This window comes from Cheilinus undulatus, linkage group 2 (genome assembly GCF_018320785.1).
Source record: "Cheilinus undulatus linkage group 2, ASM1832078v1, whole genome shotgun sequence".
Classification (NCBI taxonomy): domain Eukaryota; kingdom Metazoa; phylum Chordata; class Actinopteri; order Labriformes; family Labridae; genus Cheilinus; species Cheilinus undulatus.
In genome coordinates, this window is record NC_054866.1 from 2434140 (window position 1) to 2496362 (window position 62223).

Sequence of the window (62223 nt, forward strand, 5' to 3'; positions counted from 1 at the left end):
TCTCTCCGTCTGGCCGTTACTCTGCGGGTGGTACCCAGAAGACAGGCTAACAGTAGCGCCCAGCTCATTGCAGAACTCCTTCCACACACGAGAAACAAACTGGGGTCCGCGGTCCGACACAAGGTCAACAGGGATTCCATGAAGCCTGAAGACATGGAGAATCAGCAGGTGAGCAGTCTCAAGGGCAGAGGGGAGCTTGGGGACAGGGATGTAATGGACGCCCTTGGAAAACCAATCCACTACAGTGAGAATGACGGTGTTTCCATCAGAGGGCGGAAGACCGGTGACGAAGTCCAAGGCGATGTGGGACCAGGGGCGACCAGGAGTGGACAGGGGGCGCAGCAAGCCAGCAGGAGGTTGATGGGAGGGTTTACCTCGGGCGCAGATGGAGCAAGCAGCCACAAACTCACGGGTGTCTCTAGTCATGCCAGGCCACCAGAAGCTTTGCTGGAGGAAGCTGAGGGTCCGCTGAAAACCTGGATGACAAGTGAGTTTGGACGCGAGGCGAGGTTCTTGTGGTCCGTCCAAATGATGAAGGGATGTTGCGTGCCCTCCAGCCAGAGCCTCCACTCCTGCAATGCCCACACCACAGCCAGCAGTTTTCTATTTCCAACGTCATAATTTCTTTCAGATGGAGACAGCCGGTGAGAGAAGAAGGCACACGGGTGAAGCTTCTGGGTCTTAGGGTCTCTGAGATAGTACTGCCCCAGCTCCGGTCTCAGAGGCGTCCACCTCAACCACGAATTGGAGTGATGAGTCAGGGTGTTTGAGGACGGGAGCAGAAGTGAACAGAGTCTTAAGCAAGGAGAACGCCTCAGACACCTCAGGAGACCACCGATAGGGGGAACTGGAGGATGTGAGCCTAGTGAGGGGAGCAGCCACCCTACTATAAACTCTAATGAACCTCCTATAGAAGTTCGCAAAGCCTAGGAAGCACTGGAGTTCTTTACGGTTACTAGGGGTGGGCCACTCTGTCACTGCCTTAATCTTGGCGGGGTCTGGCTGTAACTGGCCTTGGGCGATAATAAACCTAGAAAGCTCACTGAAGGGGTGTGAAATTCACACTTCTCGGGCTTGACATATAGTCTATTCTCTAGTAGTCTCTGGAGAACAAGTCGGACATGTTGCTGGTGCTCCTGAAGTGAGCAAGAGAATATCAGTATATCATCTAGATATACAAACACAAAACGATTTAACATGACCCTAAGCACATCATTAATGAAAGCCTGAAACACTGCGGGGGTGTTAGTGTGACCAAATGGCATGACCTGGTATTCAAAATGGCCGATGGGGGTCTTAAATGCTGTCTTCCACTCGTCCCCTTCCCTTATCCTGATAAGGTGGTAAGCGTTTCTCAAATCTAGTTTAGAGAAGACCTGGGCAGAACAGAGAGGTTCGAAAGAGGGATCTATCAGGGGAAGTGAGTATTTATTTTTGACTGTGATGTCATTGAGGCCTCTGAAGTCTATACAGGGGCCGAGTGTGGAGTCCTTCCTTTTAACAAAAAAGAATCCTGCCCCTAGAGGAGACGAGGAGGGGCGTATGAGACCTGTGGCTAGAGAGTCGTGAATGTAAGTCTCCATGGCAGACTTCTTAGGGGCAGAGAGGTTATAGAGGCGACTAAAAGGCAGGGACGAACCGGGGAGTAAATCAATCGCACAGTCATAAGGGCGGTGTGGAGGGAGAGAGACAGCTAGCTCCTTGCTGAAGACCTGTGCCAAATCATGATACTCAGGGGGAACATTAGATAGATCGGGGGGAGTAGGAGTGACTGATGGGCAACTGACAGGGGGATTGGCAGAATGCAGACAGTGGGAGTGACAAGGGACGCTCCAATTGGTAATGGTAGCGGTTTTCCAATTGATCTGAGGATTGTGTAACTGAAGCCACGGGAGACCTAAAACAACGGGAGCATGAGGTGATGGGATAACAAACAGTTGGATGCTTTCATGGTGATTGCCGGAGATAATGAGGGTTATGGGAACAGTCCGGTGAGTAACCTTGGCGATGAGTCTGCCGTCTAAGGCAGTGACGTTCTTGGGAGCAGATAAGGGTTCTAGGGGCAGTTGGAGCTGTTGAGCTAGGCTGTCCTGAATAAAATTATCATCTGCTCTGGAATCAACAAGTGCTTGTATGGGGACAGCATCGCGCCCCCAGAGGACACTGGAGGGAACAGCTATGCGCAGGGGAGGGTTAGAGGAGGAGGAGGTCTGGCTCATACGAGTGCCCTTGTTCACAGGTGAGCCCTCTTTTGGCGTCTGGGGACAACTAGCGAGAAAATGGCCCGCCTGACCACAATAAATACACAGTCTAAGACTAATTCATTTTTTGCGTTCACTGGGGGTTAACCTGGCACGACCTAGTTGCATGGGTTCGTCTACAGGGGTAGAGGAAGAATCACTGGAAGGTCTAGGTCTCACAGGAGAAGGAGGAGCGGGCTGACCAGAGGGGGGAGCTAGAGGACGGGACCTGAATGACCTTTGCTTACTCCTCTCCCTTTGTCTCTCCCTTAAGCGGTTGTCAATGCGAATAGCTAAAGAAATAAGGCTCTCAAGAGAGGCGGGGTCGTCCCTGGATGCCAACTCATCCTTGAGTTCGTCTGAGAGGCTTCTAAGAAAAACACCTTTGAGTTCATTTTCCCCCCACCCACTCTCAGAGGCTACAATGCGAAAATCAATAGAGAAGTCTGCCACAGACCTGGAACCCGGGGAGAGGGAAAATAAGCATTTTGCTGCTTCCTGACCCTGAAGGGGATGATCAAAAATGCGACATAATTCACTAGCAAACTCAGAGTAAGACGCTAACACTGGGGATTCTCTTTCCCAAACAGAGGTGGCTCAGCGGGTAGCCTTCCCGCGTAACAAATTAATCACGAAGGCTATTTTAGCTCTGTCCGTGGGATAACTCAAGGGCTGCTGAGCAAATACTAATGAACAACGTAACAAAAAAACCACTGGCATTACCGATCTTTCCTGAAAAGAAGTCAGGGTGAGGGACTTGAGGCTCTCTAAAATGGGGGTGGGGAGGAGAAGGTGAGGGATCTACTGAGGGTGGATGATTGTTCACAGGTGGAGGCTCTGGATAGGGGTGGTGAGGCTGACTGGCTGAGAGTAATTGTTCTGAGATGTTGGAGACCTGGGTGTTAAGAGTCTGTAGAGATTGCATGATACCTTTGAGAATGGATTCGTGCTGGCCGAGTTGTTGTCCTTGGTGGGTGATTGCTGTCTTGAGGGTGTCCGAGTCTGCTGGGTCCATTTCAGGCCTGAGTCTTCTGTTATGTTTTTGTAGTGGTTGGACCCAGGATGCAGAGACGGAGAAGCAGTTTTAACAGTTTTATTGTGCAGGTAAGTAGGGAAGGGAGGGGGGATTCCAAGAGTCCAAGAGGGTGAGAGAGTGCTGGAGCTGGCTGCGGTGATCTGGGCAGGAGGCACTGGAAGAGAAGGGAGAGGCACGTTAGAGGTGAGTACAGGAGAACACAAGCACTGGAAATTACTCAGAATTGTCATCAAAAGAACACTGATGAACTTCTCTGGGAGAGCTCATGAGAGAAGGAGCCTGGAGCTGACGTTTACCATGAGGTAAGGAAGGCGAGACTCAGGCGCTGTAGAGAGTTGCAGCAGGTCTTAAGTAGTGATCTCTAATCAGTGATTCGCCGCAGGTGTGATCTCTCCACAGCACCAGGGGGGCGGGGTGGATGCCTCAGGAGGAGCAGAAGAAAGTTAGCAGCCAGTCACAGCCTCCGGAAACCGGAATTTAGCAAAAATAAAATGAACTATACAAAGTAAAACTCCACACCCATCCCCATATAATCAAATATCAAATCATCATAGTAAAAATAAAGTCATTACCAGTAGGAATGATGTAAAATACACCACTGACATCATCTTAAACTGTCATCTAGTGCCTCCTACTCATAAAATAATACATTATATTCTTCTGTAAACTTACAGTGAATGTTAGATATGGTTAAATGTTGTTGCATAGCCTACAAGGGATATTGTACATTGCGTTCCACATTATTGTGCAAATTATATTTTTCTCTGATTTTCCAAAATATTAATGCAAATGACAGTCAGAATATTTTTCAAGTCATCTGCCATTAGAGCATAATTCAAATGTTTTTTGAACAAACTTCATAATGACAAAAATTATTAAAAAAAAAAAAAAAAAAAACCTCAAAATGCACTGTTATTAAGCACAACAGCTTTTTAAAACATTTTAAAGGTTCTAAAGAACTGAAAATGGTCATTTGTTGAAATTGCAGCATCAGGGGGTTATATTTACTGAAATCAAAGCTATTCCAATCAATAACATCTTAACAGGACAAGTTCCATGTTAACATAGGAGCCCTTCTTTGATATCACCTTCACTATTCTTGCATCCATTGAACTTGTGAGTTTTTGGAGAGTTTCTGCTTGAATTTTTTTTTTGCAGGATGTCAGAATATCCTCCCAGAGCTGCTGTTCTGATGTGAACTGCCTCCAACCCTCATAGATCTTTAGCTTGAGGATGCTCCAAAGGTTCTCAGTAGGGTTGAGGTCAGGGGAGGATGGGGGCCACACCATGAGTTTCTCTCCTTTTATGCCCATAGCAGCCAATGACACAGAGGGATTCTTTGCAGCATGAGATGGAGCATTGTCATGCTTGAAGAAAATTTTGCTACAGAAGGCACTGTTCTTCTTTTTGTACCATGGAAGAAAGTGGTCAGTCAGAAACTACTTTGCCGAGGTCATTTTCACACCTTCAGGGACCCTAAAGGGGCCTATCAGCTCTCTCCTCATGATTCCGGCCCAAACATGACTCCGCCCCCTCCTTTTTGATGTCCCGGCCTCATTGGGACATGGTGGCCATCCACCAACCATCCACTACTCCTCCATCTGGACCATCCAGGGTTGCACGGCACTCATCAGTCAACAAGACTGTTTGAAAATGAGTCTTCATGTATTTCTGGGCCCACTGAAACTGTTTCTGCTTGTGAGCATTGGTTAGGGGGGCTGAATAGTAGGTTTATACATGACTGCAAGCCTCTGGAGGATCCTACACCTTGAGGTTGGTGGGACTCCAGAGGCACCAGCAGCTTCAAATACCTGTTTGCTGCTTTGTAATGGCATTTTAGCATCTGCTCTCTTAATCTGATGAATTTGTCCGTCAGAAACCTTCTTCATTATGTCTTTATCTGCACAAACCTGTCTGTGCTCTGAATCAGACACATATTTCTTCACAGTACGATGATCACGCTTAAGTTTTCCTGGAATATCGAATGTTTTCATTCCTAGTCCAAGGCATTACACTATTTTGACACTTTTCAGCAGCAGAGATCCTTTTTCTTTCCCATATTGCTGAAACCTGTGGTCTGCTTAATAATGTGGAACATGTGGAAAAGTGCATTTTGAGGTTTTGATTTTTTTTAAAAATAATAGTTATCATTATGAAGTTTGTTCAAAAACATTTGAATTATACTCTAACTGTTGATGACTTGAAAAATATTATGTCATTTGCATTGATATTTTAAAAATCAGAGAAAAATGTCGTTTGCATAATAATGTGGAATGCAGTGTATACTATATGCTATGTAGGTAGGTCGTAGGTGCACTATGTGCATCCCAAATGACGTAAGCCAAATGAACATGGCATAATAGTGAAATGAGAGAGGGGAGGCACACCTCATCCCCTAGGATGGACGTTATAGAAGAAATAAAGGAGGAATTACATAAATAAAGATAAAAAGAGGTTAATGAAACATTACAGGTCATATTGGTATTTATTGTGATCAACAATTATATTCTAGCCTCCATTTAGGACCATCTGGAGGTTTTTTGTCACCACCATCAGACAGAAAACCTGACGGAGGTGACATCTGACAGTGGTGACATAAACCTACTCTTTCACATGATATGCACGAGTTGTTCACATTAGCCATCTTGTTTCCCCTCTGTTGCTAGCTACTTCAGACCTCTTCTTAAAAAGTAAACATTTATCTGATAATCTATTCAAATATTTTTTATACAGAAGAGACGGTGTTGACATGTTATGGTTGTGACAGTAGCGTTGTCCAAAAATATGAACAAGTTTAGGAGAAAATAGCAAACTTACAGAAGCTTGAGTGATCTTGAAGCATGCAGTAGAGCTGAAGGTTTGAAAATGGGGTCCTCGGGAATGTTGACTTTGTAGTTGCCTGATTTTATTGCTTTTTATAAATATCTGACGGTGGTGACCAATATGTGGGACACATTTTGAGCAACCACAAAATAATAGTAAATATTGTTAAAAACTCACTGTTTTTAGTTTTTAATATATATTATAATGTACTCTTTCATGTGTTTAAGATATTATTCAAATCAATAATTACTTTTTGTTTTTTTAATCAAGTTAAAATGATTATCTCCTATCTGAGGATAACTGATTTTGTAGGCAAGGAGCCAGCATATAATCATTAAATTAATATAAAATAAAAATAAATAAAGCTATAAAGAACTTTACATATGTGCAAAGATCCCCTGATTATAACCTTGATTCTTTTTATTCATGAAAATGTTTTTACTTTCCAACAGAATTAGCACTTTTCTTAGTGGGACCTGTTTTATCCAAATTCCCAAGAATCAGTGAATTGTGACCAAAGCTGGTAAAAACTCCTGCAAGTCGTCCGAGGTCATTTTTGAGTGTTTCACATATTATGAAAGTGTGGATTCCAAGTTTTCAAATGGTGTATCATACACCTTAATCCGAGCATATTTTACAAAGATATCTCATTTGAATGTTAACTTCTAGTTCCTGTTTGTTCTGAGAAAAACAGGCTCAAAGTTTCAGGACTTTCATACCTTCAGGCAGGTCAGGTGATGGGCGTAAACAACAGGGCCACGTTTACATAAAGTCCACCCAAACCAAGCTCCTGAATCGGACTGGTGACCCTCATCAAAATATTCCCATAGGAAATCCCCCATCATCAAACTTGCCCTGTCGAGTGATCCTGAAGTCGTCCCAAGTCTGCTGATAATTCTTGCTGCTTCTTCATCGTCTCTTCTACTTTTCTTCGCTGCAGGGTGCATCTAGAGGCTTGTTGATAAAGGTGATAACTAGAAACAGCTGTAGTTACGTGCCTACGGGGGTTAGACTTTGAGCCATGCAGTGTTTGTTATTGTCCATGTCAATGGGCGAAACTGGGAACAATGGCAGGCTGAGCGGCCAATTATCACCCTGCAGTTTCGCTTTCCCCTCCCCTCAATATCCTTGCAGCAACTGCGAGAATAGGGCATTTTAAAACACAAAATTAACGCTTTTAAATATCACATTTGTGTTACTTTTTTCATCGGATGAGTAGTTTAAATGTCAGACTTGCATAAAATGAGGGAAAAAAAACCAAAAAAATGATCATTTTGAAGAAAACGACTTTGTATCCATTTTTCTCAACCACCGGAATGCTGACTTGCAGGAACTTTATCTGACTTCGGTCACAAATGATAAAAGTTTCTGCATTTCCTTTATTAGAGAAAAATAACCACTAAAAAAAGAAACAAACTTTTAACACATCCCTGCCCTCATCATCTCAAAAGAATGGTTTCACAGTTTTTTATGAATCCTCAGCACATTTAGACACCAGACTGAATGGTGAGGAAACAGACGGTCAATAAGCTGTTTTCATGTTCCCATTCAATGCAGTGTTAGCTTTGGCAGCTATTTTAGACCTAGTCTCAGTTTAAAGGCCTTTACACACTGCTGTTCCTTACACACATGCAGTCAGCTGCACAACATACTCAGCTTAGCTTCACATTAGCACTGTTAGCTCTACGTTAGCACATTAGCTGCTACCATAACTCAGCAGCTTACTACAGCCAAACACCATCCTCCACTGAAAACTCCAACTAATCCTCCAAACAACCAACCAGTGCTCTGTTGACTAGACACAGGGCTTGACAGTTACACTCACCAACAAGCCAAATACAGGTAGATCTCAGAGTAACAGGTAACAGAGGAAATAGTTTGTGTTTCAGGTTACCCTTATCAGTGTGAACCTTCCTTAGTTACAGAAAGTCCTCATCCATTATACAGAAGCAATTCTTGTCCTTAGTGTTGCTCTTTTATTTGTGTCTCTGTCTGATGAGCTTTGAGGAGAGAGGATTTATTGCCAAGCACTCTGGACAAAGTATTTCCATAACCTGTCAGGTTCCTCTATTATAAATCCTTGTTTTCTGTTGTTGTTCTGGTTCTGATGGTGTTTCTGATCTGTGTTACAGTGGTCCACAGTCAGGATGGCTGGGCTGTGACTGTCCCCTCTCCTCAGATCTGTGCTGTGAAAGGATCAACAGTGGACCTACCCTGCACCTTCACATATCCAGAAACAATAAAGAGGAAGTCCACTATTGTAAAGAGGAGAAAGTGGTTTACTCGCAGAGGTTATCCTAGATCTGTGGACCTGAAATCAGACCCAGCCTACTCAGGTCGTGTGCAGTATCCTCCTACTGGGAAGGACTGCACTCTGAGAATCACAGACCTGCAGGAGAGAGATGCAGCTGAGTACTGGTTCAGATTTGAGACCAACCAACCAGGTGGAAAATTTACTCGTAAAGGAGTCACTTTGACCATCACAGGTAAAATTTCCCTTCAGTATCTGGTGTCAAGAAACACTAAAATTAAACTGTTTTGTGCTTGATTATAAAAACTTGGCTTCCAAAAATATTGGGACGTTGTGTAAGATGTAAATAGATATGGAATTAGATTTAAAAATCCTTTTAACCCACTGTATGTTCAACTGAATCTAGCACAAAGAGAAGGTATTAAAGGTTTTACCTGATAATCTTCAATGATTTTATTTTTTTTATTTTTTTTTTTTTTGTGGTTTCTGGCATTCCAAAAAAGCTAGGACAGAGGCATGAGAGGACTGTTAAAGTTTTGGAGTTCACAAAATCCACCTGGTACATTCTACAGGTGAGAAGGTTGACTGGTATCAGGTGATAGGACCATGATTGGCTATAGAAGAAGCTCTCCTGATTGGCTCAGTCTTTCAAAACTCAACAATGGTGGGAGGTTCTCCACTTTGTAAACAAATGTGTGTGAAAATAGTCCTACAGTTTATGAACATTCCTCATGGTGCAACTGCAAGGAATGAATACATTTCACATCTACATTCTAAAATATCACTGAAACATTCAGAGAGTCAGTAGAAATCTCTGGACTGAGGGGCAAGACTGAACAAACAACGATGTTGCCTGCCTGTGACCTTTGACCCCTCAGGCATCACTGCATTACAAATCATCTTTCTGTGACTGATTTTACAATGTGGGCTCAGAGACACTAGAAGTAGTTACACAAATAGTGCCTCACTGAAGCTCTGCTAGCTTTGGCTAAAGGTATCAGAGCTAAGCTAGCTACATTATTAATGTTACTACATTAGCCGGTGTAGCTTAGTTAGCTTTTGCAATGTAAGCTTTAGCAAATGTAGCTACTTAGATAAGACTGTTGTAGTTTACAAAGCTGCTTTTTGAGCTTAGCTTTAGCTATTTTAGCCATGCAGCTCTGTTAGTTTTTGCTTAGTTAGATGTAGCAACATGAGTGTTAGGAAACGTTGCTGAGCTACGTGTCCCTCAGTTGGCTACATAGCTGGGTTAAATTTAGCTAGGTTAGCTTAAGCAATGTGAGCTTTGGAAACTTGAGCTTAAGCAAATGTAGCTAAGCTAATAGACAAAATACCTATGTAGTTTACATAGCTTTTAGTGAGCTTAAGTCTAACTACATTAGCTATGTAGCTCTGTTAGCTGTAGCTTAGTTAGCTTTTGCAGCCATTGAATTTGAATTTTGAATTTGAATTTATTTATTTGGTTAGGGACAATGCACAACAAAAAACATTAATCACATACAATGATAATATGTTATGTGCCAGGTTTTAGCAAAAATGCTAGTTTCCACCTGCAGTCCCTGGACAGGTTGATGTCACATGTACACAAATAAAAAAGCATTTATACTGACTGAACAGTTCAGTTACATAAAACAATCAGTCTTACAATGTTATCTAAAAAGGAGCCACACTGTCTCTCACACACACCTACACAATACCACATGCACACAGCCACGCACACCCCCGCACACCCACACACACACACACCCACACACACCCATGCACACAGCTCATCAGTGTGTACAGGTTTGTAGTGAAAGTAACCACTTCTTGGTCAGGCGTGTTAACATGTTATAATTTGTGCATGTAATAATATCATTTGTAAGACAATGATGATTGTCCAAATGAGGTTTTGCACTTTGGAACACGGCACTCTCCTCTGACTGTTGCCCGCGTACTACGAGACACTCTCTCAGACACAAGTGCAACAAAATCTTTTAATGGGGGGGCAACTATGTTATGAATTATTTTAAATACAAAAGAAATTTGATTAAATTTGATCAAATTTTCAAAACTCAAGATTTTATATTTGGTAAATATATTACAATGATGATGTAAATGGGGCTTTTTATCATGAATTTTAAGTGTGCTTTTATACAAACATTCCAATGTTTTTAATGATGTTTTACACGCCTGAGACGAACTTGACATGCAGTATGAGAAACAATCATTGTGTTTAAATAGGTATTTGATGCTTCAGTAGACAAAGAATCTGTAATGTGTTTGTAATTCCTAAGGTTAAATTTTAATGTATTACCAATTTTTTAATGTGGCTTTTAAAATGAAGATGTGAGTCCAGTAACAGACCTAAATATTTAGTCTCATTTACATTTTTAATTTTTTGTCCATTTACTACAATTTCTGGATTTTGTTGAGGTTTACGTTTATTTGAAAAAAAAACAAAAAAACACTGAGACAGTTTTATTAATATTTAGGGTGAGGCAGGACCTCTGCAGCCAATTTGCAACTTTATGCATTTCTTTTGTCAGTTTGTCAGTAACCTCTAATTCATTTTTCCCACAGGTAAAGATCACTGTGTCGTCGGCATACATGATTACATTGACTTCAGTGCATACACTAGGGAGGTCATTTATATAGATGCTAAAAAGTAGGGGTCCAAAAATGGACCCCTGAGGCACCCTCATAGAGATGGCTTTAAACGGGGATAGTGTGTTGTTCACCCGGACACACTGATGTTGGTTACTCGGTTAAGTTCTTATCCAGTTATGGGTGTGCTTGGAAAGATTATAGTCATTTAACTTCTGATGACTGACGGTGTCGAAGGCTTTACGTAGATCAAGGAAGACTGCCCCCGCTACTCTTCCCCAATCCACAGAAGTCCTAATCTTTTCTTTAAAAAAAATAGCAGAAGGCAGAGTCTGTCGAGCGTTTTTTTTTTTTTTTTTTTTGAAACCCAAATTGCACTGGGTGAAGAAGAGCTTTTGATTCGAAATAAGCAGTAAGTTGTTCTGCCACCACCTTTGCAAGCACTTTTGAGGCTGCTGGAAGGATACTGATGGGACGATAACTGCCAACATCTTGTTTGTCCCCAGATTTAAATATCGGGGTGACAATGGCAGGTTTTAGAGCAGTTGGAAAAACACCTTCACTAATAGATGTATTAATCATTGTGGTTATTGGCCTGGAGAGGACATCCTTATATCTTTTTAGAGATGCATTATCAAATCCAGAAGTGTCTTTTGCTTTACTGCTATTCAAGGTTGTAATTATTTTTTCAACTTTACTTTCAGTTGTAGGCTGTAGAGAAAAATCAGATTGATCACTCACTGTCAAAATGTGATGACAGTCTGAAAATTCTGGGCCAGTTTCTGTACAGAGTTTAAAAAATAGTCATTAAAATTTGTTGCAATTTCCAGGAAAGCATCAATTATACTTCCATTTATTTTAAGGTAAATATCTTCACATTTGACCTTTTCTTTTCCAAATAATTTGTCAGTGGTTTTCCATATTATTTTGTACGGAAGAGTATTAGGGCCACTGAAAAAAAAAATTTGGGGACAATTTTTTTTTTTTCAATTGTGAGAAAAAAGTCAGAATTCTGAGTTTAAAGTCAGAATTCTGAGTTTAAAGTCAGAATTCTGAGAAAAAAGTCAGAATTCTGAGATTAAAGTCAGAATTCTGAGATTAAAGTCAAAATTCTGAGAAAAAAGTCAGAATTCTGAGATTAAAGTCAGAATTCTGAGATTAAAGTCAAAATTCTGAGAAAAAAGTCAGAATTCTGAGATTAAAGTCAGAATTCTGACTTTATTCTTCAAATGAAAAAAAGTCTCAAATGTTTTTTTTTCTCAGAATTCTGAGAAAAAAAAACATTTGAGACTTTTTTTCATTTGAAGAATAAAGTCAGAATTCTGACTTTAATCTCAGAATTCTTACTTTAAACTCAGAATTCTGACTTTAAACTCAGAATTCTGACTTTAATCTCAGAATTCTGACTTTTTTCTCAGAATTCTGACTTTAATCTCAGAATTCTTACTTTAAACTCAGAATTCTGACTTTAATCTCAGAATTCTTACTTTAAACTCAGAATTCTGACTTTAATCTCAGAATTCTTACTTTAATCTCAGAATTCTGACTTTAATCTCAGAATTCTGACTTTTTTCTCACAATTGAAAACAAAAAAATTCGTCTCAAAATGTTTTTTTTTTCAGTGGCCCTAATACTCTTCCGTAATTTTGGTATTGCCTTGGGCATTTTTTATAATTTCAAGAAAAAAATTTGCCTTTGCCTTTCTAAGTTCAGCTGTGACTTTATTTCTCAAACTTGTGAAAATAAATCGATCTGATGTTAAATGTGACTTTAGAAATGTCTTCAGAGAAGTATCTCGTTTTTTCATCAAATCCCAAATTGTTTTGGTTAGCTATGGATTTTGTTTTATATTTCCTTTGCTTTGCATTGTTTTTGTATATTTTGAAAAAATATTTTTTATTGCAGACATTAAATTATGACAACCTTGTTCACATGATTTATTCTCAATAATGTCTGCCCACTGTGCTTGTTTTAAATCATCTTCAACCAAATTTAAGTCTTTCTTTGAGATGAATCTGACACAGCCGTTACTTTTAGTTGCCTTTTCTCTCTTGTATCGGGCTTTTGTCAATTTTCTAGATACTAAAGTCAAATTGTGGTCAGACATGCCTGTAATTAAATTATGTGTTTTAGTTATTCGCTCAGGCTTCTTTGTGAAAATAAGGTCTAATGAAGTTTGAGAAGATTTTGTTATAGGAGTTGGCCTAATTATCAGTTGTGTCATTTGAAAGGATTTTGTTAATTCTTTAAGTTTTTCACAGCGTGATTTTTCGAGCCAATTTAAATTAAAGTCACCCAAAAGGATGACCTCCTTTTCATCCCATTGTTTCAGAATTTTTCCCAAAGATGCAAAGAAATTATTAGTGGCATTTGGTGCTCTGTAGAGTACAATCACGCAGAAGGTCATTTCAGGTGACAGAGTTAGCGTAACCCCGACACACTCCAGGTCACAGTCATTAAAGTCCATCTGTTTACTTTGAATGCACTCTTTCACATAAATAAGCACGCCACCGCCTTTGCCCTTAAGTCTGTCTCGTCTGTACACCGTATAACCCGTAACTTTAGCAATAGATAAAGGAGTGGTAGGAGTTATCAAAGTCTCAGAGAGGCAGAGATAATCGAGATTTGAGTCAGTTAAAATAAAAAATGTTCAACTTGTTCAGTCTTAGATACAATGCTGCAGATGTTTAAATGTCCTCTGAAAATACCTTTCGGCTTTGTTTTCAGGTTCCAAAGGACACGCGCGTGATTCACAGTCTGAAACGGTTTCATTTGTTGCTGTTTAAGCGCGGCAGTTGCGGTGGCACTGGCGTCTGACTGAGTGCGAGAGCCAGGTATTAGCATCTTTTCATCGATGAAATTAGATGGAGAGTTTGTCAAAGTGTTACCTCGTTGTCCCGTGCAGGAGGCGGAAGAAGTGGCATCGCCGATGTGGGTCACCGGTGGCGCGGCGGCAGGTTGTAAAATATCCGGTTTGCCAATACAGTCCACGGGGCCGGGGTTGAGTTGAATGTCCCCGCACAGTAGCAACAGCGTGCAGAGAAAGGCAGCATATTCCCATTTTGCTGGTTTTGCTGGTGACCGCGTCCCACTGGAACCACGACGCTCACTCTGTGCGCTTTGAATGCATGCTCGCCCATTTTTTAGAATGCTTGTGTACACGGTGTATTGACACCATGAAATGGGCACAGGTGCGGCAGCGACAGTAGTTTGCTGAGCAATGCATTCACGTTCACAAGCGGCAGACCAGTTTCCCCTCAGTTGTGTTAGAAGAAGAGAAAGCACACAAAGTGCTAAGCACGGATATAATGTACTCTCTGTTTTCCAGCGTTTAGTGCAAGAATTCTAAGGCACAAATATTCCATGTCAAATCAGTTTTTCCGGCAGTTTCCCACTTTGTTTTAGGAAAGGTACAGCAGCACCTGTCGAGCTGCTGCCTTCAGCCACCATCTTGGTAGCCGCCATTGCATTTGCTAACTTATCTTTGCAGGCAACATAGATGTATTGCTTATGTAGCCAGTGAGTGGTCTTAGGTTACCTCAGGTAGCTATGTAGCTCAGCTATCTCTAGCTTTGTTAGCTTTAGAAATGTGTGCCTTAGCAAACAGAGCTGAAGCTGACTTTGCAATGCAGATAAAATAGATACGTAGCAGATGTAGCTGCTTTGTGAGCTTCATTTTGGCTCAGTTAGCTGTGTAAGCTACATAGCTTGAACATGAAATATGTTGTTTTTGTGCTTGAATATAGCTTAAAAGGATTTACAAATCAGTGTATTCTGTACAGTGTCCCAGCTTTTTTGTCATCAGGGTTCATGGACTAACATTGGACCAACCCTCTTCTCTTTAATACAGATGTTCAGGTGCAGGTACAGCAAGTTTCCACCCAGGCAGTGCTGAGGTGTGTCACCAGCTGCTCTTCTTCTGCTGATCCTTCATATGTCTGGTACCAAAATGGAGGTGAAATGACTGAAACCACATCTGATCATACAGTCACTGTTGATGTTAACCATGAGTATTCCTGTGCTGTTAAAGGACATGAGAATCATCGCTCCACTAAAGTGTGTAAGTTGGCCAAATGTTGTTTAAGAAGTCTCTCACATATCTAAATAATGATTAAAATCCACAGCAACTAAGAAAATTCCTCTACAAATCAAATTCTGTGTTACAGTGGTTCAGGGCTGGGGAGTGACCCTGCCCTCTCCTCAGATCTGTGCAGTGAAAGGATCAACAGTGGACCTACCCTGCACCTTCACATATCCAGAAACAATAAAGAGGAAGTCCACTATTGTAGAGAGCAGAAAGTGGTTTACTGACAGAGGTTATCCTAGATCTGTGGACCTGAAATCAGACCCAGCCTACTCAGGTCGTGTGCAGTATCCTCCTACTGGGAAGGACTGCACTCTGAGAATCACAGACCTGCAGGAGAGAGATGCAGCTGAGTACTGGTTCAGATTTGAGACCAACCAACCAGGTGGAAGTTTTACTGGTAAAGGAGTCACTTTGACCATCACAGGTAAAATTTCCCCTCAGTATTTGGTGTCAAGAAACACCAAAATTAAACTGTTTTGTGCTTGATTATAAAAACTTAGGGTGCGTTCACACCAGAGCTGTTTGGTCCACTTTAACCGAACTCTGGTCCATATTCCCGGATAGTCCGGTCCGTTTCGAGTGGTGTGAACGCTCACATGAACTCTGGTGCGGACCAAATAAGCGGACTCTGGTCTGCCTGAAACAGGTGGTCTCAGTCCGCTCCTTAATGAACCCTGGTGCGGTTCATTGGAGGTGTGAATGCAAAGCAGACCAACTTGTTAACCAAAGGCAGGATGAGGCATAAACCGTAATGATATATGGATTTGTATGTGATTTAATACACTCAAATACATGTCGGTACCTCCCTTGGCGTCTGGGTAGCCATGGCAACATGTCGTAGTCCGTGCTGATTTATTGGTCTCGTGTGAAGGACGACATGCTGGACAGCTCACCACCTTGCCAGCTGCTCATAATGCCGAAATACAAGAGCAGAAATGACAAGACAGCGTAAATTCTGTGTTCTTTTCATTGTTTATGTGAAAGAAAAGACCGGCGGAAGGAGTTTCATCTTCTTCTACGCCTTCTTTTCTTCTTGGTCACCGTTTGTGGCGACAGCGCCCCTAGCGGGTAGAGGTTGTAGGTGTTCAGACAGTTTGGTCCGCTTGACCAAGAGAGCAGTGTGAATGCAAACCAAACCAAAGGAAAGTGCAATAATGTAGCAAATGTAGCTGCTTTGTGAGCTTCATTTTAGCTCAGTTAGCTGTGTATCTCAGTTAGCTTTGTAAGCTACGTAGCTTGAACATGATAAATCTTGTCTTTGTGCTTGAATATAGGTTAAGCAGATTTACAAATCAGTGTGTTCTGTACAATGTCCCAGCTTTTTGTCATCAGGGTTTATGGAATAACATTGTATAGCGATAAAGTCTGATAATAAACTAATATTATCAATAAACCTTATAGAAGAATAGGGCACCACCACTTATAACCAATAAAATACTGTAATTATTAATTAATCAGAACTTTTGATTAATTAACAAAAACATTAACTGTAAATTAATCTCGTTTCTAAAGGGGATAAGTCCTCATAACAGGGACTCCATTTCTCAGCTTAATACAAAATGATTTCCTGTAAAATGACTGTATTTTGAAGATTTATTATAAAATCACAAAATAACAGACATAAGAGAACATGACTAAAAATGGTAAAAGAGAAAGGATGCTAACCTAGTTTGGTGAAGAGAGGATTATTTGAGAATTATCATGGAAAAATTAAGTAACGGTGTCAAATTTGGAGAGTGAATTTGGAAGAAAATCAATTTGGTCTAAACTAGAACCAGTTTTGGATTTGGAGACACCTGCACCAGGAAGAATGGACCCACTTGGTTTCTGTCGCAGCAGGAGGCTGTGGAGAGGAGACGGTAGGAGATGAACCGTCTCAGCAGGTTTGGAACGCCCGAAGCTACCGAAGAACAGGATTCCAGGTCGTGGTTCCGACTCGGGTTCGGCTTGCGGCACCGTGGGTGTTAGCGCAAAGGCTATAAAGAGTTATGAAAAATTAGTACTGGAGCAAATTAGGGTTTTAAGTCCGGTTGGTCTATCAGACTTGGCACAGGCTTGGTCTGTGAGCATAGCAGACAGAAACAGGACTCCAGACTTTAGTCTGAGAGGGTTCACCATTTGGGTTGCCCAATCAAAAGATTCAGATTTTAAGGTGTTTATCTCCCTTGGATGCTATCTTTCATCAAAGTGTCAGTTTCAGAGTCTTAATGTCTGGGAAACTCCAAAGACAGGAAGGGTGTATAAACATAGGTAGGATTTAGGAAGGAGAAAGGGCCTCTCCATCCTTGTAGCCGTGGGGTTTACGACTTCCATTATCTTTCCTCCTTAGAGGGTGTGACATCAGAAGACTTAGGTTTTGATTCCACTACATATATTGGATTGTCATTACAATTGTACCAACCCTCTTCTCTTTAATACAGATGTTCAGGTGCAGGTACAGCAAGTTTCCACCCAGGCAGTGCTGAGGTGTGTCACCAGCTGCTCTTCTTCTGCTGATCCTTCATATGTCTGGTACCAAAATGGACGTGAAATGACTGAAACCACATCTGATCATACAGTCACTGTTGATGTTAACCATGAGTATTCCTGTGCTGTTAAAGGACGTGAGAATCATCGCTCCACTAAAGTGTGTAAGTTCACAAACACCCTCGTTTTTAACATTTTTTACATATTCATCACTTTATAACCGCTCATCAATTCTCAAACCCACTTTGACAAAATCCTCTAACTTTCTCTCTGAATCTGTGGCTGTGGATCAAATAGTCGATATAATTAACAGTCCAAATGGTTTTTCATTCCTCAACAATCATATTGTCATCTGGATTTTAATCACCAAAATTACCAATGATGACAATGGCATTTCTTTGGAAAATAACCTATAAATGCAGTGTTCCTTATTATTTCCAGAGCCAGTTCCATATTAACATAGGAGTCCTTCTCTGATATCATCAACAACTCTCTCATCCATTGAACTTGTTCGTCCATGTAGAGTTTCTGCCTTTATTTCCTTTGAGGATGCCAGAATTGCCTCCTAGAGCAGCTGTTTTTAGGTAAACTGCCCTCTGTCCCCCTTCATAGAGCTTCCTTTCAAGGAAGCTCCACAGGTTCTCAGTAGGGTTAAACATCATTAAAGGCAAAATAAGTTTAGTTTTCCTTAAAGCGTATGGCACTTACCTGAAATCAAATCTTTTTTCCAAATGATCATTAATAAATAAGAAGAGTTGTCTGCAGTGACTCTGCTCACTGTGGTTTCAAATTTTCCTCTCATTTTGGCCATTTTATGGGTGTCGTGTATGCATGGCTGTGAGGCTGTCATCAGTTTGCAGGAAATCTCACTGTCCCTCTCCTCTGCTCTCTATCAGTCTGCCTCAGACACCAACGTTGACACCTGCATCTTTATGAGACTCTAAAGAGAGAGAGAGGATGTATTTCACTGTCTCTGTTATGGTTGCATTTGTGCTGTTTTCATTTTTTTCTATGAATAATCTTTATTAAACATATTTTTATGTGGCAGTCTTTTGTCCAAATCTTGAGGACAAGATAAATAAATCTTAACTCTAAAATTTAAATTTTTGAATCAGTGATTCCTTCTAGAAGGGTAGTGGAGGGAAAATCTGGCTCTGACATGTAGGAATGATGCTGTCATGCTGTGATAATGTTGATTTCTTTCATATTTGTTACCTTCCAGATGGTCCAAAACCCCCCTCTGTGTCAGCGAGTCCCTCTGCTATAATAGAGGAGGGCCAGTCAGTGACTCTGACCTGTAGCAGTGATGCTAACCCACCAGCTAATTACACCTGGTACAAGGAGAATGAAGAATCACCAAAAGCTGCAGGGCACAATTACACTATCAGCAATGCAGGATCTGAACACAGTGGGAATTATGTCTGTGCCACCCAGAACACCATAGGACATCATAACTCCACCATACATCTGACTGTGACGGCAGCAGGTAAGCTTTACTCTGCTCTTTAAGTCTGACCTTCTAGACTGGGTTGGATGTAATAATTCAGGTTGAAGCATCATTGTTATACGAACACAAAATGTGTTATAATGCCAAATATTCTTGTAAATTGCAGTTTGCATCCCCATAAACCCAGGGGGATAAATAACCTTAAAGCCTTAAAGACAAGTGTAAAGAATATCTCTAAAGCTGGAAGACATGGCAGCATGGCTGTCAGGCCTGATCTGCTCCTCCCTGAATAAAGATTTGTCAGTCAGTGATCTCCAGGTGAATCTCATCCAAACCCCAGACCTTTCCACTCATCAGCTTTTATTGATCTCTACTAGAGGAGTTATGGGAGCTGAAGTACTTATGGTATGCCTCTTTTAGTTTTTGTAAGGAGCTCCTCAAAGTTTTCTGGGCACAGCTCAATAAGGTCAGAGTTCCTTTTAGCTTCCTGGCACATTCATGCTGCTTTCAGAAATCTCTGGTCCAGCCTAGCATGGACGGACTCTTTCTGAAGTTGGACACTCTCCTTCAACCCTGATTTCTTCCTGAAGGCTTGAAGGTTGACACCTCATCAGACATTCTTTCCCCTTCCACTACCTAAAGGCATTCAGACTTGAACCTGGATTCCCTGTCCCCAGCTACCAGGGATACAGCGGACATTTTTCTAGTGGCAGTAGTTGAATACATGATCCAGGCCATGCTGATCAGCTGATAGGTCAGCTTTTCTGCCAAAAGCATGCCACCACAGATTGGTCCAGACCATCACAAACTCCTTCAACCATTAGGGGCCTGTGTCTCTAGCTGGTGCTGTTAGTGTTGGCAGCTCTTGTCTCCAACACAAAGCAAATGCAATCAAACATTTTCAGCGAACAGCATCCTAAGCAGAAGAATCCCCTTCAGCTCCAGGTGTTTGGACGCTGTGCTCACAGTACTCTTAGTTGAAAAGTTCAGATTTTAGAACAGCACCACGCTCCACATTGTCACAGGAGGACTTTTGGTAACAGTGGACGCATAAATGATCAAACTTCTCTCTTCAAGGGTAAAGTTTTCAGGTCTACAGCTGCTGCCTATGTCAGGACAAGATTCCTTTACGTGTTTTTAATCGATTGGTTCGTGTGTGGGTGTAGTTTAGGCCTACCAAGTTTTTCTTTGGTTGACTCCAGGCCTAGCCCCAACATCACTCTCTTTAAGTTTTGGAGGCTGTTCACCCTTATCTAAGATTCCCATTCAGAACAGGGTTTTTTTTTTTTTTTTAACCTGTTGCAGTTTTATTATCAATCTTTAAAAATGTTGATGTTTGTTTTTCTGTTTGAGGAGCATGGAGAGTAACTACTTCTGTGACTGTTCCTGCTATTCCTATCACCATCATTCTCATCTTTGTCTTCATTTGGATCATGTGAGCACTTTTCTCATCATATAATAGTTTATCTTCAAATGGATTTATTGTACAATTGAAGATGATGCTATGGCAAATTTATCTCCATGAATTCACCTCAGTAGAAAGAGGAGGGCCTCCAAGCAACCGTCTGAGCCAGGAGAAAGAGCAGACAACAGTGAACAGGTGAGAAAGTCTAGTTTTATGAATTAGTGCTAGCTGAACTCTTGAAATTGTGTTTGACTGTTTTCCCCCAAAGTCATAAGCTCTTTCTTTTTCATTTGAGTAAAAATCACGTCTGTCTTTATGAGTCAGTGGTTCCTGAAGCAATGATGGGGGCTTGGCAAGGCTTTATAAAAGTGCTCCTTTATGTGCTGCCAGCACAGTGTGAGAAATGTTGTAAGACTTCCAGGTATATGAAGGGCTTACAATTTATTTACAACAGACAGGGCTTGAAAAAAATTTAAATCTGCATGGTAGAAAAGTATAGAGACCACTGTTTTAAGATAAGACAAGCTTTGAGTAAACCCTCTCTCTAAGTTCAACTACTTAGATTTATTCTTGGTCTGATTTTCACAGATACAGCCATCAGAGCAGCAGGAGGAGCTTCATTATGCCTCTGTGAGCTTTAACAAAAACCCGGATGAACCTGTCTACTCCAACATTCAACCAACTAAGCCCAACAGACACCAGAAACAGCAGGAGGACGAGATGGAGGAGTACGCTATGGTTAAGTTTCATGGTGCCAGTACAGTCCAGAGGTAAACCAGAGAAAAGATGCACCATTATAATTATTTGAATAATGTACCATAACATCTGCATGTTCTGTTCCTTTTTCAGTGCCGGCAGTCAAGAGGCTGCAGAGGATCCAGCTACATTGTACAGTACAGTCAACAAACCCAGCAAAACCCATGGACAAAGACACTTCTAGCTTCCACAGAAATCCCAGTAGAGAACCCTCTAAAGCTAAGGCCAGGTTACACATTTGAGCTCTAATGTAGTCTGATCTGACAGCTGTAGGCTGTGGGACCCGTCACCCTTGAAAATCAGTCCTTTTTCCTTGTGCAGTGGGTCTGAGTTAACGTGGACCGACTCCTGACCTCCTGACCTCCTGACAGAAGTCTGGCATCTTTTGAGTTTGTCCTCTTTAACATGTTCTATCAGTGAAGTTGACCAATGAGAGAACAAAATGACCTGCATGTGCAAAGGTCATGAAGGTAAAAAAAAAAAAAAAAACTACCTGATGAAACAAAAGAAGAGAGATGTTCTGTCAGACAGAGGAAAGGTTTGTCCAGCTGGTAACAACATCCCTGCATTTATTCTGTGACATGAAGGAACCAACATGACAGACTGAAAAAGAGAAATGTTGGCAGAAATAAGAGACATTCTTCAACAACCTGGTTAGTAACGGCTGTTAGCAGTTTCATCAGGCCAGTATATCACTCATCTTCACCTTTGCTGATAGACTAAAATACAGGATTGTACAGTAAATGTCTTTATATGTTATCTATTTTATATATCTTGTCTTAACTATGCCTTGAACGGTGATCTTCAGTGCTTTAAAAGGAGCCTGTAAATAAAATGCATCACTTTTTATTATCAGTTACATATCAATTATATATACAGTATATGTGAAAATATAAGCTGTTTTTATTCGATGTGGTTCAATGTGGCGCGATATACCCCCTTCTTTTTTGTTATGTGGTTGCTCATAAAAGCAGCGTCTGTTGAAATAAAACTTTGCTCTAACTCCTCCGTTTATTGAAATCAAGACTGCAATAAATTAAAAATAATGCATCTTCATCACTTTAAGATCACATGCCACAGATTTAATCTCATTCAAATTTTTGAGAGAATCAACTTTCTAGAGACATTAAATTATTTTCATAGAAAAAAGTTATTCTTAATCCCAGTTTGATTATCAGTTGTTCTTTTAACTTTTGGAACATTTAACCAAAGTCAGGTTTAACAAGACAAATGTTTTATTTTATTTCTTATGCAGTGATTAAGCTTCTCTAGTTTTGTATGTGCACACGTCTATTAATAGACCGTGGTTGCTGCTGCACCTGCAGAACTGAAACCTTGCTGCCAGAAGAAGTGTGAAGGCCAAAAGGCACAGCGAGGCTTCTTCTGCAGGTTTTGCATCGCCATCTCAGAAGATCAGTGAAGGACAGAACAACAAGGGACTTTTTGGGCGAACTTTTGAACCCTCCATTGCTGCTTACCTACATTGAAAAAAATTCAGAGTGATATTTACTTGAAAAAACCTAGGAAAGTTTTTTCACTCAGAAATTCCAAGTAAATTTTACAAGGGGAATTCTTAAGTACATTTTACTTGTATTTTATTAGTTTTTCGAAAAGCATAACTTAAGTAACATTTACTAGCAATTATCAATTCAATATTTTCATTGAATTTTACTCTCTTCATTAGTATTTTTTACTAATAATTAAGACTGTCCTGTATTAAATTATAAATCTTACCTGAAAATGAATGGCTATTCAGTTTTTACTTATTTTTATGTAATAGAGATTTAAAGCAATATTCTTACAATATTCTGTCTGTTTTAAGACTTTTTTTTCAATTTGCCTAGATTACTTCTTTGTTTGTTACTGCTGCTGACATCCTGTAAGAACATGTAAATTCATGGTTAGGTGCAAAATATTGTCCAAATATTTTTTATAGTTCTTTAAAATGTAACAGTATTTGCAAAGTTAAAATGGTGATTTGATTTTTCTTTTTTATGTTAAAAACAGAGCAGAAATTAGAAGAAAATTATTTTTTAAAATAACTATTTAAAAAAGGAAAGTATGAAACAAGAATTAGTTTGTGGTCTGAACACCAAACATTGTCAAGTAATGTCACTTTAAACGTAAAGATATATATATATATTGTATTATATTTTTGAGACCATCAATACCGCTATTTAAAGTTCGCTACTTTTAGCTGGAAAGGCAAAAAAATCTGTGTTGTTAAAGGAACTCTTTATCTATTTAATATGGTAGGGAAAACAGTTTACCTCTGTATGCATGCATTTAAATTTATCAGTAAAACCTAAATGTTCTTTATTATGATATTAATGAAAACAATTGCACTTTATTTTCTATTTCCAAGAAGCCATTGTTACGACCTGAACTTGAACACAGCCTGATGTGACCTTGTGTTGCATTTATTAAGCTAACTAGCTTTTATCTACTGATTTTAACATAACTTACAAAATGAAAATAACTGGATATTGGAGATGATGTTTTTTTCATTTACCTACATAAAGTCATAAAGTGCTGCATTTTTTTCATAGTTATGCCCAATGCTGATGTGCCTTTTGGCTTGCAGTTTATTTAAAAGTTTTAACTGATCAGTTGATATACATTTGCACACCAATGAATTGATTTTAATATTGTGACCTAGCTTAAAAATGGTATGTTACAGGATCCACAAGAGTCTACAGTAGCTTTAAAAATCTAAAACTGTTGGAATTTACCAGGTAGTCCTTAACAAGTTCCTCTGCAGACTCTCTGAGGAATTCCATCAGGCAACGGATTATGGCCTCCCGTCTAGCTTCAACATGTTGCTGTTTAAAAAGACACAAGTTAAGTAGATTATACAGTATAAGCTCACACATGCATACATACCAAAGAGTACATGCAGTCTCAATATTAAATTTGAAAAAGAGAGTCAGATGATAACAAGGATGAGCTCTGACAGATCCTCTAACAACTTTTTGATTCTGTAGATGCTTATGATGCTTGCCTTATCCTCAAGATGACATTCTGGTTCTTTTTATATAAAGTTTGTTGTGAGTTCAGTTTTCAGTAACAGTATGCAACCCCATACCTGATTGACCAAATTGAGCACAGGTCTTATTTTAGTGCCAGCAACCCCGCCTTTTTTAACAAGCATCTCCAGCAGTTTCTCTCCAGATGAACAGTTGTAATTCGTCTGAACTCCTCTTTTATCTGAAGCAAAGGGGATAACAATGGCAAATGTTGTGTTACAACTATGACTAAGCAGTTTATAAAGGTTCAACCTTAGGTGTCAAACTAGTGGTAGAAGGTATTTGTAGTAGTCACAGCAGTAGCCTGGTGCAGGCTGTAAAATCCATGAAAGTCAAAATAAGAATCTATGCAAATTACTGTCCATTAATTTTAATGCCAATGGGTGATACAAATTTTAGAAGATAGTCTTCAATTTTACATTATGAAATAAAAAAAGATTCTTAAAAGTTTTTTTTTTTTTTTTTTTAAACAATTAAAGGAACACATGAACAACTAATACGTTTCTGGAACACCAAAAGTAATACCAACGCTGCAATAAAGAAAAAAACAAGGTGACGATACTCATGTTTCATGTCAGTGAAAATTATCAGATTGTCCCATGTACATAAATTTAAACTGGATGAGTTACTGAAGTTGACCATTTGTTGCTGTTGTTAACATGAAGAATGATTAAATGTCTCTGAACCCCTGGATGCCTAATTGGCTAATTTCCTGTGAGCAACACTATACCTTAAACAATCACAGGGTGTACTAATGGTCAGATTGGCAAGTGTAATAAATATTTCACCTGTACAGTCCAAGGATTTACCAGTGAAGAACTTGTTGCAGTTGTTTGACTAAAGGGCACTGTTCTTTCAACAAACTGCAAAGACTCACTGCTGGGGACTACAGGAAAAAAGCAGAAAAGAAATGCAACAGTTAAGCTACATCAATTTGAATCCTGTTATGAAACATGCTGTAAAAAAGTGTAATTGTCTTTCATGTAGATTCCTGTTAAATCATTTCAAAATACTGTTGGTGACTTTAAAAATGACACTCTTTATATTGTCCACCTTTGACTGGGTAGAAAATGTGAACTGCAATATATAAAAACCTTTCAAATGTTTTAAGCATCTAGCAGGGTTTTATTTTTCTATAAACTTATCTTCTGAAGATCTGATCAGCCTTTAATTTTATAATATTTAACCCAGTCACTGATCTTAAAATCTAACCAACAGTTTTATATGATCGATTTAGTTCCATAACATCTCTGAGTCTAGTAGATTACATTTCATCATGTCATACCTGAAAGGATACATAAACCTGTATATCCTGTCAAGAAAATATTCTTACAGGTGCAACCTTAGAATTCTAATAATTTCAACAGCATTATTTAACTCAAGTCCTTCAATAGAGTAATTATACTGAATCCTTCAATGTGTCATAAAGCAAAGTGTTTTGAAGGCAGTGGAGGACTCAGTTTTGAAGCCAGCCACCCAGATAAGAAAAAAAACCCTACAAAAATCAAACCTGCAGAATAAAACATGCATCTATAACTTACCTTATATATGAAGCAAATATTACTTCGAATTTGACATTAAATATTGTGTAATATTTTTAATAGACACAACAGATTGGGCATATGATTCATTCATTATTAATCTTATAATTCAAAAAACCCTTTTTTAACAATATAAATATAATCCCTCTGAATTTGTGGCTGACAATGTAAATTACATTGCTGTTAATAAAACTATCTTTTTTCAAAGAGGCTACTCACAGTTTGCAGATTTTAATGGCTCCTGTCTCCCCACCCCTCCCTCTGTGTGTGTGTCTGCCTCAGCGAATAGGAAAAAAAAACTGTGTAGATTTAATTGACAGGAAGCATCCTGTCCTGTCCACCTCTGTACTCGGCATTTAAACTCGGCTTCAATGATTTAAAGAAAGCCAGCAATGACGGTCTCAAAAACTGTTTTGAGTCCATTAGAAGCAACGATTGAAGAAGAAAAGATTTGTTTCAGGCGACACAACGTCAGTAAATGTGCTTACCTGACGAAGGTGCGACTATAAATGGTGGTTTTGCTGACAGCTGCTCTGCCCTTCTGTGTTCACTCACCCTACACACGCCGACAAAAGCATACGAGGCACATTTCAGAGATGTGGCTGCTGTGCGCTATGGCTGCGCGGATGAAGGGCTACATGGCTGCTGTACAGCTAGCATTAAGCAAAAAAATAATGAAAAGCTAGCGGGACAGAGGTGGGTCTCACGCATGTGTTAAATACTTAGTAATTTAGCATTGCATCAGTTAACAAGAGGGTCTGGCTGCAGCCCTCGAGCAAACCTCTACACTGGGGCGTTCGGCTGGAGACCTCTACAGTGGGGCGAAACCTCATCGCTGGGGCGTGATATACATTGCCCAAGCCTACGCTGGGGCGTGCACCGTGTTAGCTGTTGTTAGCATGACTACACCGCTGTGCTTATGACACATTAGCATAGCCCCGTACGCTGGCGTGCAGCAGCACACCCCGACCCCTACGCTGGGGCAAAGCGTAGTGGTCTACGCTGGACCGTGCAGATGCCTAACCGTACGCTGGGGCGAAGCGGGTCAGCGGGTCTACGTATGGGTCTGCGCTATTAAACCCCGACTGGTTCGGTTTAGGCGTTTAAATCCGACTGCTTAGGTTTAGGCGTTTAAATCCGACTGCTCAGGTTTAGGCGTTTAAAACCGACTGCTTAGGTTTAGGCGTTTAAATCCGACTGCTCAGGTTTAGGCGTTTAAATCCGACTGCTTAGGTTTAGGCGTTTAAATCCGACTGCTTAGGTTTAGGCGTTTAAATTCGACTGCTTAGGTTTAGGCGTTTAAATTCGACTGGTTAGGTTTAGGCGTTTAAATCCGACTGCTTAGGTTTAGGCGTTTAAATTCGACTGCTTAGGTTTAGGCGTTTAAATCCGACTGCTTAGGTTTAGGCGTTTAAATCCGACTGCTTAGGTTTAGGCGTTTAAATCCGACTGCTTAGGTTTAGGCGTTTAAATCCGACTGGTTAGATTTAGGCGTTTAAATCCGACTGGTTAGATTTAGGCGTTTAAATCCGACTGGTTAGGTTTAGGCGTTTAAATCCGACTGGTTAGATTTAGGCGTTTAAATCCGACTGGTTAGATTTAGGCGTTTAAATCCGACTGGTTAGATTTAGGCGTTTAAATCCGACTGGTTAGATTTAGGGTCAGCCTGTCGGCAAGCGGATAGAGCTGAAATTTCGTCGCAGGCAGTATACATCACGCCCCAGCGGAGAGGTTTCACCCCAGCAGAGAGGTCTCCAACCGAATGCCCCAGCGTAGAGGATTGCCCGAGGGCTGCAGCCAGATGCCTCTCTCAGTTATTTTCATTCTGGCGCAGGCTTGCTGCCTTTAGCTAGCAAGGAAACAAGCTAGCAGGTGCAGATTAACAGTTCAGTAACCTCACACTGACTCAAGTTGCATGTTAACAGCTAATCAAAAAGTTAGCAAAACACACAAACATACTTACAGGTTACTTGTGAACAAATAATTCACAAAAACAAGTAGGATCCCCTCTTCACCTCGTGTCTGCTGCTATCGGAGTTCATGTCCAAAGATACTCTGGCTTTGCTATGCAGCGCAAATTTATTTTTCCATGACGTCACTTACCAGATTTGAATGAGGTAGTCAGGTTTCCTTAGTAAACTTTACTCGATTTAAACAGTTCTAAACACATTAACTGAGTAAATCGTACCTGATAATGTCATTTACATTTACATTGAAAAATGCTGTAAAAAAAAATTACAAGTAAAAACCAAGTAGCACATAAAAACATACTTATTTTTTAAAGTAAAAGTGGAGAACTAAAAAAACAATTGTAAATATAATTATGAAATCAAAGTAATATTTACAGGGCCAAAAATCATTTTTATTAGTGTACTGAACTTTTGAACTCTCAGTTTCTATGAACTTGGTGACCCCTAAGTTTCTGCGATCCTCAAAACTGTGTCTTAAGTTCAACTCAAAAGAGTGGGACTTTCCATGACGATATGTCAGTGGAACCAGATATAAATAGGGCCCCTGGTTGCCCATCGGGTCTCTCGCAGACTCCAACCTGTCGGCTCAATTGGCGTGTACGTCCTTCAGTCCCGAGACCTTCTGTGTGTGATCAGTGAACAAAACCAGTTAAGGGTCATTACTACTTGTAAGTGGGAAGGAAACCCCTCTATAAAAGAGGGTATAAATGGAAGCTAACAAGTACTATCAAGTACTGTGGTCAGATATGGAGGACTAAGGGCGCACTCACACTAGGCCATCCATACCGTGCTCTATTCTAACCATGTTGAACCCCATTTCACACGCTACGCCACATTCCCCCGCTTGTGCTCCTTCATTTGTATCCGTGCCGTGCTTAGGCCCACCTCGTCCATCTGTGCCGGGGCTGCGAAGCGTGCCGCGCCAAAGCACGGAACGATTGCACTCACACTGGCCAAGCGTACGGGACTTTAGGCTGAAACGGGCCCAGGCACGGTACGGATGGCCTAGTGTGAGTGCACCCTAAATTAAACCAAATCAGTCTTTTGTGGTTTCAATTCATGAGGTTTTTGACCACTTTGAATTTTTGGGTACCTATATTCTCATGTTGATTTTCACATCTACATCATTTTTCATTCATGGAGTCATTCAAAAATGTTCATGTAATCCATTGTTGTTGGTGATGAATTTACTTTTACATGTAATCTGTTAAATCTGACAACTTGATTTATCAACTGGCTTTTTGAGTGATTTGATACATTTTTGACTGAGCTGCAAACAAAATAGAAAAGTTTTTTAAACCATATCTTAGACTGGTGGGACTTTGTCACTAAAACTGCTGGAGTAACCTTACACACTTTCGAGGGTTTAAATTATTTCTTTTTCTTGTGGGATTATGGAGGACCCATTTTCAGGAGGGTTTTTCTTCGGCCCACACAAGGCTTCCGTAGCTGAGTCTGATGAAATCAACACGGCTTCTTTCTCTTCTTTTCTAGAATACAGCAGGCGCATTTACACACATTTAAAGACCGTGTAAAGTAAAAATAAATCTGTATTTAGGTTTGTGGTATGATAGATCACTGTGTTATGAACTCCCAGGTCAAATTTCAGTCACATAAATCATCTCCAAGTTTATCAAATTAAGCTTCAAATTCCTGAAAAATGAGGCAGTGAAATCTGCTCCAGGATGTTGTGGGCGTGTCTGTTGAATGAGCTGAAACCACGCCCACTCAGGACACGGGTAGTCTGCAGCATTAACCCCCTCACTCATGGTGTCATACTTGGAAAAATATTTTCCCCTAAAAACATGAACCAATAAACAAAACATGCAGAACTATAACTTTGCAATGAAACATGAACATTATAGAACGGTTCAAGAGTACAAGACTGAATTCCTTTGCACAAAATGACCCAGAAGTCCCTGCTCCAGGCGACTGCTTCCTTCCACAATATTGTAGAGTTAGAGGGGCGGGGTCATTCTCTACTGTGGGCTCATGACATCATGAGCCCACATATTGGCCCCGCCCACATGAAACCAAGCCAGAAAAGAGATGAAATGGCCTAAATCCAGAATTCAGTCTCATGTAGATCTCAGAGTTTTCATGTTTACAGCAACCATACTCCAACATTTCTAGAGTGTTAAGACAAAAACCTTGAATTTCACTTTACAGGGTCTTTAAGATGGTTAGAGCAGTGGAGATGTGTTGTGCTCTCAGTTCTCACAGCCTGTGAGTGACAGGAAACCACAAACCCTAACACTAGACCAGATATGAGTGAGTAAGGAGCTGCAGATTGAAGACAGACAGGATTAAAACAGTCCTTGTAACTTTTCAATTCTCAGTATTTTATCCTGGATCTTGGATCGTGGCGCCTAACATGGGGCATGAAGATAGTGTGAAGGACTTGATGTCACTGGGACAAATAGAGGTTCCATGGTAAATTACAAGAACTCACCATGAGTCTAATAGAAAACTCTACGTTATCTTACCACATAATGACTTTCTTGTCACTAATAATGTGCCTACTGAGTCATGTGATTTATCGATTGGATTAACATTTCTTTATGACAGGAAAAAAACTGACATTAGGGGAGACTGGAGTTAGAGCTGAATGTTCCTGTCTGCTCTAATTGTCTTTATATTGTTTTAAAATTAAACTGATCTGATTACGATTCTGGGAACTAGGGCTGAGCAATTACATTTAATCGCAATATGGCCTGCTGCAATATTCTATTGCAGACAGTGCGATATTTCTTTAACCTGAAATGTGTCAGAATACCAGATACAGTTTTTTGCAGTAGATGTTTTATGCTCTACAGCAGTGTTACTCAACCCTGCTCAACCAAAGAGCCAAATTGTTGAAAAATACCTTTGCAAGAGCCACAATATAAGTGGTGAAAAGTGACAAAAATGGCATGAAGTACAATCAAAATAAGTTAAAGGTGGCAAAAATAGTCAAAAATCAGCAAAAATGGACGGAAAAGGGCAAAAATTGGGAGAAAATGTGGAAAATAGTTGGAAAGTAGCATAAATGGTCCAAAAGTGGCAAAAAAATGAGTGAAAAGTGACAAAAATGGGCAAAAAGTAGTCACAAGTAGCAAAAAAATGACCAAAAAATTGGAAACAAGTGGTATGCAGGTAGGTAAAAGGTATTTTAAATGGCCAAAACATGACAAAAAAAAGGTGAAAAAGGGCATAAATGGGGAAAAAGGTGGCAAAAAGAAGTTGCAAAATGGCCCCAAAAAATGGGTATTTAATGGCAAAAGATAGCTGAAATGGGTGAAAATGGCAAAAAAAAAAAAAAAAAAGAAGTTTTTTAAGGTTTTTTGGGGTAATAATATTTCAGATTAAGACATAAAAGAGTCACATGTTGAGTATCACTGCTCTACACTATATGCAAACAGTTTCTTTTGTGGATTTTTTTTTTCCAAAAATCTTACTTTTCTCCCTCGTGTGTGTTTTTCTTATTCAAAAGAAGAACAACAAGAAAAGATATGGATCAAAATGCCTTTTCTTTTTTACATTAAATCGCAATATTGGGAAAAATAATCGCAATTAGATAATTTTTGCAAATCGCTCAGCTCTACTGGGAACCGCAAAGGCCTTAGAGAAATCTAAAAAAGAGACAGACAACTCTGTTTCTTATCTGAGGCCTCTAGAATATCATTGAAAACTTTGACGACAGCAGTGGCAGTGCTGCGGTTTGACCACAGAATAGAGTTAGAGGACAGGCATTCTTTCACCTGATCACTGCACAAAGGTTTAAACTCTTTAGATAAAAGAGAAAGTTTGATATTGGTCGATAATTGTTTAATATATTGTTCAATAGGGGATTTTACTTTCACTTGAAGTGAGATTAAATAAGTGTGAGGGGTTACAATACGGCTACAATAACAGATCACAGTGATTTATAGTGTCTTTTCTAATAGCTTGTAGATCAGGGGTCATCAAGTATTTGTACAAGGGCCAGATTTAGTCTAGGCAGAAACTCTGGGGCCAGACTTTCAAACAAATAAAAATTAGATAAATATTTTGGTCTGATTAACATATCATTGTGCAGCAGGCCACAAGGAGACAGGTCTGCCCACAGAAAAGGGCTGGGCCCTCCCCAGCTGGGATTTAGCACTAGTATTACCCCCTTTTTTAAACTTTTTGCCCCTTTTTGCCTCTTTTACCCATTTTTTGACATTCTTTAACATCTTTTGAATCACTTTTCCTGCATGTTTCATCCCCTTTGTGTCACTCTTTTATCAATTTTTGCCACATTTAACGCCTTTTCATTACTTTTTTGCATCATTTTTGCCACTTTTAAACCAATTTTTGCCACTTTTCACCCATTTGGCCACTCTTTAACCCCCTTTTTTTTGCAACTTTCTTGCTAATTATTGCCCCATGTGTGCCTCTCTTAAACACCTTTTCACTACTTTGTCAGGCTATTTTTGCTACATTTCTGCCCCTTTTTGCACATTTTTGATAATTTAATTCAATTTTGCCATTCTTTAACCCCTTTCAAACCACTTTTCCTGCATGTTTTATCCCCTTAGTGCCACTATTTTATCTATTTTTACAACTTTTGTTGTCTTTTTATGGGGTTTTGTCTATTTTCATTGCTTTATTGCACTTTTTTTGCCACTTTTTACCCATTTTTAATACTTCTGTTTTTACTCTCATTTAACCATTTTTTTTACCCATTTTAATCTCTTTTCACCACTTTTCCTGTCAATTTTTGTCCCCTTGTGCCACTCTGCAACCCATTTTGCCACTTATCACCCATTTTGCCACTCTCTAACTCCCAATCTGTCCATTTTTCAACATTCCTGCCAACTTCAACTTTATTTTATCTATTTTATTTTTTACTAATTATGGCTGGCAAGTAAATTTCTATAGAAAATGATCATATATTAAGTCATTCTAAAACTGTTTCAATACTCTCATTATTTTTGTGGTTGATTTAACAGCTGCAGACATTTAAAGCCAACATCTTCTTTCTTTCACAACTTTTCTGAATTAAATGGTCCTCTGGGAGCCGGACAGGAAGCTTTTGGGGGCCTGATATGATGATCAGTGTTGTAGATTATATTTATTTCAGTCATTAACACTCCTGTTATGCATTTAACCATTTATTTCAAAATAGATGTACAGTTTACCGTGAAAGCTCTGCTCCCTGGTTCGGTCAAGCAGCATGCTTTGACCTGGACCAGCAAGTCCACTTCTGAATATTTAAAAGAACAAAAGAAGGTTTTGGAGTGGCCTGGTCACAGTCTGGACTTAAATTTGCAGTCGTTTCAGCCAATCAGTTAGTCAGTAATTAATTGTAATACAGTTGCAAAAACAAAAAAACTTGAATTCTGTTTACACTTTGTCATGATGGGGTCCTGAGTGTATATTAATGGGAGAATAAAAATAACCTTTGGCCTGACTCATTCCAGCAAGCTCAGAGTTTGAAATGTGCTCTACCTGCAAACAGTGACAACAAATAGACAGGCTACATGTGACTGTAGAGACATTGCAACAGCACACATATGGGACAACACATACACACAACATGCTCCCCAGTGAGTCATTCGTTTGCTGTAAAACTGTTGACATACATCGCAGTCATCTGTTCGGCTGCATCAGATCATTTGCTGGGATTCTCTTCGAGGCCAGCGTGTCCTCACGGAACAAACGTTACTCAGGCCTCACCTTAGGAACATCACTGCTGAGCGTGTCCACGTTTCATGTCCTGTCATGTGCCTCTAGTACTCTCTGCTGTCGGGATCTAGTCACTGCAAGCCTTTAGGTTACAAATTCCTGGGGGCTGAACAGTTCGTGAACACAATGTTCCTGAACTGTTTTACTAGGAACTGTACCATCTGTGTCAAAATCAGGAATACAGCTTTAAAAATATTTTAAAAAAAATACCTGAAAGCATTTTGCCTTTGTTTTTCTCCTGGAGGGTTTCTGGAATGAAATTGTTAAATAGAAATTACATATAAAAGACAATAAATTATTTCAAATTTACTGCGGGGTGTAAATTGTGTATCAGAACACTTTTTTGTTTTTCTTTCTTAATTTTATTTGTTTGAATAAAAACTTATTAACTCATACTGACGTATGTTCTTTCTTCGATCGGCGGATGGATATGTTCTAGACGTAGTAGTGAGAAGTCTGGACTTTCCCGTAAATGACGTCACAGTAACCGTTGGTGGTGAGTCCTCTTCCTTGCTGCCTTCAGGAAACGTCGGAGACGAGATAACGTGATTAAACTTGACCGGAACTAGCTCACAAAACAAGATATGTTTAGCAACCAGTATTTATGATTTAAACACTATAACGATAAATGATTTAAGATAAACCATTATTGATGGCAAAAATATGAGCTTAATGGTAAAATATAAATGAACTTGGTCAATAAAAATCTATACCCTCATAATAATACGTAGAAAGGATACATAAGGTGCATACATTCCTCTTCAGCCGAGGGATTGTAGCGTCAGGAATATTTCTGACTCAAGCTTTTGCATGTTTGGTGGCTTGCTTGTCTTAATTATTATTATTATTATTATTTGTGCCGTAAAACTGGAACGGCCGAGTTACGTGGAGCCCCTAAAGGAAGCATGAGATCCTTGTTTTCCAGACTGCAAAAATAAAACATCGCGTAATTATAATAACTGCTCCGTGTCTATTATTTAGTTTGGAAAACTAGAAATTAATTGATTATCATACATATTCTATGATCATTGCTACTATTCGTAGTTATGTTCAATGAGCAAGAGTGCCTGGTGGAACTTTTTTACGACGCGGATGTGCAAACGTGCCGGTGACGTCACGCGCTGTGCTATGCGCCCTGTTCCGCTGTTGTTCGGTTGAGGCTGGCTGAGCGATAGCGGGCGGTGAACACTGATTTTTGGTTAAAGATGGCCGCGGGTCCTCTCTCTGTCTCTTCCACCGCATCAACAAACAACGATGGAATTCTTATCGGTGACAAAGTTTACTCGGAAGTTTACCTTACGATCGACAACTCTCTCATACCGGAGGAAAGGCTTTCCCCGACGCCGTCAATGCTCGACGGCCTCGACCTAAACACGGAGACCGACCTTCGCATCCTTGGGTGTGAACTGATTCAGTCGGCGGGCATTCTCCTCCGGTTACCCCAGGTAAAGCCTAGTAGCTAGTTAAAATAGCTACTCAGTATGCCGTTGGGTTGTTTGTTCATGTCAATAAAACGAATCCTACATTTTCTAGTCCATAACACGCCGCTGTCTCGCTACTAGCATGTTGCTAAAGTTAGCTCTCGAACGTTAGCGTGGTGGAGTTAAAATGGCGGCGGTCCATTGTGCAAGGTTAGGCCAGGGAATTCAAGACAAAGCACAAACGGTACGCTTTATTCTCCACAGGTGGCAATGGCAACGGGGCAGGTATTATTCCATCGGTTCTTCTACTCCAAGTCCTTCGTCAAACACAGTTTTGAGGTAAGTCTTTGTAACTTTCTGGGAGTATTTCCGCCGAATGACTGCGTGGTACCGTGTTTTTGAGGCTAAACGTTGTAGCTACGTCCATGGCAGCCATATTGTAGATACGTAATACTGCCTTTCCTGCCGTGGTAAGACAAAAATGAAGTTTATGGATGTAAAACGCAAACGTGCTTAGACAAAACAATTAGAATAGGTTCTTGATAATAGAATAATTCATTTGAATAATTCTCAACCAGTTAATATGACAGAATAAGCTAGTCAAACTATGACTTAACATTAACTACGTTAAACATAGATAAGGGCCCTCTCTTTATGCGTTTTTAATCTTATTGTAATAATTAAAACAACCAAAGTTGAAGCGAGTGTTGTTAGAAGTATCTAATCCTGCTCTGACTAATCCATAGGTTTTCCTATAGTATTATTAAAAAGAGAGATGTTTTAGTATTCAAAGACTAAAAGTTGTAATTTCAGGAATTATTAGGGATGGAAAATATTATATTTTGCCAATATTTACAAAGTGATTATAGCTACTACTGATACTGAAATTGATATGTAAATGTAACTAGAATGACAATCCTTAAAACTCTCATTTTAAAGTTTGAGGATGAACACAAAGTTGAAGAAAAATCTTTGAAGTGAAAGAAAGGATTAATCAATAAAAGACGCAAGCAGAATTAGGTCTGTTAGGGGTCCCTGAAGATCTTTGATGAGTCCTGAATTGCAGGCCTTAAAAGGTCTGATTTTTTTTTTTTCTAGTGAGGGGTATTAAATTTTAGATTGTACACTGATGGATATGGGTTCTTCTCCAGTCTTCGTTTATAGTCAACCATATGCGATTTGAAAACTTCTTCCCAGACAATTTATTGCATGAATAATCTTCAGAATTCAGTGTTGGATGCTCTAAATGTCCTACCCCAGACCCCTCTCTGATTTTATCTTGGCCACTGTGATTAAATATTCTCTGTACTGTTGCCAAACACTTGTCTAGTTTTCTATCATCTGGGCTACCAGGTTGTCCACTTAAAAATCTGTGCAGCCCACCACTGTTAATTTTGGTAGCTGTTTTTAATTTTAGTCTTAGTCTCTAGACAAAATGCCTTTTAGTTTTAGTCACATTTTAGTAATTTCTACCCTTTTTAGTTTAGTCCATAAAAGTCCTCACATTTTAGTCTTTACTTATAGTCTAAACATTTATTTTCTTGCCTAAATCTGGTACCAAATCATGGTCGTGTGTTCTCTGCACTCTGCCAAGCTTGGGGTCCCTGCTTTCTACAGCTGAGAGGCAGAAGCAATACAGATGCAGAATACAGATTAACCCACAGTAGAGAAATATCACAGATTTTTAATGGCTGGTGAAAACTATGTTACATTTATGTCTAGTTTAAGTTATCTTGACGGAAACTAAACTCACTTTTTGTCAGTTTTAGTCATCACAGATCTATTTTTGTTAGTCTTAGTCTAGTTTTTGTCATGGACAAAAGGCTTTTGACGAACATTTTTTTAGTCATAGTTTTAGTCGACAAAATTAACACTCCAGCCCACCCTTATTTCAACAGCTCTCCCCTGAAAATGAGCACCATTCTGCCATCTTAAATTGTTTAGAATCAGCTTAACACACCAGCTAAAAGGTGTTTATGATAAATAATCACCATAAGGCTTATTGATGGATTAGATGTGTTAAACGTGCCTAAAACCATACATTTTGGGTATTTCTGACCCAAAAAAAATTCTTACCTTACCCCACTTGAGATTTCATAAACAGTCCATCAAACAGAAAATTCAGCCCTGGTTCGATGTACCGAGCAATCTCATGTGTCTCATGAGTGTTTCCTCTGTATTACTTTTTCTCAGTTCAGTTCTTTTAAGTCTTGATTTTTATGTTAAAAATGAGTAGGAACCCTGTCTGTTGGTCCAGCCTAAAAGTCCACAAACTTATTAGTTCTTATGGCCATTACTTACAGCTGAAAAAGTCATGTTTTATAGGTAAAATATTGGTCTAACATTGGCAGAAATGTTCACATCTGGCAAAAATATAGATGCTGATATCAAGCCAATAATGTTGTTCATCTGTACAAATAATTCATCTTTACTGATGTTTTATCCTCCAACTTTTCAAGTGGCAACATCATTTCTCTCTGCTTGCATGTTTTAAATTATGAATCCTGTCTTCCAACTTGTGCTTCAATTGTGTTTTCTCCAGATTGTTGCGATGGCTTGTATCAACTTGGCATCCAAGATTGAAGAAGCACCGCGACGAATACGAGATGTCATCAATGTTTTCCACCATCTGAGACAGCTTAGAGATAAAAAGTAAGTATCAACATTAAACGTAGTTTTCTTTTAATATGAAATAAAGTGTTTTGTATCACATGGTATGTTGTTGCTTTGCTTTTTTATTGTTTACACCAATATAATGTATGTTGTTGATCTGTTTTGTTGTGAAAGTGCTCTTCTGTTTACCCATGTACTCTTAACACCTTTGAAACTTTTCAGTTTCCTCTTCACTTGTAAATTCAGAAATGTCAACATGTAACATCTGAGTTTGACATTGCTGTGAAATTAATCTGTCAACAAAATAACTTAAATTCATTTTAAACACTGCAAGACAACGCACTGCTTTTTGTGCATTTGTCTTCTTAAAAATCTGTTATGTCCTTAAGTCAGGCCATGGCATTAACTTGGCTTCTTTTTTCCCTTGCAACCAACTAACAGCGACCAGCTACATTTACCAAAGCCTGGGTGATGTGGAATGGTACGTAAGATGAAGCAGTCGGCATGACAACCATGATGCAAGGGGGTCACTATCCTCCCCCAGGGCCACCCCAGACCCCCTCCTGTGGGAGACGCCCGTGGTCTGAGCCACCGCGGGGCACTGGGATCGGGGATGACAGGTTGGCCGAAGGTCCTTGGCCCCTGGGGCTCCTTGAGGACTCCTGTGGTTCAGTCTTAAGCATTGGGTATCTGTCCGTCAATCTGCGGACCATTGGGTAATGTAATTTTCTTCTCTGACTGCTCCTCACCATGCATTCTGTTTGTGCTTTGAGAGAAAACCCCATTCACCAACAGTTTTTCATGGCTTTTCTAGAAATATCACCTTGGTCATTGAAATAATGGCAGTATCTATAAACCAGTTAGTGTATTATTATGTTCTTGTAGTAAACGCCGGTTGTGTTTATGTTTAGGGTCAGTGCATGCACTACAGAGTTTATAGTTTGGTGTCATTAAGTAAACATGAAACCTGTTTTGAGTTACATCGACATTGTTTGGACAAGGGGGGAAAATTTAATGTTGAGTAAATGTTGTCAGTCACTCTGGAAGTTGTTTCCATGCATGTGGTTTGTAGCATGATAGAAGCCACTTAGTTCAGAACTTTTTTGCTACTTGTGGCATCAAACTACCAGGTTTGGCCCTCCATTTTGTTAATCGCAGTTCTGAAAAGGCAAAATATTGAATTACTTCTCTATTTTTCCTGAGTGGCGTTATTAACAGCATCCTTAGTGAGAGTCTGATGGGTAATAAAAAGGAGATTTTGATCTCTGTTGTAAGGTTTGAATGTATGAAATGTAAGCGTTGTGTTTGAGTCAGATGAGGCTGTTGTAACTGTCATAACCAAGCAGCTATCCCTTCATCAGGGATTCCTTTAATTTGTGGTGTTAGGTTTTCATATGATGGCGTATGAAGATGAAAAGTAGCCTTTAAATGTTTTATTTCCCTTTTTTTAAATCAAGAAATTTGACATATTAAAACGGAGGTCAACATTTTTGGTTACTGAAAGTGTTGTGTGTTGAAACTGCATCAGAGGCTAATTGATGTCATAAGTGCATGTTTTGTTAAAAGCTCATTTGAGTAGCTTAGGTAATTCGTTTAACATTTAATGGAGTCAGAGAAAAGTCCCTGGCTGTTGCAGTGGTGAAGTCAATGATTTGAGATGATATTTCTTTTAAAGCTGTGACACAAGGTGATTGAGGTTGAGGACTGTCAGCAGACCCCACAAGCTTTCACAGGAACCACAGGAGTCCACAAACCCCATTAAAGTATCAGGCATTCAAACTCTGAAACCTGTTGCTTTTAGTTGGTTGAAACGTGGAAAGAGTAATGAGTGCAACCAAACAAAAGGGCACTTTCTTTTCTGTTAGTCTTATTTCGAAAGGGGGAAACATTATTTTCTTTTGATTCCTTTACAAACCAGGACACCAAGTTCATTGATACTTGATCAAAACTACATAAATACCAAAAACCAAGTCATCAAAGCAGAACGGCGGGTCCTGAAGGAGCTGGGCTTCTGTGTGCACGTCAAGCATCCGCACAAGGTGAGTCAAAGCCACACTGTTAACACTTAGACGGATGAAGCTCAAAGTTTCTTCTTCGCTTTAAGAGTTTCACTCTCTACATGTAGCCAAACAGGAAGTAGCTTTGAATTATCTCACAACAGAATTGAGCTTTAAAATGGCAATCTTTGGGCTGTTGCTGTGGTTTGTGACTGGCAGTCATTTCTTGTTTACAGATTATCGTCATGTACCTCCAAGTCCTGGAATGTGAAAAGAACCAGATGCTGGTCCAGACTGCCTGGTAAGTTCATGTCTTGTTCTCCACTGTCTGTATCCCACAGCAGCAACTTGTGTCATGTCTGCAAGAAGTATGACTAGACCTGGGCTAAAACTCAGTTGAGCAAGTTTCAAATGGTGAAATCACTTGAAGGGCACTGGATTTATCTGCTTGGCTCTGTGGAGTGAATTCAGTGCTCTCAGTGTTTTGAACCATTAAAGCGTGATTTAAAAAGCATTCAACAACTATTTGCCCAGGTCTGCGACATCCCCTCACTCCATTTTAACCCTTCACCTCTTTTTTCCAATGAAGCAATTTAATTTATTGGCTAAACCAGTTTGGTGTCTCACTCTCTTGTCTGCCCTTACATGGCTTTGCTGTAAAGTCTGTTTGATTTACGTTTCTCGGGGAACTTGGTTTAACTTTGTCCTTTCTCTCTACTCTTTGATTAAAGGGTAGTCCATGCTGGTAAGTCACATAAAGAACCTCTGAACTCTGCCTCCTCCAACCACATGACCTCAGGAAGCTCCCCCCATTGGCTGGCTGCCCCTCTCCAGACAGCCAATCCCAATGCCGAGATTCTCTGAAGGGGGAGGGCGGGCCTTTCCCAACAGCCAACAACGTCTTGTTTTCTCTTGGGTGTCCCAAAGGATTTGTATTTTTTGGTCTTGCTACAAAGGTTTTCACTGTAATACCTTTATCCTGCCAAGTAGCTACATATAGATTAATATTGAAGCTTTTTTTCAAGTTTACTTGGAACTAGCATGAAGGTAAACTTAGCCAGAAGAAAATAATCATTTTGACCAGTTAGTCTGCCTATTTATGAAATTATTTACCATAGAATACTGTGTCCCCCCTCCTAACTGACGTGGTGTCCAGACATGTGTCTGTCTTACAGGCTGATCCAGTTCTCAGGTTTTGCCTCCAAGGACCTGTCTCGCCCACGCAGCAGTCAGAACCCAACGGCCATGTGTTATTTATAGTAGCAATGGCATAGCACTTTCACAATGACCTGCCAAAATGCAGGTCAACTTGTTTGTTGACAGGGGGTTAGGCTGGAGGTAGTGGGGTAGGCTTTAGCTTCAAATGCAGACAATCTTTATCAGACTAGTGTGTTACCATGGGATGGATGTAAAATGAGACACACTAATGTATGACAGTGGAGAGGTGTCACCTTGATAGAGAGGACATGTCAAGACTTTCTGATAATCTGAGTGGGATCAGTTAGGGGGGGTTAACATCGTGTTTCTGATAATACATGTTTTTGTCCCCCTGACTTCTATGTTCCTTCAGGACATAGATGCTCACATCACCTGATTTCACACCCTGGCCATATTGTCTCCCATTATGCGCTCCCTGTGTCTAATCCTATTTACCTATTATCCTCAACCACCTGCTGACTCATCTCTAGCACACAGATTACTCTTGGTTAAAGTAGAGAGGCATAGATCGTCTGACTGAGCTCAGTAAGGCTTTACATTGACACAGAATTATATACTTTTTGGGTATTCTCATAAAAAAACTGGTAATCATTGTTAATTTTGGCAGCTATTTTTAATTTAAGTCTTTGTTTTAGTCTTTAAATGAAATGCTTTTTAGTTTAGTCACATTTTAGTCATTTATATCCTTTTTAGTTTTAGTTGACCAAAACTCCTCACATTTTAGTCTCTTAGTCATTTTGTTTTAGTCCATTAAAAACTCCTCACATTTTAGTCTTTACTTTTAGTCCAAGCATTTATTTTCTTGCCTAAATCTGGTGCCAAATCGTGGTAGTGTGTTCTCTGCACCTTGCTAAACCTGGGGTCCCTGCTTTCTACAGCTGAGAGATAGAATAGTTACAGATGCATTTTTTTTTTGACAGAATTACCCACAGCAGAGAAATATCATTGATTTTGAATGTCAGATGAAAACTACATTACATTTAAGTCTAGTTTTAGTCATTTTGACAAAAACTAAACTCACTTTTTGTCAGTTTTAGTCATCACAGATCTGTTTTTGTTAGTGTTAGTCTATTTTTTATCATGGAAAAAAAGGCTGTTGACAAATAGTTTGTCATAGTTTTAGTCAACTAAATTAACACTGCTGGTAATCAATAATTGTAGGTGTGGACACACCCAAAGCTATTTGATCTCCAGTTACTTGGACTGTATACCCAGGCCGTCTGGGCTGCCTTCATCCACATTGGTTTAGAAGGTTAGTCGCTATGCATGCATGGCTAATTCTGGTTCCTTGCAGAGATCCTAATCCATTTTTGATGAGCGCAGTAATAAGAAACAGTCTCCAAATAGCTCTTGTATTTCTATCAAACAGCAACAAAATTTGAAAAAGGAAACTGTTTCTCAAACAGGGTCTGGCTCCTGTTGCAGGCATAAAAGAGCTCTTAGTTTTGGCTTATCTGCAAGCAGGTTCATTTGCTTAATAGCATTGCAATAGTTCCTTTAAAAGCATGTTTATGAAAAAATGAGGGAAAATGTTGAAAAGGAGGCATATGCAGCCACTTATCTTGTGGTTAGTTTGCGCTCATCCATTTGTATTGTCAGCAGTCTTATTTACATGCATCATGCTGGGATTCGTAACAATGACCCGGGCAGAAGTAAACAAGTTTGAGAGCCAGGCAAATTATGGCGGGGCTGTTATTGCATACAAAATGAGTAGGTCAGTTCTGATTGCAGGTTTGTCCCTGGATGTATTTTAAATGGACGCAGATGCATGTACTTGATATCAGCCATGGTGAACATCAATGCAAGACTGAAAGGTTCAAATGAAATCTCAAAGGAAGAGTCTCTTTCTAAGTCTATAGCTTGAGTAAATTTCATATACACGTTTGTTGTCTTTCAGCGGAACCTTTGAAAAATAACAAAGGTCACAGCCCTCGACGATCATACACTCGACAGAAACCTTTTAAGCTGTCAGATCATCATCAATGTTTCGTCACTAGAGTCCACTATCCTGCCACAGTTCATGCAGTGTCTTCCTGTTTCTGTCAGATCCAATAGAGTAGTCATTCCCCTTCAATGTGACACACCAATGATCATGCATGTCTGACTCCACCCTCACTCTTATAGGCATGTGTCATCTTCTCTGTCACCATTTTCTTCGATCAAGTTACTCTTCCGGTCATAGTTGGGTCACATGATCTTGGCAGGTCTTCAGTAGATGTTTTCCCATTTGTGTCTTCATGCTTTACCTGTGACATACAGCACTACCATGGATGCCCCAGAGAGAAATGGACAAAGTTAAACTTTATAGGTTAAAACTCACATGCTCCAGTTAAGGAATTAAGAAATGCCTAGTGCCACCAAGACTTATGATAATTTAAAATTTCTTGTATGGGTCAAACCCATCCAGGATAACCTTTCCTTAAGCATATCAGCAACCTCAAAAATGTCTGTGTGGTGAAGATTTCTACATTTAAAGAATTCAGTGGGGTCTGAGTAGCAGTAACAACTCCTGTCTTAATCACTGCAATGAAAAGAATTTTCAGAGATTTAATAAGGAGTTAGCTACAGGACATGTTGGCACATTTCTGAACTTGAGTTAAAAACTTGAGTTTAGAGCTGTATATTCAACATAGTTTCAATTTTGGTTGGGAGGTGGCTTTGTGTAGAAAAGATGCTATGTTTTTGTTTCTATTTGTTATTTTATCTTCATAGGAACTACATGAATGACTGCCTGAGGACAAACGTGTTTGTACGGTTCCAAGCTGAAACGATCGCATGTGCCTGCATATTCCTGGCTGCCAGAGCTCTGCAGGTAAGGTCACTGTTTACCTCAAATGCTGACACCTTGCACAAATCTAATGATGTTTCTGCTTGTATAAAATGTACGAAATAATCTAAAGCTATACGAAAACCCTGTTTTGGGAATGTGTTTTATTAGATACCTCTGCCATCCAGACCTCATTGGTTCTTGCTGTTTGGAGCCACTGACGAGGAGATTAAAGACATCTGCATCACCACCCTGAGACTGTACACCAGGAAGAAGGTATTTGTCCTCTGTCTCTCTGTTTATTTATCAGCATAGCCATGCATTTGTTTTATCATGTCATCAGGTCATTTTTCAAAGTGGTCTTGTCCTTGCTGGTCTGGTTTGTTCGTATGAAGTCAGAGTACTGCGCTGCTGTCATGTGTGCCTCGGTGCTCACCACACACAACAGGGTTTTTGGTCATGAATTTTGAACATGTTTTATATTTACGTGTTGAACCACCTCCAATCAGGTTGGAGAGGGAAAGTTACACTTGTAACACCACAGGATAATCTGGCTTTGCTGACTTTAGTTGGAGGGACAGATTCAGCCCATCAATCAGGAAACAAAATTTTGATGCATCAGTTTGGAGATGTAACCAGTCATCATTGGTGATCACCCTCTTTTTGCCATAGTAGTGAGTCCTCAGTATTGTCTCTGTGTAAACATAGTGTGATTTCTTCCTCAGCCAAACTATGATCAGCTGGAGAAGGAGGTGGAGCGGAGGAAGGTGTTCCTGGCAGAGGCTAAGCTGAAAGCTAAAGGTCTGAACCCTGATGGCACCCCTGCACTGTCCACACTGGGCGGCTTCTCTCCTGCTTCCAAACCCTCCTCCCCAAATGTGGTCAAGGTAGAAGAGAAGTCTCCAAACCCCCAGACCCTTAAACAAGTGAAGAAGGAGCCAGACAGCCGGACCCAGATTAGCAAGAGTCCACACAATGGGTAAGAGAGGGACCTTCAGGTCTTAACTGTGAGGATGTTTCAGCTGTAAAAGTTTGTCTAAACATCGTTTTTTCTTTTTTATAAACCAGGTTGAGGAAAGAGGTGAAGCTCGGGAGGAACAGCAGAAGTGGAAGTCGATCTCGATCGAGAACGCGCTCCCGGTCGAGATCCCGTTCTCCTCGCAGACAGTAAGATCCCTTTACCATGTTTATGAACAGCAGCATAGTTACCAGACATGTGTATCTCTGGCTTTTAAAGTTTCTGACTGGCTGAATTAATTAATATTTATTCTATCTGCTTTTTCATTCAGTTACAACAGCAGACGCAGTTGCTCAGGGACCTACAGCTCTCGCTCACGTTCACGCTCTCACAGTCGCAGTCCCTCACCACGGCGCCATCAGCCATCCCCCCTCCTCCCCCACCTAAAGTCCAAGACAAGCCACCATAGCAACAGCGACTCCAAATCCAGCGGACGTCACGGCAACAGCGGAGGTGGCGGATCCGGCCACAAGAGGAAGCGCTCGCGTTCTAGGTCACGGTCCCGCACGCCAGTCAAAGTGGACAGGGATCGTGACCGTGAGCGGGACCGGGAGAGAGACAGAGACCGCTCCTTTGACCTCTCGTCAAAGAAACACAAACACGAACGAGGAGGCGGTCACAGAGGAGACAGGAGGGACAGGGAGAGGTCTCGGTCTTACGACAGGGACAGAGACAGGGAGCGTAGCCACAAGAGCAAACACCACAGCAGTAGTGGGCACTCAGGACATAGCCGCCATCGGCGCTGAGACACTCACACCCACCCACAGACGGACTGGCTCTGGGACTGATCACTGCCGTATTATCTGTTTATTCTGAACAAAACCAAACCTTGTGTGCTACTTAGAGTCCAACCATTCTCCTCCTACCAGCTGGAGCCGCGTTAGCAAACACATCGTCATGTTCTGTAAGGTTGAGTCAGTAGTTCTACTCTGCAGCCTGTCAGGTGACGTAGCTGACGTGTCAGTATGGTTGGAATAATGTCAATATGATGATCACACATTAGAGCTGTCAAATCCAAGCACCTCACTCCAGCGACAGTAGAGAACACACAAGGTTTGATTTAGTTTGAAGTTTACTGAGCCAAAAAACCACCATAGCTGGTCTCTCATATGCAGACAGAAACACCTGCTTATCAATAATTGAACAGGATTTTAGGATACTTTGACTTTTATGTCCTCTTGGATGACTGTAGCCATGACATGGAAACACTGTTGAAATGGCCTGAATCCTTTAGACTGTTCTACACGTGCAGATTTCTGTGATTTAAGTCACTTCCTTGACTTTTATCAAGTACTTTGAGCTGATATTTGGCCAAAGTGCTTGTTGCTGTATTTTGTAGATTACATGTGAATCTGAGGAACCGAAGTGGACTGTCAAATTCTTTTTTCATACTCAGCAGTCAGTCAAGATCAGCGTTGATTAAAGGCTCTAATATGGCGTGACATCAGTCCCAGGCCTGTCGGTCGTCTCCTCCACTTTAGGTTTTACTTATTTTTCCATGATACACTCGACTCCACACATGAACATCTCTCTAGCCTGCCCGTGTTCTAGGTTTTTTCATTGAAAGTTACAGACTTTGGGAAAAAGAAACTTATTTACAGTGTAAAGACGGATCGATAATCTGCTGACAAATGTGAATGCTTTGATTTTTAAAAGCAAACTGCTCAGTAGAAGGATTGAACAGATAAATGTTAATCTATCATTCAGGAAAGATCAATGTTTGCACATGAAGGGACGGATAGGCGGGTGGGTTTTGTTTTCTTCTTTTATTTTTGGACAGATGCTTAAGCTGTATTTTGTACAGTTTCAGAAAACAAGCTGGCTATAAATGTATGTTTTTTCTTTTTTTAATTTACAGCAGGAGATGCAGACATGACTTCAAACATTTTAGGGTCTCCAATTTGTTACACTGGTTTTTGGTCTGCACGTGTTCATGTCCAATTTTTATTCAACAATAAATGAGTTATGCCACTGAACTGTGTCAGTAAATGATGAATGAATCAGAAATGCATGGCCTACAGTGCGGTGGAGGAGTATTTCCCCCCTCCTGGTTTATTTTTCTGCTTAATTCTCGCACATTTAATTTTTCAGATTATCAAACGCAAGATAACCTGAGTAGATGCAAAATTCAGTTTTGAAATGATTTCGTTTATTAAGGGAAGAATCCATCCAAACCTACCTGGCCCTGTGAAAAAGTTATTTCCCCCAGACCTCATAACTGGTTTTGCCACTCTTGAGCTTTAAATAACTGGCACCGAGTCTCTCACATCACTGTGGAGAAATTTTGGCCCACTCTTCTCTGCAGGATAGTTTTAATTCGGCCACATTGTGGAGGGTTTTCCAGCATGAACGAAGAGTCTGGACTTTTACCAGACCCCTCTAAAACCTTAGTCTGTCTGTTAAAGCCAGTCAGAGGTGGACTTCGTGTGTGTTTGGGATCATTGTCCTGCTGCAGAACCCAAGTGCTCTTGAGCCTCAGGCTATGAACCTATGGCCAGACACTCTCCTTCAAGGTTTTCTGATAGCAGAATTCTTGGTTCCATCAGTTACAAGAGGCCCAGGTCATGAAGCAGTCCGAGACCATCACACTACCATCGCCATCTTTGACTGTTGGGTCTGATGTCTGATGAAATACTAGAAATGTGTTGGTTTTATTACCCACGCCAATGAAATCAGCAGGGCGTTATGTGAAAGGGTTCCGTATCTTTCTTTCTTTGTATGTGTACAAGATAACTCGAGAACAGAAAGTGGGATCTTCACCAGACTTTCAGGGACTATTGGGATAGTGACAGGGAAGAATCCATTAGATTTTGGTGATGATCTGCGCACGTTCGTTTTTTCTTGGACTTCGAAATTTTGAACACCATAGTAATCAATGGGAGCGTGAGTTCCTCGGTGGCGCTGCTTAGGCGTGGGTCTGCCACCTCAGACGGCCATTCTGGTTCCAGATGGAACGGGACACACACCTTCCAAAAAGTTCAGTTTCTGGCCCAGTCCCAATGTCCACACTCACCACTCATTGACTCTGAGGCGTGCTCCCGCTAAGCCCATGAGGGCTTAGGACTGTCCCACTGTCAAATCATAAAGTACGTGAGGGATCTCTCACTGACTTTTTGAGCCCTTCATGCACCCTTTCCGTGAATGGGCATCTGCAGACGTAGTGTGAGGGAATTACCCATAGTTCATAGCATTGTGACTTATGACAGGGATTCTTTTGGGATGCCCACCGGTAAACGCTACAAAAGTGAAGTGAAAAGAGCGAAATTGTGAACAAAAAACATGGAAGGTGCAAAAAGGGGTTGACGTTGCAAAAAATAAGTACTTTTCCAGCAAGTATAATAAATAAAACAGCCTTCATCCACTGAGAAAACAGGTCTATAGGTGAGGCACGCTTGTTTTTATCTTTTTTTTTAGCTCTGCAAGATGCTGACTGTCAACAAAAAAGACAAAGGGTTGTCCGATTCCTGTTTCTACCACTTCAAGCCCTTGCAGCCTCACTCACTCAATCACTTTCCAGGTGCAGTCAGTGAAGTCAGTCAGGGCTCAGGGTTTAAGGAGGAGATTGAGATTCAGCCTCTGTCTGGTAAGTCCACAGAATATTTTCCCAGAAGTCTTTGGGATCATCAGGATATTTTTAGTCGAATGTGAGTAAATGTGCGCCCTTGGAGTAAGGATGGCAGGCTGGCCTCACCTGAGAAGGTTAACCACTGTTCCATGTTTTCTTCATTTGTGAATAATGGCTCTCACCATGGTTCATAGGAGTCCCAAAGCTTTAGAAATGGCTTTTTAACCCTTTCCAGACTGAAAGATGTCCCTTTAGCTGTTCTGCCTCATAAATAAAAAGCCTTCATAAATGCTCATCACCTGCTGTGATTACCTGATAACAGTTCAACATGTATGAGACAAGTGACGCTATTTTATCAACTTTGTATAAAGTAATGGTGATGAATGCAATCAAAAGAACAGAAACAAAATTAGGTCTATGTATTCAGAAGTTAAATAGTTATTCTACATATTATTAGTCATTTTTTCCCCACTTATGTTTTAAACCATGACCCCACTGGCACCACATGACGACCTATCAGAGTTTCAGGATCCCCACTTCGAAAAATCCTGGCTGAAGAGTTTAATCTCTCCTTAACATGAACACAGAATATTTTAATACCATAAACTTATTTTTGCTTCATGTTTTGGCAGCCAGAGGGCGCTGTTCCCCTTACAATAACGTCTCCATGTGTTAAGTTGAACGACACTGCAGGGACAAACTCACATTTTCTCTGTTTCGCTTCAGCTCAGGTTAAATATGAGAAAAAGATTTTAATAAACCTTTAAATGGTGAATTATTTGTTCACTACAGATTAGGCATTTGCAAACCAGTATGTCTAATCTCTATAAGTCTAAAAATCTCTCACTGGTCTTACTAATCAAAGGTGATGATTTTATTCTCAGTGAAATGTGAACTTTACATGTCTGATAAACTTTATTTCCTCATTTGAGCATCAAATGATAAATCTGTCATATAACAGTTACATGGGTCTGTAAGCCCTGCCAGCTGAGAGTAATCGAGTAGAAATCACAATCCACCAATCATAATCCAGTTTAGAGGTATAGATGCTTTACATGTGCAGGTAAACAACCATCAGCCAGACGATCAGATGTCTGTTGAAAGCCATGAAATCTGTATGTAAAAACATCACGTGATCGATGCAGTGGATAGTGGCAGCGTGGCGTATTGCATGGAAAAACATCAGATTTGATGTGAAAATCTCAGACCTACGGGATGACACTCATACTTACAGTATCACACAGCTCAGTGGTTCCCAAAGAGAGGGTAGGAAGCTTCACGGGGGCTGCAACACACTGAGTGGTACGCCATGATGCTTTCAAAGTAACAGAAGTGAGCCTATCCCAGCTGTCATTGGGCGAGAGGTGGGGTACACACCTGGACTGGTTGCCAGTCAATCGCAGAGCTGACATATTGAGACATAGATGTTCACATTCACACCTACAGCCAATTCAGATGATAATGAGCATTTTTTTGGTAATGGGGGAAGCCGGGGTACCTGGAGGAAACCCATGCATGCAAAGGGAGAACATGCAAACTCCACACAGAAAGGCCCTGACCAGGAAGCGAACCAGGGACCTTCTTGCTGTCTGGAAACAGCGCTAACCCCTGCGCCGCCGTGCAGCCTGTAAGAAAAATTGTTTTAGAAAATGTGGAAGCGAAAAGGAAACGGAAAGCTCTAGGGGGTGCTGATCTGAACCTATAAAGGAACATCACAAAAGGGGGACTGTAACTTAAGTTTTGGCAGCTGGATAACTAGTCAGTGAAAATGTTTCAAATAAAACCTTACTACCTACTCTAGAACTCGAACAACAAAAAGGAACGGCGCCCCTAAACCCCAGAGGGACTGAATAAAAGAGCAGTACTGAGGTGTATGTGTGTTGGAACTAAATTAAACTTAAATAAGATTATTACACAATGACACCCATATTATAATGAACAGCACAACTGCACAAGTTTTGAATAGAACAATTCAAAGTTAACTGTAGCTGCTGTCTGGATGAGAGGCCTGAACCAAGCTGCCACAGACAGGTGTGTGAGGAGGCTTTTGTGGGTGCAGGTCCTCCCTGATTGGCTAATTGCTTCAGCTACACACCAGTCAAGTATTTCAGCTGGCAGCTCAGGTGGATGGCATTACCTGAAGACTACAGGAAACACAGAATATTTCACAGAGGTTCATCTCACACACAGGAGAGGGGCTGCGGCCGTAACACACTCCTTAACACACTCAGTGTTCACCAGCTCCACAGTCAACAATTTTTCTGTTATTTGGTTGGAAATAATACATTTTCAGCAGAATTGATTCATCTGTTTCATATGGAAGAGGATCGGTGCCACTGAATATGTGTTTGTTTCTTTACACAATTCTTTTTTCTAATTTTGGAAAAGTAAAAAAACAAGTCAGAATTTGGAGATTGAAGTCAGAATTCTTGGAAAAAAACAACTTCAGAAAGAAATAACATTCTGAGAAACGCTCAGAATTCATAGAAGAAAGAATTTCTATTTTAAAGTCTCTGACTTTTTTCCCCCTTAAGTTTAAAAAAAATCCACCAATTTTTTATCCACCCAGAATTGTGTAACCTTACAAAACAGATGGGTTTGCCTGATTCCATCTCTGTCATGAGGAAAATCCATCTCCAGTCTACAACATTAGTGCCAAATCAAACACTGTTCAGACCAATCAGCATCATTTGAGCTACGGGGCGGAGTTTAGTTGTACTCAAAGTCGTTTGCATAATTCAAATGTTTTTGAACAAACTTCATAATGATGACCATTATTTTTCTAAGAATAAAAACCTCAAAATGCTCTGTTTCACATTATTAGGCCAAAACATTTTATAGGTTGTAAAGAACTGAAAATGGTCATTTGTTGAATTTGCAGCATTAGGAGGTCATATTTACTGAAATCAAAGCTATTTCAATCAAAAACATCTTAACAGGCCAAGTTCCATGTTAACATAGAAGAAATATGTGTCTGATTCAGAGCACAGACAGGTTCCTACAGATAAAGGCATAATGAGGAAGGTTTCTGTCAGACAAATTCATCAGATTAAGAGAGCAGATGCTAAAATGCCATTACAAAGCAGCAAACAGGTATTTGAAGTTACTGGTGCCTCTGGAGTCCCACCAACCTCAAGGTGTAGGATCCTCCAGAGGCTTGCAGTCGTGTATAAACCTACTATTCAGCCACCCCTAACCGGTGCTCACAAGCAGAAATGGTTGCAGTGGGCCCAGAAATACATGAAGACTCATTTTCAAACAGTCTTGTTGACTGATGAGTGCCATGCAACCCTGGATGGTCCAGATGGAGGAGTAGTGGATGGTTGGTGGATGGCCACCATGTCCCAATAAGACTGTGACGTCAGCAAGGAGGGGGCTGAGTCATGTTCTGGGCTGGATTCATGAGGAGAGAGCTGATAGGCCCCTTTAGGGTCTCTGAAGGTGTGAAAATGACCTCGGCAAAGAATATAGAGTTTCTGACTGACCACTTTCTTCCATGGTACAAAAAGAAGAACAGTGCCTTCTGTAGCAAAATTATCTTCATGCATGACAATCCACCATCTGATGCTGCAAAGAATCCCTCTGTGTGATTGGCTGCTATGGGCATAAAAGGAGAGAAACTCATGGTGTGGCCCCCATCCTCCCCTGACCTCAACCCTACTGAGAACCTCTGAAGCATCCTTAAGCTAAAGATCTATGAGGGTGGGAGGCAGTTCACATCAGAACAGCAGCTCTGGGAGGATATTCTGACATCCTGCAAAGAAATTCAAGCAGGAAAGGGTTAATATTGTGTGATTGGATGTGTACAGTGGCTGCCAGTGGAGTGATTAGCTCGGCTGTAGCTACGGTGGCAGTTCTGTAAGAACTGGACCACATTTCTTCATTAAAACAAGGACAGCGAGCCAAGATGTTATCCCTCTGCGTCAGCATGGGTTTGTGATTGTAATGGGTGGGGTCTGCTGCCTGTTGTCACGGTAGCTCAGATGTAGCTGTAGGAAATCAAGAGTTTATCAGAACTGGACATTATTTCTTTTTAAAATAAGAACAAAGAACCACACCAAAAGCTTGTTTTTGGCAGAGAAGATGTTTTAACACGTCTCACAGAGAAGCTCCACCTACCTCATTTTGTCTTGTTTCTCTGATTGGCCCATCATGAATGTGACAGGCAGAAAGATCATCCAATCACCTTCTGAGAATCTTTTGAAAAGCTCTGCCCTTCCTGAACACTTTTTTAGGTCTTAATTGAAACGCTCAGTAGCTCATTTATTTCCCATCTTATTTCAGGACTAGAATCTGCTCTGACCAGTGACAGATAGACCTCATCTAACAGAGCAACACAGCTTCATGTCGGCATGACAAACCCTGCACAGGACTGTTTAACCCTTTATGACATGTTTGTGTTTAAATCAGAGGAGGACTGTGGTGATCGAGCCTGAGTGTTTCCTTTATTCCTGCAGTTCAGCTGCTGTTCATCGGGAGTTTCTCACCTCACTTTGTAGTCATTTTACTGAGCCGTCCTTGAACACATCACAGTGTTACCTTATGTCAGGGGTGTCAAACTCAAGGCCCGGGGACCAAATCCGGCCTGTGGTACAGTTATACCCGGCCCACCAGATGGTATAGTATTTTTATTATAACTGGCCCACCAGTATGAGGTCTGCAGATTTTATCCAGTATAAACATGTAAACTTAACCAGGATGATTTATAACATCTTTGCTGAGTCATAAAAATTAGAAAAATTAAACAGTAAAAATAATTTCATATAAAGTCAGGAACATAGAAGAAATTTGTGTTTTCTTTATATTTTCAATTTTGCATCTCACAGTTATGACCAAAAATTATGTTTTTGACTTTTTATTTCATAACTTTGACTTTTTATGCCATATTTTTACCTTTTAGATTCATAATTTTACATTAAATCCTAGTTTTACCTTTTAAAGTCATGATTTTGACTTTAATTTCATGTTTTGACCTTTAACAACTCAGAATTCTGACTCTTATCTCATTCTTTTACCTTTAAAACTCAGGATTTTTAACATTTTTTCATATTTTGACTTTTAAAACCCATGAATTTGAAATCTAAACTCACAATTTCAACATTTATCTCACATTTTGATTGTTAAATATCATGATTTTGAATTTTATCTCAGTTTTGCTGACCATTTCAACTCCTTACTTTGACTTTTAGCTCGTTTTATACCTTTAAAACTCATGATTTTGACTTTTATATTATATTTTGACTTAAAAAATTATGGTTTTAGAATTCTTTTTTGTACTTTGTCTTTTAAAAACATTATTTACACTTAAATGTCTTGTTTTTAACTTTCAAACTTGTAAGTTTGACTTTTTATCTCAGATTTTGTGATTTTAACTTATCATGTTAACCTTTTAATCTCAGAATCATTTAGGTTGACAGTCAGTAGTTAAATCTTGACCCTCTCAGCCCCTCAGGTTAGACCCAAATTCAGAATCTGGCCCCTGCTGTGATTGAGTTTGACACCCCTGCCTCATGTAACCTGGAGAGAGGCGTCTTCATAATTTATTATGATAAAAGGCATTTGATCACAAAGCTTACATTTTGACCAGTGTGACTCCAACAATATCTAAAAGGCTTTTTTAATTTCAGTGGCGGTTTAGAGAATGACACGGCTGTTGTGAAAAAGTGCAACAGTTTTCCTTGTTTTCAAGCAGTTGTAGAGTTTTAATACAGCTTAAAGATAAGGGAATGACCTCAGTCACTCTGGGCCAATTTAATGACATTTCTTCCAAATGGACTTCCATTATTTCAGAACACCACAGGGCCGTCTGAGCTGTGACTTAATACATTTATGAGCGTGTTCTGATTGTTTTCTTAGCATTTCTTTGCCAAATATTATGTAAAAGAAATTATTGCAGAGAGAATCTTTAGCCAAATCCTAATTAATGAGAACTTAATCAATGAGATAAGAGGTGATCCTCCAGTGAACCGCCTCATGTGGTGTCACTTTCTGGAAGCAGCGGCCTGAGTCCCTGGACTGAGTCTGTGCTCGTTGGAGTACATTCTCACTGACCATTTTATTAGGTACACCTGTGTAACTGATCATAAATGCAAAGATCTAATCAGTCAATCACATGACAGCAATCACTACAGACATGCCATCCCCACTGGTCTTGTATGATGATGTTGCAAATCACAGTGAAGAGCTAAATGAGGGAAGGCCTCATACTGGTCCCTGCATGGGGCCTCTTAAAGACCCTGTGTGTGACCTGTGTTGCAAGAGTTAACTGGCCTGCTATTGCAAAACGTATGCAGTTTGTTAAATGATCAGATGACAGTGCTGTCACTGTGTGTGGGTGTCGTGTCCTCGTACTTTCTGTGGTCACTTGTTGTGTGACAGCCACATAATGAAGGACGTAGGAACGAAAGGCTGGAAACTCTGAGACAGAACAGCTGAGTCAGAGGAGAGGAGGGTGAGGAGTGGTGCTGGGATAACAGGGAAGAGACCAAAAACCATGAGAGCTGGGCGGTGATGGGGGAATTTAAGACAAAAATATCTCAGAAAACCTCACTTGTCTGTAAAACATGGTGCCCATAGTAGAAATACACCCACCGACCACATCATTAGGTACACAGTGCCTATAAAAAGTATTAACCCTGTAGGATGTTTACCCATTTTATTGATTTTATAAATCAATCATGGTCTTTTTCCCCTTCTAGTCAGAATTTGGTAGTCATCACAGCTCTGAGTCTGGATAGGTCTCAATCAGGCTTGCAAATGGACACTGAAATTTTACTCCATTCTTCTTTGCTAAACTGCTCAAGCTCTGTCAGGATGCACAGGGATCAGGTGTAAACAGCCCTTTTCAAGTCCAGCCATTAATTCTCTACTGGATTAAAGTCTGGGCTTTGACCTGGCCACACCAGAACATTCCACTTATTGTCTTTAAACCACTTCTGTGTAGCTTTCTCTGCATGTTTCAGGTTATTGTCTTGCAGGAAAATAAGCTTCCCAAGCTGTAGTTCTTTTCCAGACTGAACAAGATTGGCTACATTTTGCTGCATTCGTGTTAATCTCTAACTTTACAAGCCGTCCAGGGCCGGCTGCATGATGCTGCCACCATCGTGCTTCACAGTGGGGATGGTGTGTTTGTGGTGATGTGCAGCGTTCGGCGTCTTGTGTCATGGTCAAAAAGCTCCATTTCGGTCTCATCAGACCAAAGAACTTTCTTCACTTGACCATGGAGTCTCCAACAGTAACATGCTAAAATGGTACCAAATGGAGAGCTTTTATGGATCAGAAAGACCGGTTTAAATTAAAATCTGCATCACTTAAGAGCTGAATTAAAGTGCTACAATTGCATATTTTTGCGGGCCAAACCAGATGTTAGTATTGTGCAAATGCAATCTACTAAAAGTGTGCTGTTTCCATGCTTAGGTTTATTGCTGAAACTTAGCTCTCAGGTGAAAAGTTAATGACAGTTAATATGCTGTTTTTCATTAAGATAATCTTAAGGAACACAACTTAACATTTTTTGAAGCATAAATGCAATCAGCAATAGTAAAAACTAATTAGGACTGCAACAAACAATTGTTTAAATAATCACTTCATGATACATATAAATATACAGCATCTATAAAAAGTATTCACCTCCTTGGATATTTTACCCTTTCATACTCATACTGCTGAGAAGCATCCCCACAGCATTATGCTGCCACTACCGTGCTTCACAGTGGGGATGGTGTGTTAGTGGTAATGTCAGTGTTTGGCATCTCATCAGACCAAAGAACCCTTCCTCTTGACCATGGAGTCTCCTGCATTCCTTCTGGTGAGCTCTAGTCCAGATTGAATCTGAGTGTTCTTCAACAGTGTCTTTCTCTAAAGCTCTGGCTGGTGAAGAATCCGGCCAACAGTTGTTGTCTGCAGAGTCTCTCCCATCTCAGCTGCTGAAGCTTGGAACTCCTTCAGAGTAGTCATAGGTGTCTTGGTGTCATCTCTCTCTAGTCTCCTTCTTGCACGCCCGCTCAGTTTGTGAGGACGGTCTGATCACGGCAGATTTACTCATTTGACATATTCCTTCATTTCTTCATGATGGATTTAATTGAACTCTGGGGGATGTTCAGAGACTTGGAAACGTTTTTGTATCCGTCCCCTGACTTAGACATTTCAATAACCTTTTGGTCTAAGCTGCTTAAAGTGTTCTTTTGTCTTCATGGTGTAATGGTAGCCAGGAATACTGATTAACCAGTAAGTGGACCTTCCAGACTCAGGTGACTTTATACTAGAATCATTTGAGATACATTCACTGCACTCAGGTGATCCTCGTTACACATATTTTATGTTTGATTGACATTACTTCGTAGAAATCTGTTTTCACTTTGATATTTAAGAGGTCTTTTGTCAGAAAAGCTAAATTATATTGACCATGATTGATCTCTAAAATCAATAAAAGGGTAAAACATCCTAGCTGATGAATGAATGCTTTCTATAGGCACTGTATCCCCCCCCCCACTCCTATCGCCCCACCATCATTGACATCAGACTGAGTCATCCTCTAAGGATCATTGTCAGCCTGTCAGCACTTTTTACACTCTCCAGCACGTCAGATCTCCTACGTATGTGCTTGGGATACTGGAAATGAGGCAATAATGGGTGATAATGTTTGTTCAGTAATGCCCCATGTTACACTGCCGGTCTCACTTCAGCTGATTTCTGGTGACTAACTAGGGTAGGGGGTCTGGTCTGAGGGGTTTGGATTTAGAGCTCCTAGTAGCACGGCACGCATGGAGGAGGGAATGTTTGGGTTCCCTCTCTGGGTATAAAGATTCTCTCTTTATCTCTGCGCGTGTATCGAGCTGAAGCGCCCACTGTTGTCCGTCCACTTATGTAAGTGTCAGGATCTCCTGGAGTTTGGAGGAACTCTTCACTGCTGTCTCCATGTGTTTGTGCATCCAAATGATCTTCATGAGTGAGTCAACTGGACAAATTACTTTAAGCTGCATTTACACAGAAAACACTACTACTTTGTTCAAATCAATTTATCTTTTTCTCCTTGTGAAGTTCCAGAAAATCAGCATTTATATATAAAAAAATCACTTGTTTGTTTATTCAGTCCTGGTAACCACAACCAAATCCAGAGGGGTGCAGCATGAAGCAAGTTCAACATGCCCATGGCTTTTATAAAGTATGATGGGTCAACAATAGCCTTGAGTTTGAGATATCAGATACCATGAAGCTTTCTCTGTTGGGCTTTCTGCTTCAGCCTCATAGAGAAGGATGAGTTCTGGTGCAACATTTACACTTTAAAACACTTTTACTCCTTTTTCTTCTAAAAGCTGTCCATTTTGCCGTTCGTTTACTATCCTTGATGTGTCTGTAGCCCTTAAGCTGTATACGCTGTTCTAGCAAGCCCGGAACTTCAGTGACTTTTCAGGGTCTTTAAAGATTAAATCCACTGCGTTACATCCAATAATAAGCGCCTTTTAGTCCATTTTTAATCCATTTTCATCATGTTCGTTGGCTTTTTTCAGTGGGTAGCGCCATATTTGTTGAGGGCAATATTTACATGCAATGCATTATGGGAGGGGCTGTCCTCGAATAGCAAGATGTTCCGTCTCTACTGCTGAAAGGAGTGGCACAAATGAATCTGACTGCAAAAAAGCGCATGGACTTTTTTGTGTATATGTAGATATTTAAAAAAATCTTTAGTCACAGAATTTTTATTTTTTCACTGTTTTGTCCCAAGAGATGGGAGAACAAGTCTGTGCAAAAATAAGGCTTAGTCACTATTGTTAACTGTGTGTTATCAGTAAAAGTCTTTGAGTTTCAAACTCCGATTTGTTTTTTCTCTTGTCTTTAGAGTCCTGTCTCTTTTTTAAAATTCAGTGACATAACTGTAGATATATTCTTAAAGCCCAGGTTGTCCTGAAGAAAAGGATATATAGAGCTTGACTGTGCACCACAGGGTTGATGTTTTACAAAGTTTTTAAGAAAAAAAGTCCAGACAAGACCAAAAAAATAGCTGTGAGCTCTAAGGGTTAACTAGTTTAAAGTAAAAATGGACCAAGAAAATATGTTGGCTCGCCTGTACGCTGTGCCGAAAACATACAAAGCTCTTCATTTCTCCCAAAAACTCCTCTGTGTCGGGCACTAACTTACGATGCGGCTTTCACCATTTTGTCTCCTTCCACCTCCGTGCACTGATCCTCTGATCAGCTGTGTGGGTCTGCGGGCTTCTACAGGGATAATAACACCACACCAAACTAAAGCAAAGATAATATGAGCGATTTCAACTCGAGTGATGATGATGTGCTGTTTACTGTGGACTCCAGAGGATATTTGTATGAACCAGAGTACACTAAAGAAGAACTTCTACAGATGGAGAGTGCGCTGAAAGAGAGAGCAGAGAAACTTCATTTGACAGTTTTGAGCAGGAGAGATCTGGAGCATGGGTTAGCATGTTCCACACCTACACCACCAGGTAAGTCGACAGAGAGCCTGACACAGAGGGTTTTTTGGGAGAAATGGAGTGCTTCCTACATTTTTTCAACACAGCGTACACATTTTCGTACAGGCGAGCCAATATGTTTTCTTGGCCCGTTTTTACGTAAAACTTGTTAAACTACGTGATAAAACGTTTCCATCTACAACCACTACGCTCTCTGAGCTCTATAACCACAGGATCAACTTTCAAGGAAATCACTGGAGGCTAACGCCACTACTATAGCCGAGTACCTCATACCACCCAACTTCAAAAATCCCAAAATATCCCTTTAACCCTTCAAAGCCAATTGTATCATATATGATACACAATTTTTTGAGACGTCTGTCAAATCAACATGATCAATAATTTCCTTAAAAAGCCTTTGTATAGAATCAGATAAATGAAGAAAAAACTCACTCCTGTGGATTATAAGATGCAAAAAAGCCTAATGTATCAAATGTGATACAAAAACATATGTGAATGTTCAATTTTTTTTCTTAACTATGATTAATCTCAGAGGTTATTTTTTATAGTTAATCACTTTTATCCTCCCCTTTTTGTTAGATTTTGGAATTCCAGGAATTGGAATTGGAATTTAAGACTAATGTCCCATTTGGGGTTTCTGGTCTGTCTTACATTAAGGGTAAGGGACTTCCTGTTCTGATCCAGATCTGCTTTTATTTTTAAAAGAAAAGGAAGTAAGTTCTTACTAGTGATGCACAATAACTATTTTTTTGAACTGATACCGATAACCAATAATTTCCTACTCCTGATGGCCGATAACTGATAATAACCGGTATATTTTTTTCAATTGTTGATTTAACAAAATAAGTTTGTTTGATGTTTTTATGCACATCTGGGGGTAAGAAGGGGTTAATATGTAGTGAGCAAATGCTAACCAATTTTAACTAATATCACTCGTGTTTTTCAAAAACCAAAGAACTATTCTGACTTTATAACGGTTATTATAGTTAACTTTTTTTAGTTAAACATTTGTGTACCAAGTATGGCAGACACAAACAACTGACAGAAAACCAAATGATAACAGGCTGTTATGCTTAACAAATGAAGATACTTGGGGGTCTGTTTTTTTTTTTTTCTTTTGCTTAAGCCAGAATTAAAGCAAGCTGCTGATGTTTTACATAAAGATTAAAAATACGCACTGACATAAGTCATATCAGAGATAGGTTAAGAATGTAAAGTCCACCGTGGTCTGTGGCTAACTTCTGTTCCTAACGTGAATCAGACTGAATGAAACCACGTCAAACAGAGCAGGCAGGTATACGTCTATGAACGTAGCGATGGAGCAGGAGACTGTCAGACTGATTTTGTGATTATAATGTTGCGCCTTTTGGCTCTGGCAAGCTTTCTACAGTTTTCAATGCCTGCTTAGGATCAGCGCTCCACTGACTCGGTCCTGATGCCTGCGGCTGAGGCTAGTTGCTGCTGCTGCTTCGTTTTAACGTCGGTAGGATGATGACTACAAGTGACTTATAAGATCCGTCGAGGACTTCTTTGTACTCTTTGTGACCTTTGCAGAGCAAATTCTACACACACCTCCCCGTAAATACTGAATAACGCCACCGTGTTGTTAGCATTTTAGCACAGGGGCTGCTACTTCCTCTTCTTCGCTGGTGCTTTAACAGTGGGTCGTGTACTACGGCGCCACTTGCTGTTTCGGAACGTGTAGTCTCCTGAGAAAGAAAACAAATGCCAGCACTACCATGCTGACAAAAATATGTTATCGGGACTCGTCGTCATGATATCAGACCGATAAGTATGACGTAATAATTTCCTGTTACTGTGCACCCCTAGTTCTTACCCGTGGACAAATAAACTCGTTATGGACTGAAAAGAAAATAATTGGGCAGTGAAAGGTAAAAGTTTGATCACACAATGTATGGATGACTTTCTACTTGTCTACTGAAGTGTCTGTGAGGAATGAGACATGAAGGAGCAGTGGTGGACTTATTCTACTCTAGGACATTTATTAGGGTCATTGTCATGTTTAGTGGCGAACCTTTGGCCCAGTCTAAAGTCATGTGGAACTGGTTTTCACTGGATATCTCTGTACATTGCTCCATCCATCTTTCCCCTCAACCCTGACCAGTCTTCCAATCCCTGCTGCTGAAAAACACCCCCACAGCATGATGCTGCCACCACCAGGCTTCACTGTTGGGATGGTATTGTGCAGGTGATGAGCAGTGCCTGTTTCCCTCCACACATAAACTTTAGAATTGATGCCAAACAGTTCAATCCTGGTTTCACTGGACCAGAGAACTCCAAGCAGGCTTCCATGTGTTTTGCACTGAGGAGAGACTTCCATGTAGCTGCTCTGCCATAAAGCTCAGATTGGTGGAGGGCTGCAGTGATGGTTGTCCTTCTGGAGCTGTGTCCCATCACCACACTGCGTCCTCCTGTAGTGCAGTTTTGCCAGGTGACCAGCTCTTGGAAGAGTCCTGGTTATACCAGACTTCTGAGGATTATGGAGGCCACTCTGCTTAGGTTTAAAACAGCCTGGGTTAACAGAAGCTGGGTTTCCATGATAGTTTTTCACAAAATAAAAGCGATGTTTCTTAAATTCTGACTAAGTATAATTGTGCTTTGAATGTGTTTCCATTGAAGGGAGCTTCTGTCATGAGCCTTGTAATTCTCGTAAAATCTCATCTCGCATGACTCTGCTGCAAGGAAGCTGGACGCTCAAAACCTGTTGCATGTTGGTACAGTTATGATTACATCTACAGGGGTTGCCTTGATAATTTTGAACAAATGTTCTGCGGGTTGTCTCCATGTGAACTGGTCATGTGACACCATACGTCCTATGACTTGTAAATGCAGAAAGTGTTTCCATTGCACTTTTGCTTTATATTCTTTATCAAAATGTCTGAAAAACCTGTTCATGAAGACGTAAAAACTTTAACGATATTTGAGAGGTTTTTCAAAATTCAGGTATTTCCATTACCAGTTTTTATCGCACATTAAGATTTTGTGCATTTCTAAGGATAATGGAAACGCAGCTGCAGTTCATCACCAGCTTCTTGGTACTTATAAAGTTAAGGCTTGGTCGAGACAGAGAAAGACTGAGGACCTTGAACCCCCAGGTGTGGACAGAGCAGAGGTAGAGACTAATTTCACTGGTAAAGATTTATTGTACAGCTCTGTCAAGAAACAGACAAGAAGGCAGTGTCAGACATGCAGAAGGTGCAACGTGTATGCATACAATCCTCCACAATACCAGTCTAAATGTCAATAAAATACAGCATTCTTTGTTTACATTAGTAATTCAGAGTTATAAAAAAACAGAGAAGGAACAGGAAGACAGAAGAGAGATAAAAACAGTGATTCAATGTTTCTACACGTGATCGACGAGTTAGAACAGTTCTCGTTAAAAAATAAATATCAACCTCTTGTATAAAAATCAAACCAAATCAATGTCATTAATCTGAAGACTAAAATAAACAGTTAATGTTAAAGAAATACAGCTGTGATCCTTAAGTCATTTTTATGTTCAAAATTCTTTCATACATTCAAAACTGAAATACTTCAGTCAATCATTTTAACTTAGTGTTTTATTGAGAAAACCTTTTCAGTGTGACATCTGCTACCTAGAGTGAAAATATAATCTCAGTGTGCTTTAAGAAGACAAAATTAGAGCTCAGTATTCTCCAGTGTGAGACATAGACACATGATAGATAGATAGATAGATAGATAGATAGATAGATAGATATCCTCTAGTGTATTTTCACAGCTAATGAGGAATAAAGTTTAATTTTTGCTCTGGAAGGACTGGAACAAAGCCAACACAGCAGCATGACGATAGAGTTCACATTGAAATTT

At 40.2% G+C, this 62223-nt stretch overlaps 1 protein-coding gene across 2 annotated transcripts; it reads left to right on the top strand.

Moving 5' to 3' along the window:
- Window positions 1-34461: 34461 nt before the first annotated feature.
- Window positions 34462-46335, top strand: ccnl1a (cyclin L1a). Of its 2 annotated transcripts, none has more exons than XM_041796395.1 (10): window positions 34462-34770; window positions 35011-35085; window positions 37289-37398; window positions 39278-39398; window positions 39593-39657; window positions 43287-43386; window positions 43513-43617; window positions 44067-44320; window positions 44410-44508; window positions 44631-46335. In XM_041796395.1, the coding sequence occupies exons 1-10, from the start codon at window positions 34531-34533 to the stop codon at window positions 45103-45105; spliced, it is 1644 nt and encodes a 547-aa protein (XP_041652329.1). In that variant the 5' UTR covers window positions 34462-34530; the 3' UTR covers window positions 45106-46335. The 2 variants fall into 2 exon arrangements, with proteins under 2 accessions (XP_041652329.1, XP_041652338.1); XM_041796404.1 differs by lacking the exon at window positions 34462-34770 and adding an exon at window positions 37801-37979 and having other exon boundaries at window positions 35054-35085.
- The last annotated feature ends 15888 nt before the right edge of the window (window positions 46336-62223 follow it).

Excerpts from the sequence above, each read along its gene's own strand:
- ccnl1a (XM_041796395.1), top strand. The coding sequence starts at position 34,531 with ATGGCCGCGGGTCCTCTCTCTGTCTCTTCCACCGCATCAACAAACAAC. Across the intron at positions 39,658-43,286 it reads ATGCTGGTCCAGACTGCCTG|GAACTACATGAATGACTGCC; the intron begins GTAAGTTCATGT and ends TTATCTTCATAG. Across the intron at positions 44,321-44,409 it reads AGCAAGAGTCCACACAATGG|GTTGAGGAAAGAGGTGAAGC; the intron begins GTAAGAGAGGGA and ends TTTATAAACCAG.